Source organism: Coffea eugenioides, chromosome 3 (assembly GCF_003713205.1).
Source record: "Coffea eugenioides isolate CCC68of chromosome 3, Ceug_1.0, whole genome shotgun sequence".
NCBI classification, from domain to species: domain Eukaryota; kingdom Viridiplantae; phylum Streptophyta; class Magnoliopsida; order Gentianales; family Rubiaceae; genus Coffea; species Coffea eugenioides.
Window position 1 is genome coordinate 12931919 of NC_040037.1, and position 72089 is coordinate 13004007.

A 72089-nucleotide genomic window follows, 5' to 3' on the forward strand; every position below is an offset into this window, starting at 1 on the left:
TAAAAACCTCATTTAACCACTTAAAAGCATTTTTCACCAATTATAGCCAAAATGATTCATATTCTTCCAATAATATAACCAAAGTGACTAAAAATAATATAAAATGTCATACAATTATTACGTAAATTAGTCACTTATCAGTTTCCAATTTTTTCATCCAAAATTTGAAATTCAAATGTGAATCTAGGATGAAGCATAGGTAAAGGTTGGGATGATATTAATTTTGATTTTGATAAGATGACAAACATTTGGAGACATCAAATATTTTAAATTGAACATAACTAATGGTTTAAATGTACAACTGAAATTAGTACTTCATTCGTCCAATTTAAAGTGTCATATTTTATATTTTGAAATGTCCCCAAACATTTGTAGTTTGCAGTTTAAATGCTTTTAAAAAAATACTTTACAATTTAAATATAGGAAAAATCGCCAATTTAGTCCTCAAACTATTTCACTAAAGCCGATTTGGTCCCTTAACGTTTTATCACATGAATTAAGTCCTTTAACTAAAATTTTTATACCAATTGAGGACCTATATGGTGTCGCCACCCAAAACATATATATTTTTTCAGCTAATAATATACTAAAAGTCTTATTTTTCTTCCAGATTCATTGCTATATTTTCTCAAATTCAATGGTGAAACAATAAGTATATAAGTGCAATTAGAAGATCCGGAATGATAACTACAAGAACTAGAACCATATCTAGAAAAGAATCGAAACTAAAATTGAACCAAAACTAGAGGTTCCAAAGCAGTAATCATAACTATCCTTATGAGGCGAGGTTGAGATTCCACTTTTAGTGTGTTTATATTATCCTTCATTTATTTGGAGGCAGAATTTTACTAATGTTGTGTCTCCTTATTTGGAAAACATAGGCATAAATATATATATACGTTCATAAAACTACTTCTGCTCTTCTTCAAAAGATTCTTCTTCGCAAATCGGCTTTAGATGTATGCATACAAGTAACTTTCGTTTATGCTTCAAATTCAGTCAATAGAATTAGATTTAAGGGCATAACAAGACCCTATCTTATATTTACAACTTATAGGTTTTTAACATACATAATAAAAGATATTATTGTGTCTTCTGATGTAAATAAAAAGTTACATAATTCTAATCATGCTTCTCTTGGAACTATTGCAAATTTGACGTGTTCTTCCTTGTTTCTTTTCTTCTTTTAAAATAATTGATACGTCAATCAAATTGGAAAGCATATTGTTGGGCTCTGAGAGAGCCAAACTCGGGGAGAATTTAACCATGAGTTAGAATGAGAACTACAACCATGGGTTTGACACCACATCCAACCCAAAACCTTAAGGTATTGGGTCTATGGATCATTCCCACTTATATGTTCCTCATTCTACTCATCTCTTTCCAATGTGGGATATTGATTCACACTTGATATCCCAACACATATAATCCATCGAAGTCGGTGCAGAGTCCAAATTATATTAATGCTGGGACATAGTGTTGAATATGGGAGACATGAACCTTATCTTCTCCATGGTGCTCGAAGTCTATATGCCTTAAAGACCTTTGTAGAAATTAGAACAAATGCTTCTCCGTACATCTTTCTATTTGTTTACGCTTATATAGACTTTCGACCTAGCACGACAACCGCCTCTTCAACACCTAATACATTGGTGGGCCGACTCCGGGACCCTTTCGATGGGAACGTGGCATAGGTTTTCCTATAAATAGAGATCAATCTGCACCAGCTTCCTCATCCTTCTCAAAATCTGTCTTCGATACATAAATTTTCCTTTGAGCAAAAATGGGTTCCAAGACACTTCTTTTCTTTTTCATTTCCATGGCTGTAGTTCTAATGATTACATCAGAGGTGGCTGCCAAGTCAGTTGACAATTGTAAGACATTTATTCTTCAATTCACATTTCATCATTTTTTCTCTTTCTAATTTATATGCGCCATATAGATTTTTGTTGTCCTTCAAAAAAAAAAATTTTGATTTTTGTTGTACATGTGAAGTGTCGGAGTACTAAGAAACATGGCTGAATTGTGGTTAAAAAGATTGAATACACCTCTACTTTCAGTAAATACGGATTCTAAGTGTCAAGCCTTTCCTGTACTTTTCCTGGTACGTGTCGGTGCATAAAATACGGATTTAAGATTCTCATTTTGAACATACTGTTAACAAATCTTTATATTTATTAACTTTCAGAAACTATGATAAAATAGCTATTAATTGGTAGTAATTAGCCATTTTAAAGATATCTGTAAAATAATAATTTGACACATACGTTAAAAGGCAAATTTTCAAAAGGATTACGATGTGTTTTGCTAAAATACTCGGTAACCTAAAAGCATGTACACAACTTGGTCCAAACTTTACATTTTCAAAATTGCGATTACAGTAACTAACGCCCATACCCTATTTATCTTTATTGCAGCCAAGACAGTTGAGACAAATGAGGAAGGAGAAGCCAAGTACCACGGAGGAGGCTACGGAGGAGGCCACGGAGGAGGCTACGGAGGAGGTCATGGAGGAGGTTACGGAGGACACCATGGAGGTGGCTACGGAGGAGGACATGGAGGGTACGGTGGCGGCCATGGTGGTTATGGACATGGAGGGCATCATGGCGGTGGCGGCCATGGTGGACATCCTGGTGAGGCTGCAGATGCTGAGCCTCAGAACTAATAAAGCCAGCTTCTAGCTAGGTCATGATTAATCATGAACGCTTAAACAGGCTTACTATAATATTATGTACTTTGTAATGTGAAATTCAAATAAGTGCTGGATCAATGATCCTGTAATATGTACTCCATGTAATATGAGTTTGTGATTTTGTGTGTCTTTTTTGAGCACTTTTGAGGTGATGGCAAAATCTTTTCATGCAATACGGAGTCAATTTTGCAAGTTTCCACCAAAAAATGAGTAATTTTAGTATTTCAAATTCACAACAAAGCCAACACTAGTTTTTGGTTGGTTTTATCTGTCAATCAATAAACCATTATCAAATTGCTCCTTTTTTTCTTTTCTTTTTTTTCCTTTTGGGTATACTTAAATTAACCAATGCATATATTTTCAAAAAACCCTCACTTAGGTATGTATCCGTCTAATATTTAGTCTAGCCATACATAAAGTGATGTCAAAAGCATACAGAAGATCATAGCACAAATGCCAGAAGTCTAACTGACTAGTTGATAATGAGTGTGACAGATTGAGCATATTCTCAAGTATAAAAGAAAGGTAGATTACAATGAATTTCAGCCTCGGATTAACACTTGTCCATGACGATTTTAGAGGGCAAAATAATGGTTCGGGTAAATGACTCCAATAGTCCGTCAACTTTAATCAGTGATCCTATTTTGATCCAATAAAACATTAATCCAATAAAACTAAGGAGATTTTAAGAAAAGTGAGTTCTTTTCCTTTTATCAGTTTAATCCAATTCCTGTATTTTTTACCTAAAAAAAAGCAAACAAAGAAATAAAAGTAAAAAATGTAAGGTTAAACTTGTATTTCAATTTTTTGGCATCCTTTTAATGTAAAAATTTGTCGTCTTCTCCATAGTATATAGACTACCCAAAAATATTGTCTTATTTTCCCTAAAATCTTTTATTATTCATTTTTTTTAACCAAAAAGCTTGGATTTTATTGCTTCGGAACAGTTCTTGAGAGGGACAAAAGCCCTGACCTCAACGATACAAGACAGCTACAAGACACCTACTTACTTAACTCAACGTCGCCGAATAGACGGGTAGGATAGTTTATTCAACCGATATTCACCCCTAACTACACCTGGTAAGTCCCTGAAATGTTCATAAATACATACCGACTCAACCAAGGCACACCCCACATTGGCTAGAACATCCGCAACCTTATTGGCCTCACGATAGCAATGCTTGAACTGTACAACCCCCTGAGAGAACTCGCAACACTGCTCGATCTCATAACTAATCGTCCACAGGCATTGATAATCGTTCCTCAAAATCTTTATTAGCACTAGCGAATCCGACTCAACCACCAACTGCTGTAAAAAATTCCTCTAGGCACATAGACTCAGCCCAAGCACTAACGCTTTGGCCTCGGCCTGCAAGCTAGTAGCAACATCAAAGCAACCAGCGAAAGCGAAGATGAACTTCCCTAGCCATCCTTAAGAATCCCCCTACCACCACTCAACCCCGGGTTTCATTTGGAGCGCCTATCTATGTTAGAACCTGCCAATGAACCAGATGAAACTTAACCACATCAGGGCGCTGCTCCACCAATCCCAAGAATTGGGGCCAAGATGCGACCTGTTGTAATTCCCCAAATTTCATCCAGTATGCGTCTTTCAAGTTTTAAAAAATAGCGCGACAAACAGATCGGACATCCTTAATAACCCCTTCAAATACTGCTGAATTCCTCGTCTTCCATAAATTCAAACACACAAAGTTAATCTTTGTCTTCAAATTCCTCGTCTTCAAATACTGCTTAATCTCTGTCTTCGTATATATCACTTTCAGTCATGACTTCAGGCTGAATAATAATGATAACAATCTATTAAAGTTAGCAAAATTCTATAAGGCAATATTAGGTTTGTTATATTTTCTTAAAGTGAAAATTTTCATTTCTTTTAGTTTGCATAATTTATTGGAAGGATAATACTGTTGTTTTTGGTTAGTCGACTCAGTCAATCATTAAATACTTAATCATTAGAATGTTTGTGCTAAGGAGGACACTCTGTGGGCAAGACGAGTGCACAGTGCTTTCATTGTCCTCAAACTAATTCATTTTAAAAAATAATAATTCTAACCAATTTAATCCTCAAATTAATTTTTCACTTTCAATCATAGGTAAGAACTCCACATCCCTTGGAAATATGATATTTTTATAAATTTAGTCCTGTATGAAAATTATGCTCAACCTCATGAAATGTGTAAAATGTAGTGTAATATTTCCCCCAATAAATAATTCCTTGAACTTGATCAATTATCCAAGTGTCCTTGGAATTCAGCCATTGAATTGATTGTAGGACACTGACACTTGCCCAAGTTTAGTATTCCGACTAAAAAACGCACAACAAGTTTTACACGTTATAGAAAACAGAAGAGAAGGTCCCCGTCAAAATGTGAAAAAAAAAAAATTAAACTTTGAAACTTTATTCTAATGGCTACCATTGTTTCTTGTTTAGACTTAAAACTGAAACTTTTCATGTTTTTAGGTTATTGAACGTTTGATTTTCAAATCCTTCTTTGATATTTCTTATGTTCACAAGTAGCCCTTAATAAGAAACTTCAACATATTTCGTTAATGATTTTCTAAGAAATGAAAATAAAAGGAAAAAAGATAGAGAGAGAGCTAAACAAAAGACAAACAAAAAAAAGAAAATGGTATAGAGAGCAATTAAGTTGGGTCCTAGGATTCCCGATCAATACCCAGCCATTCTCATATTTAACTGGGCATCATTGATCTTAAATCCCATAATTTTTAAATCCATTCCGATCCTCCCAAATTTCCTTTGGCTTTGGGCATAGATATCCTATTGAGACTTGGAATTATTTTCCACGGGTAATTTGATTGGAAAAGAGTAAAAATAGCAGTATTCGACAAATACGGATTAAGCTCTCAATGCACTAAAGTCACTATGCCGTTGAGAGGTCATTTTCTGCAATTTATGAGAATGGTTTGACACCCAAAACTTTGACTTGCAGCTAGGCTCGAAACCGCAAACTCATTCCTAACGATACTGACAGCTTTGACCACTGATTTGCATAGTTTATGCCGACGCGAGGCACGGAGACAAAGTAAGTAGTTCCGAGTAGGCCAAGCAGGTCTATCATTAAGTTCTGATGGCATGCTAGCTGTGTGGGTAAAATGACTCAATCGTGGCCTGAGGTATTGTATGGCGGAAAGCCCATCTTAGCGTTATGGCAGTGCATCAAAGAGCGAGTAGTACATGCTTCAAAAGATGCTCATTTTCTGGAAAACGTCTCTTTAACGAAAACATAGTTCACTCATTGTTGTTGAGCCAAGTGACAATGAACTCGACACCTATTAAGGTCTTGCTTTTTCGATTGCTTTAGATTTTATAAAATTTGATTATAGAAATTGATTACAAGAAATAATTAGTATCAGTAAAAACTACTATTTGGGTATTATAGATTTTAGCTACCAAATCTATAATCAGGATATAAAAGTAATAAAAAAACGTCACAAAAACTAGTTTTTCAACATCATAGTCTATAATCGATTGCCATAATGAATCAAGAACAACCCCAACACTTTTATGAATGGAGAAAATAACGTTAGAAGAATCACTTTCAAAAGGGATCCGACTATTTGACTTTAGATTAGTTAGGATCCGACGCGATTATCAGATTATTGGGGTATTACTCACAAAAAAAAAGGCATAATGGATTGAGAATATGGTAAATCATTACAAATTGATACTCATTCTTTTTTTTTTTAAACTAGAGGTGTGAAATTTAAGAAACAAAAAGAAAAAATGGTAAATTTTCTATACACTGATATTATATATACAATCACTGTTAAATTTATGATACATGTGCAAAAATTAGATTTTAAAGATAAATTTTGCATAGTTATCAGTCATCCAAAACTGATAATATGTACATTATTAGTGTACAAAAATTCATCCAAAGAAAAAATTTAGGATATCTAGTTCTTGAATTCGCAATCTTAGTTAATGGATCATGACCCTCTCGACAAATGAATGTTTGTTAGAGCATTCATCACGGTGAAGTCTTCGTGAATGCATTAATGAATGATAGCTAATAAGACAAGCAGCGGTTTAAGCAGTGAAGCAGCAAGTTTTGACTTCTTGCAATGCCAAGATAGGACAGCAATATAAATGAAATTAGAAGGTCGCAATCGCATTTGAGACAACAAAAGGCTTCATATGCTGTTTGTCAAGAAAATTGGCTTAGGATGTTCACATTGTAAGTTTTCAATTTATATTTCTTTTTATTCTATTTTATAAAAAAAAAAAAATCAATGAAGTAGAACGTACATATGTTTCCCGGCAAAAGCTCTGTCAAATTCGACATTTACCAAAAGAACTTGAGGAGTACTTTTATTAAGTGTGTGTTTCTGATGCGCACTGGTTATGTGGCACTGTATATAACTAGTTTATCCCAAATGCCAAATTTGATAATTCTTGACACCAAATAATGACTTGAGTTCCTACACCTTCTTCCTGAAAAATATTGCTTCATTTTACTCCATACTTGAGTACACCGTATTTGACGGTTACGTATGACCAGTTTGCCTTGCAATTGAACCATATATGTTGAACTAGGAAAAAGTGTTAAAGCGATAAGGGAAGGAACCATTGTTTCGAAAATCGGACCGGATTGGCTAGTTCGACCGATTGGCCGTGAACTGGTCATAGTTTCTGTCCGGTTCATACCTTGGGTTAATTGAAGTTAAAAACTGGTAAGAACCGTTTGAATTGAATTGAACCGTTGAACCGGTGGTTTTTTGTTTTTGTCTATTAAATTGAAATATATATATATATATCTATAAGAATAGGTTTTCCTTAACCCTAAAGACTAATTATTAAATGGCACATCCACTCGCTTTCTTCTCATTTTTTTGCCTTTTATCAAGTTTGCATCTCTGTCACTACAACAAAAATGACCTTTAACGGCATTTAAAAGTGTCAGTAAAGATAATTTAAACTGACACTTTACTTTTCCTCACACCTCGGACAAGTGTTGTCCCTTCCAATGTGGGGATAGGTTCGTACTATTCAAGGTGTTAGGAAAACTATGCTATTATAGCATCTCATCTGTCAACAAAAATCCATTTTCTTAACAATGGAAAGTATCGGAATATTGTCGAAGTTGTTGAGCTATGCTGACACTTATAATTGCCCGGAGTTTTTTTTTTTTTAAATAAAGAAGCAACCTGATTGTGCTTCCTGCTATACATTCCGTCAATCAGATACCCAAAGGACTTGTAAAATTATCCCAAAGAATAGAATATTGTCGTAATTTAAAAGCAAAAGCAAAACCTAATGCTCAAATATCATTTATTGAACTAAAAGTCAGTAACAAGTACTAACATAGCTAATCGAAACTGGGTTACAGAGATTGGCACATAACTGGGTTACAGAGATTGGCACATAACAAGTACTATTATAGCACCCATAAACTGGGTTACAAAGATTGGCACATAACAAGTACTATTATAGCATCCATAAACTGGGTCACAGAGATTGGCACATAACTCTGAGGAATGACATGACCAGCTGCTGCAATTGGTGAACAATCACGTATTGCATTGCCTTGTGGCATGAGCCTAAAGACGAGAGATGTCCTGCAGGGCAAAGTGTACTGATCAGTTGAGAAATTTCTTCAACCTATGACATTCTTAGGCAACTATCAAATTACACTTAAGCACCAATATCTACCTTCCGCCACTAGAACGATGTGAAACCGCAGGCCTCAGACCAGCTGTAGCATGGAAGAGAGCCTTGCCTGTGAGAAATAAAAAAGCCACTATCAGCCAGGTACCAGCGGCCATTGGGGTCACAAACCTGGAAATAATAGGAAAGAACTGGTGGATAATTAATCAAGAAAAACAAAGTGTTGAAGCATTACAATTCCAAAAATGATCTAGTTGAAATGTAAAAAAAATGTATAAGCAGTTAAAAAGGAATCCAGGAAATTGGTATATATTGTTGCAACCTACCTACTGATCATTAAAAAAAAAAGTCCAAATATAGGTTACAACACTTGAAGTCCAGGAGCATCTGAGGAAATTAGCGTCAACAGCCCCTTCTCTATTTCACCATTTCGACTCAGCTTTCCACCTCCTGTAGATCCTTTTCCATTTAGTGAGTGTGTACTGGAAAAGGTTGCAACAAGCACTGATGAAGAAGCCTGTTAGCAGGCAATGGGCTATCGTCAAGCAAGTGGTTGAAAACACTGCTGATACATTCTAAATACAGATAAGAAAACACTAAAGTAGACCACTAAAAGCAAGCATATATACTCCAAAAAACATGACTTCTATTTTAAGTTCAAAATAGAAGTCATCTCTAAGAAATCCCCACAAGCATCTTGATATGATAAAAGGGAATCAATCCAAGAAAACGATCAAGAAATGTAGGCCACTAACTCTCACTCCTCCTCGGCTATTTGCCCCTTCTCACTGACATAGATACCATCAAGGAACTTCCGGATATCTTTGTTCTTCACATGGCATTTCTGTCCACAATAAGAAAAGGTTGTATATTAGCTATTCAGCCAGATGAACTACATTTTAAAGACAAGTGACAAGGAACAAAACTTGCAGATTCAAATATCATAAATATGGCACAGAGTGTCTCTTACTTGGTTTATCAGGGCAGCAGATCCGGAAACAAGCTCAATGTCATTGCCATCCAACACCAATTCGTCCTTAACCTTCTCAGACCAGATAACAGTGACTTCTTCAAGCATATCCACCTTCCTCACCTGATGCAGAAAACATCACACATTACAAAATGTTTCCCTATCAGAAAACATCACATATTTTTTTGGTTCTGATCTAACATTTAAGGGACTGACTGCAAGTAATTAATTATAATTCATGACTAACATATGAAAACAAATAGAGTATATCGCTCAAATATTGCAATTTGACTTCGAAATCAATTCTCATGCTTTCTTAACAAATCCAACACGGTTAGTTTATCTTCCATTTTAGAGATAATTTCAGAAATCTCTCTTTAAGGTTTCTAACAACTCCTTCATCTTTAGGTTTGATCATCCTTTAGGTATTATTAAACTTACATTATACGCAAGAAAGATATATGCATATGTATAATCCTCTCTCTCTCTCTGTATCTGTCTCCGTCTGCTGCGATTTCAGCAGCGGACTTTTGTGCATACCAAACACATAACTAAACTTACAACCAATTTATTAGCCAACTCCTGACTTTGGCTGGCTAATAAATTAAATTAAAGAGTTCCAATGGTAGCAGCAATCAGTTGAATTGAAGCTGTCACAAAATGATCGAAGCAGGTTTTGATAACTACCCCTTCCATAACTAAAGGAAAAATATCCAAGAGCCTACCAATACCAATTGTACAAATAGCCACTTAACAAGACTACAAAAGAGTCCTTGCCTTGATAACAGAGGCCTATCTCTTTCTTTATTTTAATGCCTTCTCTCTGTCAAACATTGTCTCAATTGCAACATTCTTTCCCTACATTTCTTATCCACTTCGATTTGATAACAAATTTAATTCGTGATCATGTCATTGTCATGCATCATCATTGTAGGAAGACCTTTCATATATTGGCTTTAATTCTTCTTTTAAGCCTATAGATTATCGCTGACACGAATAGAAAAATACCTTGTCCGCTGCTAGATGTTAGGAGTACATAATATAGATGCAGACTTCCCAATGGCTTCTCGTCACTCATCAGGATAACATTAACAAACTACCACTAAGGACCGACGTTGTCTTAGTCATGTGCACTTTGGAATCTTTTACAGCATCAATACTACCTTCTACTTTGGAATCTTTTTTCAGATGCCAACACCACCGGCATCCACTCCTCAACCACCGGAACTTCTGCAGCAACCACCACCATCATCCTCTCCTCCTATGCCAACAACCACAGCTTCCACCGTCTCATCGTCCACCGCTCTTCCACCACCCATCACCGCCACCACCTCCACCTCTTCACTCCCTTCCACAACCACATCACCTCCTCTACCTTCTTTACCTTCTCCTTCCCAAAACCCTCAACCCCCAACATCCACCCTCAACCCCCAAATCACCAACTGACACAAAATAATTACCCCAAAAGAACTCAAAATCAGACAAAAGTAAACAAAATGAAATTTTCAAAAAATTAGAGAAAAATTAGCGGATGGTTTACCAAGGCGAAAGTGCTAGTGCCGAAGTAGAGTCCAGGAGGAGGCGACATTTGCCTCTGATCGCTGAAATCCAAGAAAGAATAAGTGCAGATGCTGCGAATTCCGCCCTAAATCTAAGGTCTCTCTCAGACTCAAAGCCCTAATTTTCGTCGGACACCAGTTTGGATATTAGAAATGTTGGGGAGATCGGCCAGGGCTTCCCCTAGCTTCTGCATTATTCAGTAAGGCAGAGGACGGGAGAGTGGCCGAGAGAGGCGGAGGGCATAAATTGGTAAGAAAATTTTGCGGGGAAAGCAAAATTTTGGCCAAGAGTTTTGAGAGAGAGTTTGCCGAGAGAGAGAGAGAGAGAGAGTTTGTGAGAGAGATAAGAAGAAGAAAAATTTCACGAGGAGGCAAAATGAAGTTTTGAGATTTCACTTAAGTGTTTTGGCAAAGAATCTTCCGCCAAAATTAAACCACGTCGTTTGTGTTTTAATTTTTCTTGATGTATCTCACATTTTCACAAGTGTTATGATAGAGAGCCTAAAGATACATTATTATTTTTATATCAGATAAAATAAAAAAAATTAGAGCATATATTATTAAGTTGATAATAAGTGTCATAATAGAAATGCTATAATGACATAAACCAGTAAGTGTCCTTATAGACATGTCAAAAAAGGCCATTTTTGTTGTAGTGTGTTTTCTATTTTCCTGACTTTCTTCAAATTCCAAACTTCTTTTTTTTTTTAAGTTATAATCTCTAAATCCCAAAAACGTAAATTAAAAATTTAAGCTCATAATGTCTAATTCCAATGGACGTGAATTTTGTATAATTTTAGAATATTGTGGTATTTTTGGGTTGGATTTAAGATTAGTTTTTGGTAGATACAATTGAAATTGAGATGAAATTCATTTGTTGCAACTTATAATTTAACATTTTTATTTCTGAAAATCCAAATTCTTTGAAAACATTAAAATTTTCATCATATAAAATCTTAAATTAGTCCATTGTATGTCTTATTTTGTACATATATATTCATATAAATTATTTTTTTAAAAATTCATTGAACCAAGATTGAATCGGTCTAACCGGTTGAACCTCTATCCGAAAACCTCATCGGTTCAATTAAGGTTCCAAGTTTTAAAACATTGGAAAGAGCTTAGACTACAAATGATGCAATAGAACCAAACTTGGAACTCATATTTAGGGAAAATTCTATGATTCCTTTAGGGAATTATTCCTTCAATTTGAATATCTCAAGAATGAAAATTAGCTATATTTTGAATTATTTAAATTGTTGCAATCTAAATGTCAAAATTACTTATTTCATTATCCAATGATATATTTAACTTGGGGTCAGTATGAAATCTAAATGGAATGCTAAAATCTCCCCTATTTAGAAGTATTTAATGTATGGGCAAAACTTAAAGAATAAAAAGAATACACAATTAGTTTTTTTTTTAAACAAAAGATTATCTTATTAATCAGAAAAAGCCAAAGTTACAAGCGTCCATGCTTAAAAACTAGCCCTCCCTCACAACAACCTGGCGGAGGGATGGCACTCCTAGCCTATCTAGAAATAAAGCTCCTCGCGCTAAACGGGGCAAATCCGAAGCTGCCAAATATGTATCGTCACGGGCCTGCTGACAACCAGAATTTGTCAATATATCCGCGACCTAGTTCGCCTGACGGTAACAGTGAAGAATCCGAGGAAAATGATGCGCCACCCCCATCAATTGCTGCACCTCCGTGTGAATGCCCCATGGGCAATGTACTAAGTGATTCAAGATACGAACTAAAACCAACGAGTCCAGTTCAACGTCCAAGGTATCGATGCCCCTCTGGAGACACAACTTGACCCCAAACAACAGGGTGCGAGCCTCAGCCTGCATGCTCGAAGCCAAACCGAAACTACAGGAAAATGCCAACACCATCCTCCCCCCCCCAATCACGCAGCACCCGCCCTTCTCCACTCAAGCCAGGGTTACCCTTCGAACAACCGTCCGTGTTAAGCTTTAGACTTCCATGGAAAGGTCGCACCAATTTCACCAACCTATGTGAAACCGCCGGTTTCCATGTTGATATGGCCAAATGGAACTGGATCCACGACCACGACGGAACCCGGCAGTCCGGAAACTGGATCCTAAACAACTGTAGCATCTCTGAGAAGATCAGTTGACATACCTGTGCCCTTACAATTCTCTTGCCCTCATACTTCATACCATTGCGAGCCTTCCAGAGATGCCAGCAGATCATCAAAGGGACAACCTGATGGACAAACCTCAAAAGTTTATTCCGTTGCTGTCCCTCTCACCAGGCTGCCATACATACGCGAAACGAAGACCCTGACCAACCTACTCCAACCGGAGCCCCAAAGAACCTCCACACATACTGTGCCAATACCCCATCACCAAACAAATGCTCTGTCGTCTCAATCTCAGGAGATGGGCAGCACGAACATCACGAAGGTCCCTGAATCCCCAACTTCCATACGGAACAATCCAAGGGGAGGCGATCCCGCAGCAGGCGCAAGAGGAAAAATGAAACCCTCAGCGGCACCACTGGATGCCAAATGCGATTGAATAGCGGCGAAGGCGTAGAATGATACTGGACCAAGGAGAAAGCCGTCTTGAGCGTAAAATGACCCGATGACTCCGGTCGCCAAACCATTAGATCAGGAAGCAACCCAACAGGTGGGTGCATTCGGCCAATCTCCACAACTATATCCAGAGGTACCCATTGTGAAATCCTGCGGACGTCCCAAGAACCGCCTTGCACAAATTCTGCCACCTTGTGGTCCGACACGCTATCCAACCGATCCGCCAGTCTCCCAGTACCTAGCCAATTGTCAAACCAAAAATTAGAGCTCCCGGACCGGATGATCCATCTAATGTGCCTCTCCGCCAAGGCTCGGACTTTCACCATCCTTCTCCACCCCTCTGAGCCCTTCTCAGAAAATACCAGGTTGGGGTGCGCCACCCGGCAAAACTTTGCATGCATAAATGAGGCCCACAAGGACGACTTGGAATGAAAATTCCACCATAATTTGATGGAGGAGGCCCTGTGAATATCCTCTAGTAGACGGAAGCCAACCCCCCCTTCTTCGCGCGAAACACACAAATCTTTTCACCGAATCCAATGGTGTTTGGAACCTTCATCAGTCGACCCCCACAGGAAATTAGAAAAAATACCTTCCAGCTGCTTGAAAATAGCTTTGGGGGGCGAAGCCGCCATCAAGAGGTACGTCGGCATAGCAGAAAGGACATGTTTCAACAACATAATCCTCCCACCCTGCGACAACAACCTATTCTGCCAGGACAACACCCGTAGAATGATGGCATGACACAACTCCCCAAAAAAATCCTTCTTTCGCCGCCCACAATAAAGAGGAAAATCGAGGTACTTAATCGGGAACGGCTTATACGAGAACCCCGTTACCCTCTGAATTCCCAGTCTCTTGGACAGAGAAACCGTCGGGTGCATAAAGAAACAGCTCTTTCTCGCATTGATCCTTTGCCGGAAACCGCCTCATAATCAGTTAGTACCTGCTTCACTAGCTTCAAGGATTTCATCGAGGCACTGGAGAAGATCAACACATTATCGGCATACCCCAAGTGAGACACTTGAGGACATCCCTTGGGGACACGAAACCCCTGAAACCCCCGATGACTTTGCAAATTATTTAGCGACCTCAATAACACCTCAGCCCCAATGATAAATAGCACAGGAGAAAGAGGGTCCTCTTGACGAAACCCCCGGGTTGATTTAAAAAAACCATACGACGACCCATTTACCACCACTGAAAACCAGACATTTGATATTAACCTCCAAACCATATCTATCCACCGCTCTCCGAATCCAAATGTTCTGAGCACATTGATCAAAAAAGGCCACACAACCCGATCATAAGTTTTCATCATATCTAGCTTCAAAGCAACATTACCTCTCCTTGCAGCCCGGCCAATCGAAGAGACCAAATCCTGAGCTAACAAGTAATTGTCAGATATCAACCGTCCCCGGACGAATCCATTTTGGTTCTCCGAAATTATATTGGGGAGAACAGAAGCAAGACGATTGGCCAGAAGCTTAGAGATATTCTTGTTGACAAAATTACACAAGCTGATCGGACGGAACTCAGAAAAATCCTTAGGACGTGCAACCTTGGCCAGCAAAACTAGAGAAGTAGCAGTCACTCGCCTGGGCAATTCCTCCCCACAGAAAAAACTTTGTACAGCGCGATATACATCCTCCCCAATTATGTCCCAAGAGGAGGTGAAAAATTTTCCAGTAAAACCATCAGGCCCAGCAGCACTATCCCTGTCCATCTTAAAAATCACCTGCCGAACTTCTTCTATAGATGGAACTTCTTGTAAGACCACATTGTCTGCCTCCAAGAGTAAGCGTGGGATGACCCCAAGAGTCGCAGATAAGAAGGAATCCTCCTCCTTCGAGAAGAGTACGGAGAAATACCTAACTGCTTCCGCTTCTACAAGCTCATCCTCAGTCACCCACTCCTGATTACAGTCATGTATCCTATGAATTACTGCCTGCATACGGCGTTGTTTCACCACCGAGTGGAAAAACTTTGTGTTCCTGTCACTTAATTGCAACCATTTGACCCTAGACCGCTGCTTTCACAAGGATTCCTCCATACTTAGAGCTCGACTAAGATGAGCCTGGGCCTGTTGTAGACACACCTGAGCTTCATCCGTGCCCCCGTCCTCCATAGCTTGCTCCAGTCGTGCCACCTCTGCCCCAGCCTCCCGAATATTGGCAGTGAAATTACCTACTCTTACCCTATTCCAGGGTTGAATACACTTCCTTAACCGTTGTAGCTTCGAGCATAGGACGTGCAATGGCGGTCTCATGCACTCTTGCTCCTAGGATTTCCTCACCATCCCCAAGAATTCCTCATGTTCAGCCCAAGCATTTATGAATCGGAAGGGCCGGGGTTTACCACAAAACATGTTTTTGTAATGCAAAACGTAACATAATTAAATAGCCTTCCAATCATACCTCTCTTGGAACTATTGCAAAGTTTGGCATGTTCTTCCTTGTTTCTTTTCTTCTTCTTCCAAAAAAAAAAGAGTTTGACAATTTAATCAATTTGGAATAATCATAATCGATCGAAGTAATCAGCAGAGTCCAAATTGTCAACAATACTTGGACATATTGTTGAATATTGGACATGATCATTATCCTCTCCATAGTTCTCGAAGTCTATGTGTCTTTAAAACATGTAGAAATTGGAATAAACGCTTTTAGGTACATCTTTCTATTTCATAACTTTCACTAAAGGGACTGTAATTTATGATAATATGGACTTTCTACCAAGTGCAAACAATCATCTCTTCATCGTCCAACTACCTGGTGGGCCGACTCCCCGACCCTTTTGACAGAAATGTGGCAAAGATTTTCCTATAAATAGAGACCACTCTATACCAGCTTTCTCATCCTTCCAAAAACCAGTTTTTCAATACATAAGTTTTCCCTGAGCAAAAAATGGGTTCAAAGACACTTCTTTTCCTTTTCATTTCCTTAGCTATAGCTTTAATGATTACCTCAGAGGTTGCTGCTAGAGAATTGGCTGAGACTTCCACTTCTGTTGACAATTGTAAGAATTTATTCTCTAGTTCAAATTTTATCATTTTTTCTCTTTCCAAATTTATATGGATCTTAAAATTTTGGACTACACAGTTTAACATTTCAGATAGATTTTGGTCGTGCATGTGAAGCGTCGGAGTAGAAAAGCTACATAGCTAAGGTGTACATACACCTTAGCATGGTGTACATGCAATTGTTTTGCCTTTCCCAACGTGGGGCTTGGAGTATAGTGCAACTGGATCATTTTCCTGTACTTGTTGTGTCAAAATAAATTTTACACTATTACTTCTCTATGCATAAAACATACTTTTTATTGAAATTTTGAAACTGTGATTCACTATGGTAAAACTAGCCATTAGTTAGTAGTAATAATTCATTTTAAGGATATCTGTACGATACTAACTTGACACAGATAAATGTTCAAATGATTACGATGTTTCTTGATATGCTGCCTAAAAAAGTGTGGACAATTCGGTCCAAACCTTACATTTCAGAATTGCGATTACGGTAACTAACGCCTACGCCGTATTTTTCTTCTTTGCAGCTAATGCAGTTGAGACTGATGGCTACGGAGGGTACCGTGGAGGAGGATATGGAGGGTACCGCGGTGGTGGATATGGGGGCTATCCAGGAGGAGGTCATGGAGGATATCATGGGGGCGGATATGGAGGGTACCCGGGTGGTGGCTATGGCGGACGTGGCGGTGGCGGCCGTGGTGGTTATGGAGGATATCACGGGGGTGGATATGGAGGGTATCCTGGTGGTGGCTATGGAGGACGTGGTGGTGGTGGCTATGGAGGACGCGGTGGCGGCTATGGAGGACGTGGTGGTGGCGGCCATGGTGGACATCCTGATGAAGCTGTTGATGCAGAGACTGCGAACTAATAAAGCTAGGTCGTGATTACCCATCAATGCTTAAACAGCCTCAGTAGTTTGTAGTGTGAAATAGAAATAACAGCTTGATGAGTGATCATGTAATATGCACCTATGTAATTGTGTCTCTTGCATGAGCACTTCTGATGTGATGGCAAAATATTCTCATGCATTATGAAGCAGGTTTACTTATTTTTCACTAAAAAGTTGAGTAATGTTAACATTGAGATTATTTTGAAAACCTTTTTAGAATGATACTATACCAGGTTTTGTAATGTAATTTACATTGAATAAGCTGATAACAAATCACTAGAAATGTAAATAATTGAAAACATGTTCATGAAGCGATAAAGAAAAGAAAATTTTTTTTTTCCAAAAAAAGGCTATCCAAATTAGCAAGTATTTCAAACTAACAACGAAATCATGGATACTTTTTGTTGGATTATTTGTACATCAATTAAACACTAGATTGCTGCTTTTTTGGGGTTATACTTGATTAACCAATATAATACAAAAAATTTTCAATAACGCATATGACGAATTCAATCTTCTATCCAAACCAAATATTTGATCGGATCTAACTATACAGAAAATGATGTGAATAGTATGCAGCGGATTTTGTTTACTTAATTAGTTTCACGACCAGGGTCATCTCTAATCCAAAGATTTTTTGGCTAATTGATGTGGGATTTTTTTTGCACAATTGTATGACCAAAAATTTGAGAAAATCTTCGTACTATGGTCTTGGAAGTGATGTTTTTAAATAGACATTCAATCGTAAAAAATTGCATCTCAAAAATTCGGTCAAATCCTATCAAAATCAGATTTGAGCGGAAACAGGTGAAAATGGACAAAACCTGATTTTTTCCATTCTCATATTGTGATGACTTTTTTACCCCTTATCTTCCTTTGATATTTGGCTAGCAGCAAAGAACTAATCTAAAATCAAATTATAAACCAAATTGCAAGAAAAATTCCATTATCTAAATTCTTTAAACCCATTTCTCATGCAACTAATTTGTTGAACATTTGCAATCAAATAAGAGAAAGAAGGGGGAAAATAAAAGAAAAGAGCAAAAAAGGGAAGAGAAAAGAGAGTTTTCATGTGTGTTTATTGTGTGATAAAAGAAAAGAAAGAGCTATGGTGTAATCTAGAGAAAGAAGAAGAAAAAAGACAAAAAAGAAAAAAAAGCAAAGCAAGTGATGGCCTCTTTCTTCAGCAACTTCTTTTTCCCCTTCTCCACCATTCTTCACAGCAGTATCTGGACCACACTCCTCCTTATTTCCCGGCTGATTCTCGTCGTGGTTTCTTTCTCAAAAGCCATGAATCAAAATTACTAATAAAAACCAAAAGGCTTTGGTCAGAGAACAAGAAATTGACGTATAGATTATACTATAGTAAATGACGGCCGCAACAAAGAAAACAGCAAGGAGTTAGGTTTGAAATTCATTTGCTTTGGATACCCTAAAACTTTTTTATAGTTGTGTTTTGACCCTTGTAGTTTTAGCAACGTGTAAAACTAACCCCTCACATTTTCTAAATTACATTTCTACTTATAGCTTTTAAAATTATTTAACAAGAAATTGACGTATAGATTATACTATAGTAAATGACGGCCGCAACACAGAAAACAGCAAGGAGTTAGTTTGAAATTCATTTGCTTTGGATACCCTAAAACTTTTTTATAGTTGTGTTTTGACCCTTGTAGTTTTAGCAAAGTGTAAAACTAACCCCTCACATTTTCTAAATTACATTTCTACTTATAGCTTTTAAAATTATTTAACTAGAGTCCCTTTGGACTAAATCTAAACTCATCAAATAACTCTGTAAAGTTGTAAACCACTAAGTTAAAGGGAACTTTTATATATTATTTTCATTATATATCATTAATATATATTTATGACGTATTTATGATATCATCCGATTTGACTCTTGAGTTAACTGATCGAACTTATTGACTCCTAATCTCCGATTTCAATCGAGTCGCTTCTTGGTTTGAGTTTCAAAACATAGAATGGAAGTTTTAGCCAAAACCTAGAATGATCCTAATCTTATCCTTTCGAAGTGATTTTTTATGTGTTACTCCATCCATTGCACAGCGGTCACTATCACTAAAAATTGTAGATGCCGAGTCCACTTGAGTATAAAGTTTTCAAGGAAATCAAAGTAATAGTGGATGGTATCCAGGAGATAATATACTTCAAATCTGGAATAAGAATCGACTGTACTAGTCTTAGGTTCCGTTTGATAATTCTGAAGTCTGAATTCTGAAGTCTGAATTCTGAATTCTGAAATCTGAATACCGAAACAATTAATTCGCTGAATTTTAAGCACTGAAAAGAAATATATGAATGTTTGAATTTTAATGTTAAACTTATTTATGCTGTTTGATAAATATTTATAACTGAATGCTTAATAAGTTTAATTTGACAATTTTGCCCTTATATCTTTTCATTCAAAAAATAGAACCTACAATTTAATTAGCTTAAAATTGTTAGGTATGAAAATGATAATATTTATTTTTAAATCAAATTAATATAAAAGATGAAATATATTATATAAGGAGTATGGAGAAAAAATGAAAGTCATTAAAAAGGGAGAAAAGAGAAACAGAAAACCGTTAGATAGAAAATATCATGTTGTTTAATTAGATAAGAATTTTGAATATAATTAACAAACAATGATAGATTTGGTAGATAAGATAAGATAGTTGAAATAATTCTATTGATTCTTATCAGAATTAAGCATTTAGTTAGAATTCTTGTGCTGAAAAAAATACACACAAGTTCAGCACTGCTTAACAAATTCAGCAGATGGATTTTCATTTATCAAACACTCAAAACATCTGAATGTCTGAAAAGGTTCAGTTTCAGCACTATTTTATGTTATCAAACAGACCCTTAGACAAACAAAACAGTGTAAACTTGACTTAACTGACCAAAAGTTCAATACTCGATAGTATACTTGGCAATTGATCGGGTTGGAAGGGTTGATATTAGGTTTTCACTTAAATGGGATTTATCCAACCCGCTTCACTTTAGATTGGATTGATTTTGGGTTGGATCATATTGGGTCATTTCAAACCCATGACCCAAATATGACTCAATATATTAATTAATAAATTGTGATATATAAATTCTCTCTTATACATTTACACATACAAAAAGATTTTTTTTACATACATAAATACATTTTCAAATGCATAAATATATTTTCGCACACTAACACACTTTCACACACACAAACCCACACTCACTTCTAAAACTCCTTGAAAATACATCATAAATACAATAATATTTTATGTTGTTTGTATTGCGAATTTTAGATAATAAATTGTACATTTAAATAGATTAGCTAAAAAAATTTGTTTGCTTTATACTTTTTAACACCATTAATTGATTGAAACTTATTTTTGTCACAACTTATTTAACACTTTTACTATTTGTATTTGCTCTATTGTAAGTTGTAATATTCTGTATATTTAAATTATTGAATGCTAGATTATATTATGCTAAAAAATGTAATTAAGAGACATATAATTTGTTGTATTATAATATTGGTGAGGAATTAAGAAATGTAAAAGAATGCAATTAGAACAAATTTAAAATTCTATTCTGGGTACACGAACTATTAACAAATAGAAATAAGTAGCAATCAGAGAACAACAATAAAAAAAAGGGAGGAAAGCAACATACTTTTAAAAGACATAATAAATTATTATAGATGTTGAGCAAGTTTAAGTATTGTTATAAAAGTAAAATAAGCATGAGTTTTTATTTCAATTTTTTTTCTTTTAAATAAAAATTTTAAAAATTGATTGAAAACATATATATGAGAATTTTAAATACAAATTGGTCAATGAATTATTAACACATATCTAAATACAGGTGATTAGACAGATGCGTATTGAATTATTTTTAAACAAGTTGAATATTAGGTATCCAAATAAAAAAAATAACCTGTCCAATAAATAAATTGAGTTGTACTTACCCAACCCAACAAAACCCATAATCCAACTGATCCAATCCATCCTTTCAAATTAATGAACGGATTGGACGGGTTGTTGAATTTTGAGGTTTCCTGCCCGTTCTACTCGATGGCAACCATTGTAGTCCAAGGCGATATCCCAAAATTGGGACACGTTACGGGTTGTTGTAAGAATGCTTCTACTAAACCTTGCAATCAGATTTTACGTGTAGGTTGGTACTTGGGCTTAATACCTGGACCTTCCTTCCTCACAACAGGACTTGCCAAGCCTATGTCTCTTGGTTTTCTCAAAAATTTGAAATCATTTAGAAAATGTTTCTTTTTCCTATTGTTTTTCCAATTAAAATATTATTTTGCAAATTTTTTTGGGTAACTTGATGAATCATATAATACAATACCGGGTGGCAATTTATAACTTTTACTAAACACTCTTTCTTCTAGCCTATTTTTTGTCTTTCCAAATCGTTGCATTTTTAGAACCCATAGTTGGCCTTTTGTTTTTCAAACCATAAACCATTTCCAAAGCCATTCTTTTATTTTTTTTTTCCAGAAACGATACTTTTTTTTTTTTTTCCATCAGAAAAGGGGCACAACAGTGCGCTTTGAGACTATCTTGGTACCAAAGAGAGTTTTGCTAATTAAGTACATACTTGCATAGAAGCCTAAGCTGAATTGACACAATTTATTTGGTTCTTATTCTGCCCTGATTTAGAGTTTTAGCTTAATTGGGCATTTCTATATTCAGAAACAGTATAAAATGAAGTAAATTATATTATATAAGAGACATGAACAATTCACGTTCTTTTACTGTGAAACTAAAATAGGTACTATGGAAGTATCAAATGCCGGGGAAAAATTGACAGAATGCAAAAGTAACAAGATTAAAAATGAGCGTACGCGATTCGATTGACACGAATTCAACTCTAAATGGACTTAGTCTGTATTGTTGAAAGTCATTCTCTGGGGCTGGGTATGGAGGTTACCCTAGTGGTGGTTATGGAGAACATGGCTGTGGCAGCCGTTGTGATTATGGTGGATATATATTGTTTCTATCGTAACGGTGATATTTTTATAATTTAATTTATTATATTATTCAAGGATATTACCGCTTTGGTTGTTGTGTGGCCGCAGTTATTACGGTAGAGGTTGCAGGTGCTGCTCAACATTGACTGCCAATCCTAGACACCTTCCTTTCTTTTCCGAAGTATAAAGGCCAAAGAGGATACAAAATAAGAAACATGAAAAGGATAGAATAACACTTGGCATTAGAAAGTCATTTCATGTTAGTCCAGTCGAAACTTACTCTCTTTAGCCTTGACTAGTAGAATTATAGGAAATCACGAGTGCTTAAATTGATGTTTACAATTGAAACTCCTATATATAAAATTCGCCAAAAATTGACAGGTGCCGAACCTGTGCAATAATAATAAATAAAACCTAACTACCACCTGAAACAGTCAGTAATCAATTCGAGTACTGGAGCAGGGACTCTAGATGTGCAATGGGTTACTTGATTCACCCTGTTCCCGAAGAGTTTGCTTAATCCGATATACCTGAATTAATTCTTTAACTGAATTTCCTAACTAGTAGACAGTGGTAAGCAGGGTCGTCTCCTCAGGGACTGGAGAGATATTTGTTTCTTTTCAAATCAAGATTAATGGGGGGGGTTTTGGTATCAAATGCCAACTGAACAAATTAAATGCAGAAAATAATTTATTAAAAGAAATAACTAAGAGAAACTCTAGCCAAGGGTGCACTTCAGAAATGGTTCATGCAACTGATCATTGATTCAAATATAATTCCAACATTTACTAATAGATTGGTTATAGTTGTCTCGCACGCGCTAAACAACCAACCCTTCCGTAATTTATCGATAGCTAAGGTACGACCGTTAGCTATTTCTCTAACCCAAAAACAACCCTAGGTACGACCGTAGGATTTAATTTCCAGATTGCATTAATAATTAGAAAGGCCCAATCCTAACCAATAAACACGCTACGAGGGTTTATTTAAGTTAGATCATATATTCCCCTGACATAAACCCAATTATACCAGTTGCTACTGGGATAGAGGTAACGAACAATTACGGATTCAATTACCCCTATTTAGCAAAATAGTCTCTATGAATAATTAATTATTGCGCACTAATCAATCATACATAAGAACTATAACAATTAAGAGCAGGGAGTATATAAATACCAATAAACGGAGAAAATAATTAACAACGGCTTAGATCTCACAGTAATCGGTGAACCAATTCGTCAGTTGCCCCCTTGACTAGAATTAGGGGTTTAGTTCCCCATTAGTGAACAGGCCGTGCGTACAAGGTAGGGAAAGGCCATCGATGCTTTGGTCTCGATTCTCGTCCAATTCAGCAGAACCCACGACGGGAAAGGGACCAATTGATTATAATTGCTCTCGATTGCCTTTCGCGGCTAAACGTACGATGCGTAGGCACTATCTATACTTCGGTCAAAGCCAAATTGACAAACAGTTGGTAGGTCCACAATTGCGGCTAGCCTTTAAGCCTTCTTTCTTTTCCCACACAAGAATCATACGAGAGATTGGAAGATTGTTTGATTTCTCAATTTGGTCAAAACAAATGAAAAGCTCACAGGCATCCCCAAAGTCAACAAAAGTGGCTATTGTCTGCTGCCTTTCTTTCTACAAAGCTGCGGCTCTCTAGTCTCATTCCAGAGCCAAGAAAAAACTCTAAAGCAAAACGTAAGAAGGGAATTATTCACCTAAGCCTCCCTACGGAAGTCTAAATACTTCCCTCCGTTTGTGTCCGACATTTTCGGGAAGGGATTTTTCCCCAATTAAAACAAGACTTCCTCCAATAAAAATAAAATTAAAATAAAACCTATTACAATTAGATTTCTTCATCTCTCAAGCGGGCCCCACGTGCGATGAATCTTCTAAAAGTTGAATTTAAGCACTTTTCAGCATCCCTTCCTGCAATTAGCGCCCAAAACAAAATATCAGTAGAATCCACCCAATTAAGGAGAATATTTAGTCAATTAATTGTGCAATAATGCCCAAAATACCCACTAAAATGCATCCTATCAATATAAAATGAAAAATTATGGGAATTTGAGAGAAGACTATCTTAAATTTAAAAACATTCAAGAATTGGCCTGCATTAGTTGTTTTTTTTTTTTGTGTCCATATTTTGGGACATATTTCATACTTTAGAAACTAAAGTATCTCATTGCGAAGTTCAGGGATCAAAATAAAATTATAAGTATGGTTGAAGGGTAAAAAGTAGAATTAATCTTTTTATTTGGTTCTGAATTCTGCCCTGGTTCAAACTTTAAACTGAATGGCTCTACGAATATGAAGAAACAATACAGATTAAAGTAAAATTTTGGTTACACACACGTAAGCTTATTCCATTGTTTCTAACATTTTCATCCGTTGCACGATGAAAAACAAAAACAAGTTCCAGAAGCATGGGCAAAATGGATGGACTGAACTTTGCAAGCAGTACACTCTTTGGCCATTGACAATTAAGGCTTGAAATTTTTTGAGACCATTAGTCCAAAATCTGTGATGGGGTTCTTTTTTTTTTTTTTTTCAGTTAGTGGTAGTAAGTGCAATTGTCTGATACCACTTGTTAGAATTCAAGCGCGGAACAAACAAGTATTGAAATATCAAGTATATAATAATTTAATGATAAACAAGTTACAAGTATGAAAGATAAATGACACATAATATTTAACGTGGTTCTGCTCCACTATTGAGTCTATATCCACAAAGAAAAATTTGTTCATTATTATGAGAGGAAAATTCTATACAAGAATACAACTTGAATCAAATCCCAACCCTTGTATACCATCTCTCACCCCATGTATAAGATTATATAACGCCTCTTGTGTGTCCTTGTGTGTCCCCTTGTGTAGTATGTCAATTTACCTATTTATAGGGAACATTATTTCGTCAAAAACTCAAATAACAATATGAAACCAATTCTAATTCCTAAACTTATACAAAATAGGAAATAACTTCTAATTCTAAATAAAATATGAAATTTCGTGACAACTACTTCAACTAACTAAAATCAATTAAAAAACTAATAACTTTTACATAAAATAAGAAATCTATCTAAAAGAAATTAAATCAATTTCCTAATATTGTTCATTACACGCGCCACACAAATCAAAGAACATCAACTGTCATTTTAAAAGGAAAGAAAACATTTGCTGTAAAGCTACAATAGATGCTCTGGATATATCATTTGCGAGGAAAAGATTGATTAGACACTGTAAAAGTAAAAATAAGCATTATTGGACACATGCTAATTAAACCCTTAGTGGACTAGGTCACTATATATGCTGTTGAAGGTCATTTTCTACAATTAATATTGTCGACCATTGACCTGCAATGTGGGTCGAAACCTCCAGCGTTTCTTCCTAGTCGATATATCCCACGAGGCTGGCGGACAATGTATAATCGAAGTAGATAACTCGTTGAATTTTCCACGCATGCATGCAGAATTTAATGATTTATCCACTTGGCTGCTGGGCATAATTAACGTGTCCGGAGGCATTAAATGGAAGAAAAATAATATTATCACAATATCACATTATGGAAGCGCAACAAAAGGTGCAGATACATACATTTAAAGGTGCATAGGTCCTGGTAAATGTTTCTATTTTGAAAAAACCATAATACATTCGTAATTTCTCTTACATCTACCTTGTATATAAAAAGAAGGAGAAATTACTGTAACAACTTCTTTTTTTATCAAGTGTAGAGTCTCTTATTTTAACGAGTGTCAGTTTCTATTTGTAATTGAATTTTTGCTCCACAATTTTTTTTGGTTAGTCAAAAGTCATAAATATCTCTCCTCCTAATTCTTCTTTTCCTGGCTAGTCAAAAGTCATAAATATCTCTCCTCCTAATTCTTCTTTTCTTTCTCTTTCTGCCTCTACTTTTAACCTTCATCTCCCTCTTTTTTTCTTCATTTTTCTTTTTTCCTTCAAATTTTTTCTTTATAATTAATAATAAAAAAAAGAGAGGTTACTGTAGCAACTTTTTTTTTCCAAGTGTATAGTTTCTTATTTTGTATAGCTGAATTATTTTTTTGCCAAGGTTACTATATAGTTTTTATTTGTAATTAAATTTTTGCTCCATAATTTTTTTTGGTTAGTCAAAAGTCATAAATATCACTCCTCCTAGGGGTGTGCATCGAATTCGAATTCGATAATTCGGAAGTTTGAATTCGGAATTTTTCGAAATTTTGGTACCTGATAATTCGACCGAATTCGATTTCGAATTCACCACTTCCGAATTCGAATTCGTACCGAATTCAATTCGGAATTCGGTAAATTCCGATTTCACCGATTTCACCGAATTCGGAAAAATTTATATATTATTATATAATATAAAATTTATAATATTATATAATATTATATAAATTTTATAAATTTTATATTATATTATATTATATTATATAAATTTTATATAATATTATATAGTATAAATTTTATATTACATGTATAAAAAATATATTTATATATTAAAAACGAATTTGAAATCGAAATCGGAATTCGAATTCCGATTTCGAATTGTGAATTCGAAATCGGAAATTCCGATTTGAAAAACTCCATTACCGAATTCGAACCAAATTCGAAATATATGAATTCGGAAAATCCGAATTCGATTCCGATTTCCGATTTACCGATTTCGAAAATTCCGAATTCAATTCGAATTCGGTCGGTAAATCGGAATTTTTCGATTTTGCACACCCCTAACTCCTCCCAATTTTTCTTTTCTTCCTCTTTCTGCCTCTACTTTTAATGTTCATCTCCCTTTTTTTCTTTATTTTTCTATTTTCCCTTCAAATTTTTTCTTTATAATTAATTATAAAAAGAAAGAGAGGTTATTGTAGCAACTTCTTTTTTTGCCAAGTGTATAGTATCTTATTTTGACAAGTGTAAGTTTCTATTTGTAGTTGAAGTTTTGCTCCACAATTTTTTTTGGTTAGTCAAAAGTCATAAATATCTCTCCTCCCAATTCTTCTTTTTTTACTCTTTCTGCCTCTACTTTTATCCTTCATCTCCCTTTTTTTTCCTCATCTTTCTTTTTTTCCCTTCAAATTTTTTCTTTATAATTAATTATACTAAAATTATTTTCTTACTATTGTTTTAGATGATTATTGTTGACCATGGAGAGGTGTCATAAAATCAACTAATTTATTCTGTCACTTTCTATTCCATCAATTTTAACTCTTTAATCTAGTATTTTGTTTTTTCTTTTCTTTTTTTCCTTCATCCTAATTTTTCTCTACCTTTCTCGTTCCGCTCAATTAATGTATTTTTTCCTTTTCCCTCTATAATTAATTGAATGTATGTTTTTCTTGCACAGGAATGGATATTTCTTTTATTCCATTGTTCAAAAATCATGATTATGTTTCATTATCATGATCATCTTTTTTTTAGCAGAAACATAGATAATAAACCTTTTAACTCCACTGCTCCAACTGTTTGGTATATTCCATTTTCCTTTTATTTCTATTCTTCCCTTGTTTCAAGCTGCCGAATTTGGATTTAACTTTTTTTATTAACTGTATTTTATTTAGCCTTTATCATTTTTCTTTTTTTACCTCTTTATTCTGTTACCTTGGTGTATTTATTTATTTTGTCTTGATCTCCTTGATATTCATTAAGCCTTCTATTATTTTGTTTTTGCAAATCAATTTTCCTTTTGTGCGGTTTGTCTTAAATCTAAATGCAAAATTTATTTTTTGCAACTCTGATGTTTTAGTTCCTTTTTAATGCATAATTGAATCTTGCACTTCCTTTACTAATTCTTTGGTACTGAATTTTTGTACCCTTTTTATGAATTAAAAAGCCTTCCATTCAACTTTCTTGCAAGTTCTATTGTGAATTTGTAGGATAGAAGTTTTTACATGATGATATCTTGTTTGAAAAAGAAATAGTGGTGAAATTTTATGCATTTGTAATTATAATAGCATGATACTTGAGTTTTATGAAGCATATATCATTTATGTTAATATTGAATCGATTTTGCATTTCTCATGTGATTGGTTTTTGAATTCTTTGCTGTTGTTTGTCCATATAATATAGTAAATATCTCATTGCATCACAATAAGTAAGTTGGAGCAAACTTTTGAAACATTCTACTAAAGATAAATTTTTTTAGGCTCATTTTTTTGACAATTATAATTTCTTTTTATTTGAAAGCAAATTATGGTGTAATGAATTTAAGCCATAATTTTATAGATGGGTCTAGACTGTGCTTGCACATTCTGGTTTCTTCTAGTTTCTTGAATAAAATGTTTGTTTCCTGCAACATTCAACCCCGTGAAGTCTCTGTCAACGCTATAATAAATATGATGGGAGCAAGACATGCAGCGTCTTACGTGCTGTAGCAGGAAGTTTGACATCTAGCAGAATTGCAACTTGGAACTATTAATGGAATTTGTTTGTCCGAACCGCATTGGACGCGTCAAACTAAATTGCAACTTGGCTTACAAATTGCACATTGTAGGACATTAATTTCTTTTTCTTTTTTCGTTATCAAAGAACAAATATACATACGTTTTCGACCAAAATGTTAAGTGCCAAAATAGACAAATTTGGCATTGATTGAAAAGTCGAGGAGAACTCGTGAAGGATTTATATTAAGTGCTGAATTGGATAAACTTGTCTTATATTTCTAAGGTCCACTGCTTACGTGACACTCAGAAACTATCTTCTTTTTTTTTTTTTTTTTTTTTCGAAACGCTAGTACTCTTGCATTGATCAATAAAAATGTTTACACATCGAGCAAAGGCCCAAAAAGCTATACACAACGTGTTCAAGAACACGGTCGAACAAGGAATTCCTCATCCAACAAAATGCCTTGGGCATAAGAACTAACACTGTTACAATCTATGTTATCATCATCATTGTCTAAACAAAATGAGCACATTCGAAACAGTGATTTTAAGCTAAGGATATCCTCAATCAGTGTTGTCATTCTGCAGTCCGAAGCTTTACCAAGCTTGAGTAGCTTCAGCAGTCCTTTGTTACGAATATGTACTGAGATGGTACTCCATTGTCTGTCCAAAGCTTTGCATAAAGTTAGCTTGATTGCTGTAGCTTGATTGCAAAATGCCAAATTTGACCATTTCAATAGCACATAAGGGTTCATGTATTCCTACATCCTCTCCCTAAAAAAAATTGCTTTGAATTTTCCTGTATTTGAGGACACTGTCACTTATTTGTCCGGTTGGATATGATGAGTGTGCCTTGGAATTGAACCATGTAGGTTGAGCAAGGAAAAAAAATGCTATGAGGCACTGTATAAGGGGTAGACCTCAATTGCAAATGACACAATAGTACCTAAGTCTGACAGCCATTTTAGTTTTCTTTTTGGGGTAAAATAAAGATGAATAAAAGTAAATAATATCCCTACAAAGTAATTAGTTTAGTACAGTCATCCCAAGGAGGGTGACTCCGCTCAAGTCATTTAGTAGTTACCCAATAAGCAAGCTTAAAGAGCATTGACAATTAGTTATATATTCCTAGACAATTCTTACTTTTTTTTTAACTCTGTTTGCGAATTTTATAAGTTCCTATTGTTTAACAGAACCAAATCCTATTGGTAGAGCTGGATAGATATGGGTTCATTCTCCTTTTGGTGGAAGAAAACTTCCATAGATTCACTGCACGACGTCATATTCCTAATTTTTGTAAATTGACGGAGTACAAACAAAGTTCTAACAAGGCTTTCTTTCGTTTTATCTTTTGCTTCTTTGATGATAAATCATTATAATATCATTAGTTATTATCGTTGCATTGTAATTAAATAAAAACTTTAAAAAACTTATATGCAAAGTGCTCTTTAGGATTTGGATGGAATCCAAAAAACCCTCTAATTCCGTCCTTGGTCAAGACCCTGTCGCGGACAAGCTTAAATTTTTCAGAGTTATTTGCAAACTCGTAACCATGAGGCATGATCAATCCTTGATTTCTTTCCATGGATGGATCCTTTCACTTAAAAGAAGTAGGGTACATTGCCTGTATCTTTCCTTTGGGTAGGCAACTTCTAGTATGCCTCTCTTGGTTGCTATGTACAATGAGTTTTAGCTCAAAATTATCCATCACTAGAGAAAGTCAACTCTCGAACTTACTACGGATAAGACATGTAAACGGTGGGGTTTCATGCATACGCAACTTGGGTCAATGCTGTCGACATTTTAACATCTCTACCGACGGCTGTTGGAGGCAATTTACGAGCTAAACCATGAGCGTTAGAAGTCTGGAAGATTTTACTTCTGCCAGCTACACATGTACCTTGCCTAATTTAGTGTTCTAATGTACTTGTTTGATTGTTTCCTAGCAGAATTATATAAATTTGTGTCTACTTATATTGAGATCATGGGTTGTGTATTGATAGGTTTTACTCTCTTTTAAGAGATTCTTCTCTCCGTTTTGGCAATTGGAATATGCATAGAACTGCTATTGTGGCTTGTAATTCAAATTCAAGGGACGAATTAAATTAACCATCTATTGGTTAAAAAAGACAAGACATAAATGCGATACTAATTTATGCCACAAGAAATTTAAAGTACATGGTTTGCAATACTACATGGTACTTGTCCATTGTAAAAGCTAGAGGTTTTCAACATATTTTAGGACTTATTGTTTCTTTTTTTTTAATAAGCTGAAGATTTTGAATTTAATATCTTCTACTTACAATTCCTAACGCTTTGCCACCTAACCTAATTTTCCCTCTACTTATTGCTTTTGTGATGCAAATGCCACTTTTCTTGGATCCATTCATGAATCACCAAATTTGACCTTTTCTTCTATTTGAATTTTTTCTTAATAATATGTTTGACATTCTAGTTGCAATAAACGTAATCAATGTCACTTCAAAGTCTAAATTGATTGACAAGAATATCTCAACATATTCTTGAATATAGGACGTCAACGTTATCCCCTCCCTAATGGTCAATTTGTATCTCTTAAGACATAGAAGAGAATAGAGTAAATGCTCTTGGCATATGTGTCAATTTCTTTAGTTGCCTTAAAAGGGTTTGCAATTTATGATATTATGGAGTTTGTACTAATCATGGTAATATTCTCTTTAACGCCCAACCACATCCTGGGCCGATGCCATGACCCATTTGACGGCAAATGGCAAACAATTTCTTATAAATAGAGGTCTATCTACACAAGCTTTCTCATCCTCCTAAAATAAATTTTGATTACATAAAATACTTTGAGCAAAAATGAGTTCCATGAAATTCTTTTCTTTTGCATTTCCTTGGCTTTAGTTCTAATGATTACCTCGAAGGTGGCTGCTAGGGAATTGGTCGAGACTTCCAATTCAGTTGACAATTGTAAGAATTTATTCTCCAATTCAAATTCCAACTTGTCTTACCTGTCTAGGTTTTTGTGTAGCATATGTTAATTTACATCTTTGGACCACAGAATTGAACATTTCAATTTATGTATATAATTTCGGTTGTATATGTGACGGGTCGGAGTACTAAGAAACATAACTGACCTTTAGATACACGTTCGATAAGCTGCACATTTAAGTGTCAAGCCTTTCCTGAAGCAAGACTTGGGGTGTAATACTGGTTAATACATGTTTTCTCTTATTCTCAATTCGATTAATTTTCCTTCTAGTTACGCCGGTTGCGTAATTCTTATTTTTGCATAAGTATGGATATACAACACGTAACTTTTAGCCAAGTTTAAAACTTTAATTTTATATGTATGACCTACATCCAAGCGTACTATTACGAAAATTCTTAATATTGATAGTGTATAAGAAACATAGCTGACCTTTAGATACACCCTCTATAAGCCCTTCCTGAAGCGGACTTGGGGTGTAATACTGGTTAATATATGTGTTCTTGATAGGGTATTAATTGTTAGTAATTTTATTGTTAATTTTCCCCTTTGTCCTTGCCAAATATTGTTTTAATTAGTAATATTTACTTATATTTGGTACTTGGACTTAATTTCAGGGATTGGAGCAAGAAACTACAAAAAAGGAGGGACTTGCTCCATAAGTGGGAGACTTCAAGAAGGCTCCATCGACCTGGCCCACAAGGAGAGGAAGAGACGGACTGCATTTGCTTGCTGATTAGGAGATTAGAGCTCTACTGGTAATAGGAAACAAGAAGCAATTCGGCAGGACCCCACCTTGTGCACTTGGTTTCTCTCAATTCGGCAGAGTTTCCTTCTTGGACTTTGACTCTTAATTCGGCGGGATCCACGCACTAGGAGAGGCATTAGTCCTCTTTGGCTTTAAAAAGAAGCAGACGTATAGAGATCTGTGAATCAATAGTTTTAGATAGTTTTTTTTTGCATAGTTTAGTTTTATTCTTTCTTGGTTCCTTTGATGGCCTGGATCTCAATTAAATTACGTGACAATTTTCTCATGAGGCGGAACTAAGCCTCTCATCTAGTCGAAGGTCAATTTGAGGACTCGGTTCCGAACACCTGTCAGATCTAATTATTTTACTTATTTCTTTTATTTATTGGTATTTGTGCGTTTCCTGATTTAATTGCTTATGCTTGTTATGTTATTTGAATGTCAAGGGCCCGATATTCGAATTAACTTAATGATCTAATGCCAAATTAATTAATTGAATCCGTAATTGTTTAATTGATTAATACCAGTGGCGACTAGCGTGATTGGTTTCATGTTAGGGAAACGTATGATCTAATTTAAACAAACCCTCGTAGCGTGTTTGTTGGTTAGGGTTGGATTTTTCTAATTATTAATGCAATCGAGTAATTAAATCCTATGGTCGTACCTAGGGTTATTTCTTGGTTAGAGAAATAGTTAACGGTCGTACCTTAACTATCAAGAAATTAAGGAAAGGCTGGTTTGTTCATCGCGTGTATGGCAACTATAACCAATCTATTAATGAGTAATTGAATTATCTTTGCATTGATGATCAGTTGAATGGACCGTGTCTGAAAAGTTTGCACCTTTGGCTAGAGTCGTATTGGTTATTGATTTTTTTTCCTATTTATTTCTTTTAGTTGTTTCATTAGTTAGTTAATTAGTAATTTTATATTTTCCAAAAATCCCCCATGCACTGAACTTTAGAAGAAACGAATTATCCCCAATCTCTGTGAATTTGACCCTACTCACCGCTATATACAAAATCTATATTTTTCTTGAGTAAGTAATTATTATTGCACAGGCTCGACACCCTGACAATTTTTGGCGCCGTTGCCGGGACTGGTGCCAGATTAATTTGTTTCTTTTTGAGTTCATCTTGTTTTTATTTATTTTTTTATTTTCCTCTTATTTTTGTATATAGTTGATAGCTGCTAACATTTCATATTTTGATGATAGACTGGAATTTATTCCTGAATGGGATTATGAGACTCATGTTTTTTCTAAAGATCAATTGGCTGTTGCAAATTGTGGAAGTTATTTTTTCTCAGGTTATTCAACCGACATATGCCCCGCATTTCAAGATAACCTAAGTGCTCCAATTGATAATTTTGGAAATTTTTCACCTCAGTATCAAACGTGGTATGACCCTTATTCAAACGGGTATGATCAAGGATGGTGGGATGATTCCAATTTCAATTATACGACTGGGCCGATGGATTTTCAACAGCAAGAGTCTCAACAACCATCATCCATGTCAGATCCGTCTCTAGAAGAGATGATGAAGCAATTACTTGCGAATCAACAGAAGACCGATTCAGACATGAGGAATCAATGGGGACAAGTGCAATCATTGCAAACTCAGGTCAATCAATTGATGATAGCAATTAACCTCCTAGAATCCCAAGTCCAAGAAAGACTCTCAAATTATGAAGAATTGCCCTCACAAACCATCGTCGACCTTGAAGAAGATGAGAGTGCAATTATTCTGACAAGTGACATGGAGCTACAAGAGTCTCAAGAAAATGGATGTAAAAATGCAATTGAAAAAGAAGTTGAAGTGCAAGAAATAAGACCCCAACATCAACTCGTTCAAGTGAATGAATCCAGTGAACAATTCCCAAATGCGGTGATATCTCCTCCATTCCTTAATCAATATTCTCCTGACTCTTATTCTTCAACTCTTGTTACTGAGATTGATTTTATTATACCAGAAAATCTTAAATTTCATGACAGGAATAAGTTAAGAGTGACAATGGCAAAATATGTTGAACCAATAAATGCGCGTGATGGAGGAGTGAGTGAAGAATCCAGATTATTGTTGACCGGTTTGGCGCCATCTACTAGTTCACGGAAAATCGTAGCTCGTGTGCTGAAGGATTACTCTATTTACGAGGGCTATCAGGACTATATAGAGGATGAAGCACTAAAACGAGCCACAAGATTTTATCCTCCTTGAGCAAACATGACAATGTCTAGCCAAAGACGTTAAAGAAAGGCGCTTTTTGGGAAGCAACCCAAATATTGATTTTATTGTTTTTCGTTGTTAAATTCTTCTTTCATTAAGTCGTTTCTTATTTAGGTTATGGTCGGTCTTAATGTTTTCCTCCACTGTGGTCAGGACAGCAATCTTGGCGTGCCCACGCGGTGTTTGTGACTCCTGAGGTCAGTGGACGTTTGCCAATCTTGGCGTGCCCACGCGGTGTTGGTCAAATCTCAACATCTCGTGACATTGGCAGGAAATGCAATCTTGGCGTGCCTACGCCATGTTAGTGACTCCTGAAGTCAATGGACGTTTTATAATCTTGGCGTGCCCACGTTGTGTTTGACGACCAAAAATCCAAAAAAAAAAATTAAAAATTAAAATTTTCACATTGAGAAAATTCAAAAATTCAAAAAAAAAACATTTTTTTTTCTTTTTCTTCAAAAAATCAAATTTTGAAAATTTAAATCCGAAAAAAATTGGAAAAAAAACATTGAAAAAAAACCCCCAAAACCATTTTATTTTATTCTTTTTCTTTTTCTTTTTTCTTTTTTCTTTCTTTCTCTTTTCTTCCTCTTCTTCCCCGCTTCCTTCTTCTTCTTTTCTTTTTCTCTTTGGCCGAAATCCTTCGCCGCCGCCTATCGCCTGGAGCCTATGGACCTCCACCTCCAACAGCCGAGCGCCGCAGCTCCGCCATTGCCGCACGCCCAGCTCCACCGTTGCCTCCAGCTCGCTCCTCTCTCACTTTCGCTCACCTCGCGCTCACCACTAGCTCCACCGCTAGCCCTCTTGCCGCTCGTCCGCCTCACTACTGCGCGCCTCCACCTCTACTCGTCCGTCACCAGATCGTGCGACCTCCACCAGCTCTCCCTTTCTCCGCTGTCTTGCGCGCACCACCAGGCAAGACAGCCGTGGGCCGCGCCTTTCTCCCTACTGCTCTCCATCCAGCAGCTGCCACCAGCTTCGCGTCGCTCGACGCCGCTCGCTGTGGTCTCCTTCACTCCACCCTCGGTCTCGTGCCTCCCCACCTGTCACGCCACCCAAAGCCACGCTCTCACCACCTGTCAAAACTTGACAGGTGTAGGTATTGAAATTTCTACCTTGATTAGTATTTTTTGGGTCCTTAAATTGCTGGAATTTGAGCTTTTGTGTTTGGGTTTCTTGATGGATAAAAGAAGGTGTTGATTTGGGCATTTTCTAGGGTAAATTTTGGACAGATTTGGGTTAATTGCTGCCATATGTTGGGATATTTTTAGATATTTATTGAATTGTTGGCCGTTTGATTTAATTCCTCCTTGTGTATACATCAGTGGTACTGGTTGCGGTGTTGCTTACAATTCTTAAATTTTCTCGAATTCTAATCGGTAGTTGCTGGAATTGCTTGTTTGTTGGGATTCTTAAAATTCTTAAGGTTTGGTATCTTGAAGTGGGTAATTGAATGTCCAATTGGTGACATTTGTTGAGTTTCACTTGCTCCAATTGGTTGAATTCATTGCTCTGTTGGGGTCCCTGTTGGTATCACTTGAGTTCTTCTTTGTTAGTTTATGTATCGTGCCCCTTGATCTTATTTTGACTGAATTGGAGACCCAGTGCATATTCATTCAATTTACTGTGTTGTTAGGGTACTTTTCTAGCCTTTGGGGTGTCTCAGTTGTGCATTTTATTAATTGGGTTGGCCATGTGGTTCACTTCTTTCCTGTGCATGCACCAATGGTACTGGTTGTGCTAATTTGCTTACAATTTCTTATTTCGATATGATTGAGCATCTGTGACTGAGTATCCTTCGATCTTGCTGCTTTGTTGGGATCATTTTTGGTGTCAATTGAGTATCATTTGGTACTTTCTGCCTGGAGTCTATTGAGCTGCCTTTGGTTGGGGTTTATTGCATTTAATTGGTGCATTGGACGGCTCATGTGCCATTTCCGTTGCTTATTGAAGTAGGTTGCCTCTATTTGCCTTGTGTGGGAGTATTTTGTCCTTTTCATTTCAATTGCTAAATTCATTGGAGCACTTGTTACGATTTTGGGATGCATTGTTATTGCATTTGGCTAAGCAGGGGACCACCCAGGGGCTAACGACTGGGTCCAACTCCGAATGCAAGTTGAGAGACTGGAGACTCGAGTGACCCACATTGACGTTGACTTGCATAACATGGCGCAGAATTTGGCAGCACTCCGCCCGACCCACTCCTATTTTGACAACTTCAAGGAAGTACCGTTGCCCTTCTCCTTCCTTTTGCTATTAGTTTATCACATTGAGGGCAATGTGTGAATTAGGTGTGGGGGGGATCAGTTTGGGTGCTAGTATTTCCAGTTTTCAGTTTTTAGGTGTTTTTCCTTTATTTTTTGTTTGATATTTATCTCCTTTTCGTTCATTTCTTTATTCGTGATCAGGTCTTATTTGAATACCAAGTTTAATGTTGGATTGTTGTCTCTAATTCTGATATTGCCAAGTTTTAGTAATGAAAAGGTATCAAGTTGATGTGGTTGAGTTCAAGAACATCACTCTGGTGAATATCAGTAATTGCTTGACTTTTCTAATTTTTTGTTAACTTTTCTAGGCATAGAGAATGATTGTTGGCATTTTTCATGTGAATTGGTCCAGTTATTGATTTTAGTTCTCCATATTTGGAAATTTGAGGCTGGCTGCTGTTATTTTGTGTCATTTTTAGTTATTGTGCTATATTGTGCTATATGGTTGTAAATAAGAGTTTACTATACTCCGCTAGTGGTTACTACTGAGTAACCGGGGATCTTCACCTAAAGTGTCGATTTTCGCGTCAAAAGGTAGTAGTTGCTATGAGTGCGTGGTCCTGTAGCGATTGGAGCTGAGTAACCGGGCTCCTCCATCTGTCAAATGTTGGAGTTCGCGTCAAAAGGCTCTAAGGGCTATAGACTAAATCTTTTGTTACTCAAAAAAAAAAAAAAGAAACAAAAAGAAAACAAAAAGAAAAAAAATAAAATAAAGATTGTGTTAGTATGTGAATAAGTCAGCTTGCCGGTTTGTGATCTTAATGGCGAGATTTTGGTTAATAGTTGGACCATTTGCTGATAAATGTGAGCAACCATTCCTTTTTCTTAGATTAGTTTGCTTTAAATTGGAGGAGTTAGTGGTTGGGAAGCTAATCAGGGTGATTTTTCTTGGATTTTAACCTGTGATGCTTGATATATGTTTTTCTTGGTATCTTGGCAATACGGTAGTTGGAGCAATAGCCATTGTCAAATTTTGGTATTCAATTGCTGTTCTCATACTTGAGGGCAAGCATGATTTAGGTGTGGGGGGAATTGATAGGGTGTCAATTGTTAGTAATTTTATTGTTAATTTTCCCCTTTGTCCTTGTCAAATATTATTTTAATTAGTAATATTTACTTATATTTGGTATTTGGACTTAATTTCAGGAATTGGAGCAAGAAACTACAAAAAAGGAGGGACTTGCTCCATAAGTGGGAGACTTCAAGAAGGCTCCATCGACCTGGCCCACAAGGAGAGGAAGAGACGGACTGCATTTGCTTGCTGATTAGGAGATTAGAGCTCTACTGGTAATAGGAAACAAGAAGCAATTCGGCAAGACCCCACATTGTGCACTTGGTTTCTCTCAATTCGGCAGAGTTTCCTTCTTGGACTTTGACTCTTAATTCGGCGGGATCCACGCACTATGAGAGGCATTAGTCCTCTTTGGCTTTAAAAAGAAGCAGACGTATAGAGATCTGCGAATCAATAGTTTTAGATAGTTTTTTAGCATAGTTTAGTTTTATTCTTTCTTGGTTCCTTTGATGGCCTGGATCTCAATTAAATTACGTGACAATTTTCTCATGAGGCGGAACTAAGCCTCTCATCTAGTCGAAGGTCAATTTGAGGACTCGGTTCCGAACACCTGTCAGATCTAATTATTTTACTTATTTCTTTTATTTATTGGTATTTGTGCGTTTCCTGATTTAATTGCTTATGCTTGTTATGTTATTTGAATGTCAAGGGCCCGATATTCGAATTAACTTAATGATCTAATGCCAAATTAATTAATTGAATCCGTAATTGTTTAATTGATTAATACCAGTGGCGACTAGCGTGATTGGTTTCATGTTAGGGAAACGTATGATCTAATTTAAACAAACCCTCGTAGCGTGTTTGTTGGTTAGGGTTGGATTTTTCTAATTATTAATGCAATCGAGTAATTAAATCCTATGGTCGTACCTAGGGTTATTTCTTGGTTAGAAAAATAGTTAACGGTCGTACCTTAACTATCAAGAAATTAAGGAAAGGCTGGTTGTTCATCGCGTGTATGGCAACTATAACCAATCTATTAATGAGTAATTGAATTATCTTTGCATCGATGATCAGTTGAATGGACGGTGTCTGAAAATTTGCACCTTTGGCTAGAGTCGTATTGGTTATTGATTTTTTTCCTATTTATTTCTTTTAATTGTTTCATTAGTTAGTTAATTAGTAATTTTATATTTTCCAAAAATCCCCCATGCACTGAACTTTAGAAGAAATGAATTATCCCCAATCCCTGTGGATTCAATCCTACTCACCGCTATATACAAAATCTGTATTTTTCTTGAGTAGGTAATTATTATTGCACAGGCTCGATACCCTGACAGTTCTTTATTTCTCAACTCATTTAATTTTCCTTCTGGTTACACTGGTTGTGTAATTCTTATTTTAGATAGGTATGGATATACAACACGTAAATTTTAGCCAAGTTTAAAACTTTAATCCAAGCGTATGAAAATTTTTAATAATGATAGTGTATAAAAAATTACTTACAAGAACTATGTTCATTATGATAAAATTCTCTATCAGTTTGTAGTGATTAACCATGTTAAGGGAATTTGTGAAAAAAAAGACACTAATTTTGACTGTACATCGGAAGACAGAATTTCAAATGATAATGATACTTAATTGATATGGTATGCGTTAACCAAAAGCTTGCACACAAATCTGTCGAAAATTTACTATTCGAAAATTTACTATTAATTAACGCGCATGCCCTATTTACGCTTATTGCAGCCAGGACAGATGAAGCAAATGGCCTAAAAGAAGCCAAGTACCCAGGTGGTTATGGTGGGTACCCCGGAGGAGGATATGGTGGTTATCCCGGAGGGGGGTATGGAGGGTATCCTGGAGGAGGTTATGGGGGATACCCAGGTGGTGGATATGGGGGCTATCCAGGAGGAAGGTATGGTGGATATCCTGGGGGTAGATATGCAGGGTATCCTGGGGGTGGCCGTGGTGGTTATGGTGGAAATTGCCGCTTTGGTTGTTGCGGCCGAAACTATTATGGTGGGGGTTGCAGGTGCTGCTACTATCCTGGTCAGGCTGTGGATGCTGAGCCTCAGAACTAATAAAGCCAGCTTCTAGCAAACTCATGAATGCTTAAGCAAGCTCATTGGTGATATATAGCAGTACTTAATAGTGTGAAGTGTAGATAAGAGCTTGACGAGTGATGTAATATGTGTGCAATATATTTGCTTTGCTAGTTCATTATAGCAAATTATATGGATGTGTAATCATGTGTGACCTCTGTGAGCACTTTTTATGTAATGACAATACATTCTCATGCAATTTGAAGTTGGTTCTGTAATTTTCGACTGTAGAAGACTGAGTAATATTAGTATTCCATTTGAAGTTGGTTTATCTAAATGAGTTACCTATTATCAAATTGCTCTTTATTGCTGTTTTGGGTATGCTGAATCTATCAATCTAATACAAGTATTTGCGATAAAGGATTTGACGAACTGAATCTTCTTAATTTCCTGTTCGGTTATATGTTTGCCTTACTCATGCACCTGTCTGTCAGATATAGTTTATAAGCTGAAAGAAATGATAAAACCAAATATTTAATCTAGCCATGGAAGAAAGATGTGAAAGTTAATGATGGAACAGAATTTGTTTACTTAGTTTCAAGATCTAACTCTCTCAAATATGTCGACCATCTAATTGACTAGTTGACTATGAGAGATTGCAAATTGAGCTATTGTGGAATGGGAATATCTGTTATGAACTTGGTGCATAAGTGCCCCCAAAACACAAACATGGGGGCATCACTTGTGGGAAACCATCCTAATCACCATTCTACAGGGCTCCAATTTGTATAAATCAATAAAACTTAAAGTTCAAGAGCTCAAAACAGTTAAGAGATACTTTCCACTCCACTACAAGATCTGAAGTAAATTTTGTTAGAGGATTATCCTGCAAGAAGCCAAAACTTGGCGCATAGTTTCACTATCCCAAAAGAAAATTGAAAGTCCACATTGTCCGCATGGAATACAAGTGGTATCTCTGCATTCTATGAAGTATTGATCTCTAATATACTCTATATAAGAATTTTTTCTTGGGAAGTATTCGTGCATTGCAAAGTTTGACATGTTCTTCATTTGTTATATACTATCTTTAGTGTAAAGATGTTTGATTTGTTATGCAACTTGGAATGAACATAATCAAGTCACTCCAAAGTCCAAGTTGATCGACAATAATGCTTGAAATATTCATGATTGTGGGACATGAATTATTCTCTCCATAATGCTCAAATTGTTTCTCTAAAGAGATACAAGACAGACCAGATTAAGTGCTTTTGGTATATCTCTATTCCTTTAATTTTTACAAAGGGACTGCAATTTATGATAGTAAGGCCTTTGTATTAATTACAGCAATCATCTTTTCAACAGCCAACTATATCGTGGGCCAATGGCAAGACTAGGGCTGTAAACGAGTCTTATCGAGTCGAGTTTTGGTCTAATCAAATCGAGTCTTGACTTAGTTTTATCAAGCTCGAAATCGAACTTAAACTTGACGAGCTGCCAATTTAAAATTCGAGTTCGAGCTCGAGTTCGAAAAAATAATAATTATTTTGTTTTTTTAAAAATAAATAAAATAATAATTTTTTAATAAATAATAAAATATTACAGCTCTGTATATGTTATTTTACTATTAAAATAATTATATATATATATATGTATTCGAGCTCGCAAGTCGGCTTGCGAGTTAACAAGTTTAATATTTTTTAATTCGAGTTCAAACTCGAGTTTGACTCGAGCTCAATATTGATCGTGCTCGACTCGAGTTTTGATTCGACCCGCTCGTGAGCGGTTCAATTCGTTTACAGTTCTAGCCAGGAGGCTCTGTAAAATAGAGATCAATCTACTGCAGCTTTTTCATCATTCACAAAATCAGTTAAAATACTTAAAATACCTCGAGCAAAAATCGGTTCCAAGACACTTCTTTTCTTTTGCATTTCCTTGGCTACAGTTCCAAGACACTTCTTTTCTTTTGCATTTCCTTGGCTACAGTTCTAATGATTAACTCAGAGGTGGCAGCTAGGGAATTGGCCAAGACTTCCACGTCTGTTGACAATTGCAAGACATTTATCCTCTACTAATTTCTGCTTTTCTTACAGGACCACAAATTATATCATATTTCAAATTATGTACTTATTTCAGTTATAGATGTAAAGCATTGGACTATTACGACACAAATCTGACGTCTTTAAACTATAATAGACGTCAACTAAGGTGTACAAGAAAGCGTTCAAGGCTTCCCTGACGTGGGACTCGGGGCATAGTGGCTGGTCATCTATGGTTGGCAACGATAAGCCTACCTGCTAGTTGGTTGTATTTAACCATTTTAAAGACAACATTAGATTTTCTTGGCACGTAGTTTAGAAGGAAAAAAAACTTCCAATTGAGTATAAAATTATTGTTTTGGTATTCGTTAAACTAAAAACATGTATAAAAATTAGTCCAAATATGAAATTTTCAAATGTATGACTCCAAATGAATTTATGTGAAAACGTCATTCCTAGATTACACTAATAAACGTATTTATTATCCTCAATGCAGCAATGACAGTTGAGACGGATGGCTAAAAGAAGCAAAGTACCCTGGAGGTGGCTACAGAGGGTACCCCAGAGGAGGCTACGGAGGTGGTATCCTGGAGGAGGTTATGGAGGTTACCCTGGTGGTGGATATGGGGTCTACCGAGGAGGAGGTTTTGGGGGATATCCTGGGGCTGGATTTCGTTGTTGCGGCCCAAGCTATTATGGTAGGGGTTGTAGGTGCTGTTCTTATCCAGGTCAGGCTGGTTGCTGAGCCTGAGAACTAACAGAGGCAAGGGATGTAATATGGACTGTAAGTATTCGGTAGTTCGAGATTACTTTTATGTGTCTTTTATGAGCACTTTTGGTGTAATGGCAAATAATCTCATGCCATATGAAGTCATTTTAGTGGCTTTGCAATAAAAATGTGTAATTTTTGTAGTCCAAAATACAACAAAATTCAAGACTAATTTTGGTTGGTTCATCTGTAAATTAGTTAATTAACCATTATCAAAGTGTTTTTATTAAATCTTTCTATTTTGGGTATACACAATTAACTAATCTAATCCAGATATTCGTGGCAATAACCCTCTCTCTATCCAATTCTGTTACATGTTTGACTAAAAATAGATTAAAAAAAGCCCTTTACCCTACCTCCGCCTTCTCAGTCAATTTTAATATACGAGCGGAAAAGAAATGATAGAACGAAATATTGAAGGGTTAATTACATAAAACCCCCTTGTGGATTCACCGATTGCTGCATGATTTTTGACATTTCCAAAAATATGCATATTTCTCTTTTGTGATTTCATGAAAAGTAAAAACTAAAGGAAAAGCAGTCTCCGCAACATCATCAGTTGAAATACTGCTTTTACTTAACCACTAAACCGAACAATGGCTTGATCAAAGAGAAATTATATGGATAAAGACAAAAATCACATGAGAGATAATGTAGATATTTATGGAAATTATGGGAGACCAAGTGAAACTATAATTTTATTACATGCATTTTTGGAGTATGTCTGATTGAATTGACACAATCATTTGTTCTTTCTGTTTATTTTTAACTTTACATAAAAATATAAAGAAGTTATGTGAATATATTGAAGCCCTAAAAGAGTCGTGGTAATATGAAAACCCAGGTGGAGTCATGTGCAATTTACCCCATACCAAAAATTCATGCTAAAAGCTCAAGTAGACGTTGTTTTGTTTACCTAGTTTCACGAAAACGTCAAAAATCTGTTTGACTAGCAGACTACGAGATTGAATATTCATGTCAACTATACAAAAAAGTCGCAGAGTACACAGAATTTGAGGCACACGGACATGTAACACTTGTGCAAAATAGGGGCAAAATAGGTTTCCAAGAACCATATTTTGGATCAGCATATATGAAGGGATCCTTTAATTGATTGTAGTTTGTCGTTTTCCAATATCAGTCACATGACTATCTGATTTCATAAACTTTAATAACACAATATACTAAATAAATTCAGAGGACATAACTTTGTTCATTGCCTGAAGTTTGTTGCACACAACAGTTTCTAGATGTACTCGTAAATGATCATAAACCGACCTTTGCCTCTTTTGTCGTTTCTTTTTCCTGTCTGAAAGGAGTCAAGACTTAATGTAGGTTTTTGGAATCTCTAGTTGAAACCTCAAAGTGTTAAAGAATTTCTAAGCAAAAATATACTTGAACAATTTTGGGTATACTTTAGACAATGCAGCATATAAGTGAATCCAAGCAGAAGTGCTAGCTGTTCAAAATTGAAACACACATAAGATTTCACTTTCATGCTATTGAAGTAGAAAAAAGTACATCATTATATTCAGTAATTCATCTAATGGTGAATGGATACCACTGATTAAGCTCTTATTTTTATAGCACAGTACATAGTTTTAGTACTTATAGCCTCTTAATTTGCTCCAAAGGCATTGAGGCATCATGATGCATAAGGCCTGGCTATTAGTTTTGCGGTTCAGTTTCTGGCTCAGCATCCACAGCCTCACCAGCATATGTGCAGCACCTGCAGCCATAATAACCTTGGCCACAGCAACCATAGCGGCATCTGCCACCACCATAGCCACCACGGCCGCCGCCACCATAACCACCACGGCCGCCACCATAACCACCACCTGGGTAACCCCCATATCCACCTCCAGGGTAACCCCCATATCCGCCTCCAGGGTACCCTCCATATCCACCACCAGGGTATTTGGATTCTTCCAGGCCATTAGTACTCTTCTCTGCAGCATTGGCTGCAAATGGTCACAGGATCGTATGCAGAATTATTAGTTAGTGCATGCATTTTAGCAGGAAAAAAATATCGTCTTAGAGTAAATTATGTTATGCAAAAACGTCTATATTTTGTAGGTACAAAATTGTTGAAAAAGGAAAGAATAAGTTCTTGAGTGGATAGCTTACTATTTTCGGCCAAATCCCTGGCTGTCACCTCTGAAGCAATCATCAGAACTACTGCCAAAAGGCATAGGAAGAGAATTGCCTTGGAACCCATTTTTGTTTTCCTCACACAACTTGGTTTATGAACTCAAGATTTGGTATTGAGAGCAATGAGAAGGATGAGGAAGCTGGAGCAATCTCTACTCTATTTATAGGGAGATCTACGTGACATGGTTCTCGAAGAGGGAGAGATAAAAATATGCATGGAAATGTGTCGACCCCATGATTTAGTTGGCTGTTGAAGATAATTATGACTGCAATATCTGATGGAATATCCAACTTATCACAGCTTGGATTCCCTGTTTGGATTTTATATTCTAGTGGCATTATTCAAATCCATGGAGGGTAGATAGTCAACCGTGTGATAAGATATGGCCCATGTATAATGGCATGATTCATGAATGGACGTATATTACTAGTACTACTTGCCTTGATGTGGGATGGGATTGATTAGGGAAGAGTAGGAAAGTTAAAGTATCGAATTAATTGCCTGTGATTTTTATTACCTACACCAGAAACATGTATACAGATGTCAAAAATATTTGTGCACTTGTTACATATAAATCTTCAACACAAATCGTGACGCTACTCAATATAATCAAGAATATGTTTGTCAAGCTACTCATATTCCGCAAAAAAGGTGGCAAATTCATACTTTTTCTTTCTTAACTTTAGTAGGCACATTCTGTATTTGTGTAAAAGAAGCCATTGAAGAATTTAAAATTTTCAACTTGCTCAGTCTCGAAGCTGTGACTTTTTATTACTAGTTTTAATAAGGATTAATAATATTTTGCTCCCTTAGAGTAGAGTTTGTGATCGTACTTTTCCCTCTAGAATGAAAAAATTATGCAATCTTGTCCTCCTTAACACTAGATATTAACTAATTTATCAACTCCAATAAAAAAAAAGTGATTTAATGACTAAACTGCCAATGTTACTGTGATGCATGGCCAGAAACACTCAGGTGCTACAATGTGCAAAGAAATAACAACAGAAAAAAGAAATAGGATCGAATAAGGAGAGGCATCTATAAAAATTAGTATAAAACCTATTTAACACTCTATTACTCAATATTAGGCCATGTTCTTAGGGTATCATCAGTGAATCAATGAAAGAAGTAAGGGCTGCTGATTATTATTGGAATTCTCTCAAGAGTTTTAGTTGTGAGGTTGCAGTTTATGTTATACTTGTTTCTTTTCCCCCTTATGTTATACTTGTTGGTTTTAAAGAATGTTGAGCTTATTGCTAAAATCCTGGATTTTTGCTACTTTGACCATTTATTGGTTTTGCCAAAGAATTCAGAAGTAGGCGTTCATCATAATAACTTTGAGGGAAATTGGAAGAAAAAAATTTTACATTCTTTGAGAGTGTTAAAAAATACAACATCCATTATATTGGGAAGTAAAATGAGTGACAAGAGTATATTTTACGTATTTTTTAGTATGTTTTATTAATTAGTTTTGGTGTGTTTTATTTACTTTTTTAGCTAATTAACTAAGTTTCTAGTGAAAATATGCATTTTATGGTTTAAGTGGTAAAAATTGCATTTCTATGGATTTTTATAGTGAAAACTTCATGTTTTTGTAGGTTTAATGATTCAATCATTAAATGGTATGAATTGAGAAGATAATTGGATGATTATGGATGATTTGAAGTGGTTTAAAGAAGATGTGAAGTACAAGAGAGGAAATGCAATCAAGAATAAAAGGAAGCTTCACAGCTTTGATACCTTGTGGTATTTTGACAATATCTTGAGCTACAAGCATTGGATTGAGGTGATTCTTATACCATTTTGAAGCTAAGAGATGAATCTACATTTGGTATGAGGACATCGAAGTTCAGTTCAGTCGTTTTCATTGTCAAAAAGTCGAAATACAAAAGTGCAACTCTGTTGTCGAAAACTGAAACAGAGCTCTGACCAGTTGATAGTATTTTAGTCATATCTTAGTCTACAGAGCTTCAAATTGGATGACTCTTAAGGCATTGGAAAGCTAACTCAAAGGCTACAATTTTCATGGTTTACACAAGAGCTAGTTCGGCGTCCATCATTGCGAACATAGCAGTTGAAGTGGTACTGAAATGAAAATGCGACTATCAATACGCGAGTTGAAGTCGCGTATTCCTGTAGCCGCGTATTCTCTTCTGTTTTTTGCAATTTGCACATCAACTTGCTCTGCTTTCACACAACTTTTCCAACTCAATTCTAGCTATCAATTTCTATTGTATCTGATCAAGAAAAGGTTGGAAAGTTGGAGAGACAACTCATAGGAGTTCATGAGTCAAAAAATGACAAATTTAACAACTCTTCTTGACCTTGAATTCGTCTATAAATAGAAGCCTTTGGAGACCATTTTCACAACTTTGGAAGGCTAGAGAAACTCCACCAAAAATGTAGTCATCACTAGTTTTTCTTAGTTCAATTAGTTTAGTAGTTTAGTATAGAGTAGTATAGTTTTTATCCACTCTTGTATATTGGCTAGACTAGGATGAAGATGGAGATGAAGAAAGAGGGGTTGAAACTCATGTGACAAGGGTTATCTCTTCTCCAACTTTTTATCTTTCGTATTGAATTCTTAAGTATGGTTAATATGCAAGTTTTGGCTTTGTGTTTCAATATGTGTTTCTAAAGTTTATGCCTAGAGTTATGGATGAACTTTTTATATGTTGTTAATGATATTTACTTGGTTATTTGATAATATTATTTTGAGTAAGTTATTTAACACTTTTGCTTTTCTAATCATGATTAACCGGCCACTAGTTGTGATTATCTAAAGGTGTTAAGTTTGCAATGAGAATTAAAATTTAACACTAGTTCAAAGAAATGATAAACCTAGGGAGTTCACTCACAAGATTAGAGGTGCACTTTGTGGCTTTAGTGACTTGTTTCATGTAATTTCATAGAAGAAATGAACTTGTAGTTAATTCATAACCACGAGAGTAGGTATGGTTTAGTTATAAGTAAGTTGATTTACTATGAGAGTAGGTTTCACGTACATGAGGAAATTACGCCATAACTAGCCAAGATAATAGCATTCACTTAACCGGTAACTTCATTTGTAAGAATAGTAAGGAATTCCATACGTCTAGGAGCTTTGTAGTGTTATTTTCATTACTTTTATATTTATGGTAGTCTAGATAATAAAGGAGTTTGAAAAACACCGGTAATTGAAATCTTCCATATGGGATCGACACTTAATACCCTATACTCGCTCATGATTCGTATACTTGCGATAAATCGCCTGTGGGGCATTCAGGAGTTAATAAATGTAAAATTTGATTGTGGATGAACTTAATTGTATATGTATACCCGTGCACATCAATGAGAATACCCCTAGTTCGAGGGGGTAAACTTTGACTGACCATTTAAAATTACAAATATGTAGTAGTACATTCTTTTCTCAGACTAGCCACCTTGCATTCAATTTTTCCCTTACACTTACAATTTAGTACTGTAACATAAAGCTAAAAAATATTCACCACCACTAAAGCTATACTGAAAGAAAAATGGGATATCCTTAAGCAATCAAAGATACTAATGTACTTTGGTTAAAAAAAAAATTCCCCTAAAAAATTTTCTCTCTCAATTATCCAGTCAAATCAACTCTACTGATCACATTTTCTCTCTTCAAATGAAATGTACTGAATATACTCCTAAGTGCGGTGCATGGATTAAAATTTAGTAGTTTCTGGGAGAAACTTTTAAATCTTGAATTTTACAAACCAAATGTTAGGTATTTTTATGGTTTGTCATCATTATCTCCAATTATGACAGGGATGCAAAACTCTACACATGTTTCATTTCTTTGGATAATAAAGTATGGAAACTCAGAATTATTGAGTAGAGGTGGCAATATGGATAAATGGTTCATAATTGGTTTTGACTTAATGGATGATGGATGAAATTTATCCAATCCATTTAGATCCAATTATTGGATCTAAATGGATTAAATAAAAACCAATTATTCATTTATAATCCATTTAAATATTTTGGTTACTTTTTTTTGTTTTACCATTTCTTGTAATATGAAGATACTTTTTTATGTACTTGTAAATTTTAGGTGTATTTAATTTGGATGAGAAAGAGGACAAATACTTAGATTTTTATATTTAAAAAAACCCCAAACTCGTAATGGTAGTTTTCTATACCAATCAAATATATGTGCATACTTATATATGTACAAAAGAGAGCTAGGTTTCAATTTTTAAAAAAAAAGGAAGGTAAAATTGACTGGAAAATGGAAATGCGGCCTCAGGAGAGTGTGACTGTGCGGGCTTGATAGCAGAACCACCGGGGAGTGAAGAGGCAAAGGAATCAGTCTAAAGTCCACTTTTAATTATTTCTTTTTCATTTCTTTTGTTTGGTTTTAAGTAAATGGATATATATGATTTATGTGGATAATCCATATAAATTCATTTAATTTAATGATTTTACTTCGGTCAACCATTTAAAACCAATACTATAAATGGATAATCCAAATCCATTTAATTATGGATAAATGGATCTCAATCCAAATTGCCACCTCTATTATTGAGCTTTGTTTAATATGCCAATAAGGCAACTACTATGTGTATGCCAAACAGAAATTTCAAGAAATCAACGAAACATGTAGCAAATCAATTTGCCTGGTGATTTTATGCTACCAAATATTGTGATTATGCTTCATTTGAGACCTTGAAGACGAAACCAAGGTCGTAACAAAATCGGTCGGTCTGAACATTTAATGAGCATATAGTACGTCATCTATATAATAGATCAAATTATGGCAGATGAGAACTGAGAATAATGCAAGTTTGAAATGGAAGGCAAGGACCAGTGAGTATTTGGCTACAAGGAGAATATGTGGTCCAATATGGATCAGCTGTCTGTCCGTATAGTCTCATAACTTCATCTGTATGCCCGCTTGATGTATTAATTTGTCTTCCTTTGGGGCTCAACTCTTGTACGGAACCATGAAACGATCAAATGGTCCCCAAAATCAACCTCAGCCAAAGCTGGAAGCCTTAGAAAAACAAGGTACTCAAGTCACATTTGTATATATCTTGAAACTTGCTATAATTAGCAGGTTTTGGTTCAATAAATTCTTGAACACGCCTTGATAATACAAATAATAGAGCCATTTAACACAAAAAAAAAAAGATTAATGGAGCAACAATGATTATGTGACTAAAGTATATACAGATGAGACAAATATATCCAATTCTATCATCCCATTGGGGAAGGGTTGGGTTAGATAATAAAAGGGAGGGAATTGCAAGTAGGAGATTTTTGGTTAAAACCCTCTCACTTACCAAAAAAATAGATTAAAAAAATTCTATTAGCCCATAAAATCACAAAAAGAAAAGAAGAAAAACAAAAATAAAAAACCAAATTGCCCAAGTATATTAATGAAGATGGAGGGAAGGGATGAAGGTGGAGGGCCATATAAAGAGAGGGGATGGAAGGAGGAACGGTAGTAAACACTGACCGCTCTAAGGTGCGGTGGTAAGCGAACACTATGACTTCGAGGAGGGTGTCAGGTAAAGCATGGGGAAGAGAAAAGGGAAGAAAGAAATTGGGAGAATTTTTGACAATGTGGTCTTGAGGATAAAGGAAAGAGGGACGTAAGGGTCATGATTTTCATTTTTATTTTTTATATCCTTTTGTAAATAAAATGGGGTGGGGGTATAAGAGTACTTTTGCATGCTGAAGGGAGGTATGTATAATATTAAAAATTAGAAGGGAGTTTTTTGAAATTGTTAAAACACTTTAAAGAGGTTTCTGAAATTATTCCTCAATTTAATCTCTTGCAAGTTGAAGAAGACGTCCTTGAAAATTTTATTTTTCTAAAAATTTTTGATGCATTATATCAGTTGAAGAACAAGTCAATGGAATCAGTAAACAGTTTTTGTTGGTGGGGCAACTTTATATTCACTACCGAGATTGTTTATATTAAACATTCTGGCAACTAGCATCATCATTGTTAGATATACAAATTTTAGCTACATAAATATACAGAGCATTACAGAGTAAACAAAAATTTTTCCTTTTTTTTTGTGTGAAAGGTTTTGAATCTAGTACCTTATATATAAAATCCCTCCCATCTTACCACTCATCACAACTCTCCTCCAAACTCTTTTCCTTTTCTTTTCTTTTTGGTAAGTGTATAAAGAAATTCTTACTCCTTCGTTTGTTTTCCGAAGTAATAAAAACAACAGGAAAAAAAATGAAAAGGGTAGACAAAGATTAGGCATTCGAAAGTAATTTCAAATTAGTCCTATTGAGTGTTGATACTTATCCTAAGTTTTAACTTGTAGAAAAATCGGATTTTCGAACTACTTAAAGACTGCGTTAGGATTGAAGGTTTTGATAAAAGATTTGAAATTCTATCAAATCTCTCACAATGTTTTTATTATTTTGGAGATATTCGAATTTGTAAATTACTAATTATTTTAGTATTTAAAATATATTTTAATAGTTGGTGTATTATAAATCTAAATTTCTGTTAAGTAATCTAAACAATTAAATCGCTTTAGATGGATTTTATATCTTTCATCAAATTTCTCAATCCAAATGAAGCAAAAAATTGATTTTCACAATCACAACTAGAAAGTATTAAAAATAAATAGAAGGAATATGAGAAAATGCTGTATTGAGTTCAAACCCAATCAAGAATAGCTCAGTATTAGATTTGGAAACGCCATTGATGATACGTTTGATTTCCTGACAATATTAACCCAAAAACCTGTGATGGCTTTTTTTTTTTTTTTTAATTAGTGGTTGCGAGCGTAATTATTCTTTGATGAATAGAGTCTGGTGCCAAACATGCATGGTTTCGTAGCAAAAGAAGCATAAAGCAACAAAAAAGATATAAATTTCTTGTGTCAAATTGTAAATGCGTATTAATATTAATATTTAAAAATATGGTATTAGGGAAAACAGCCAGTAATAATGCCATATCACTCTTTCTACCCTTTTTAAAATGAATCCTCCCTTTGACTAATAAAAGACATAATTACCATCATGTGGAAAGAAATATACTGCAAAAATTGGAGTTGTAGAAATATCATTTGTCAGGAAAATTGTATGGATACTTTAAAGAGTAAAAATAAGTATCAGCCGGCAAATACGAATTTAACCCTCAATGGACCATCTGATTCGCTACAATAAATATCGACTGACCAACTGATTCGCTTCTTTGCACGACAATGAAAACTTTGACCAGCAATGGCGGTTGAAACCACCAATTCCTCCTTCATCATTGCTACATGACACGAGACATATACATTGGTAAGAAGAAAGTTTAAATAAATTCGATTAGATCACCGCCACGAGTCCAGGCATGTCTTTAGAATTAGGAGTCATTTATAAAAATTCTTACAAATTACCCATCAATATAATTCGCATATCGACAATAGAATTCAAATATATAATCTTTTGTAAAGAAATTATCCATTTTTACCAATTGAGTCAACTTATGTTGGCAAACAATATATATTATTTACAACTATCATCCAAGCTCTAAATTTGCACAAGAGTTAAACTTAGTTTTCATAAATATTGGAGATTAAAAAAGAGGGTTTTTTTATTAGTTTGCTAATCGACGAATTCCTGCAAGTGTACAGGATTGATCGTAGTAATAATTACCTGGAGTATTCCAAGGTTGAAACCATAGGGACGAATTAATTTTCAACTTCTATTATTCTAACAAAATAAAAAAAATTTAAATTCAAGGAGTTGTATTTTCTAACTAAACAATAAATTAATAATCAATTTAAATAAAGTAGTGATGAGAAAACAATAGACACGAACTTAGGATTTCAAGTTTTAATTCAAATTTTGAATCAATTATCTAGTTGATTTTTTAACAAACCATGAATGTATCACACAATTGTATTTTAAATTATCTCTCGATGCATCTAAAGTGTGGCTAATTAAATCCTATGCCTCTCTAGAGATCGCAAGCATTCAATTAAACCCTTTAAAAACTTTGGTGATATAAGTGCATCATAAAAATCCTAAACTACTCTTGTGATTAGACTAAACATCTTGCCTCTTAGTTTGACACAAATCCAAAAATCATGTCTATGGTGATCAGGCATAAACACGTAATTAAAATCAAGATAAGATAATGACAAGTGTCGAGTTTGTGCAATAATAAATACCTGCTCAAATAAAGTATAAATTTTGTATATAGTGGTAAGTAGGGTCGAATTCACAGGGACTGGGAAAATTTGTTTCTCCTTGAATTCAAAGTACGGGGGATTTTATAAAAATATAAAAATAAATAATTAACTAAATCAGAGCAACGCACGAAAATAAATATGAATGAATCAACAATAGATACGACTCTAGCCAAAGGCGAAACTTTCAGACATGGTCCATTCAACTAATCATCGATGCAAAGATAATTCAATTACTTATTAATAGATTGGTTATAGTTGCCATACACGCGATAAGCAACCAACCTTTCCTTACTTTTTCGATAGCCAAGGTACAACCGTTAACTATTTTTCTAACCAAGTAATAATCATAGGTACGATCGTAGGATTTCAGTCTTCGATTACATTAAGAATTAGAAAATCCTAACCCTAACCAACAAACACGCTATGAAGGTTTGTTTAAATTAGATCATACGTTTCCCAAACATGGGACCAATCACACTAGTCACCACTGGTATTAACCAATCAAACAATTACATATTTAACCGGTTAATTTGGCAGTAGATTATTAGGTTAATTCGAATATTGGACGCTTAATATTCAAATAACAAAACAATCATAAGAAGTTAAATCAAAAAATGTTCAAATACCAATGAATAAAAAAATAAATAAAATTAGTTCGATCTCACTGATGTTTGGAACCGCGCCTTCAAGTTAACCTTCGACTAGAAAAGGCAATTCAGTTCTTCATTGTTGAGAAAATTCCCAGTGCCATAGCTTTTACAATTTCTCAAAACATTCGGCCACGACAAAAGCAAAAGAACAAGAAGGTCGTTGTCTCCTTCAAGGAGAAAAGACCACCCTACTTTTGTTTCTTGCCTCAAATATATAAAGTCACGATGCTATTGTGTTGCCTTTTCGGAAGTACTAATCACTCGAGAAACTAGCCCATCACTCCTATTTTGTAGATTCCTAAATAAAATAAACTTCCTACTAGATAAAAAAGATTATTTCAAAAAGTCAAGATAGCTAACTATACTAGTGTCCTAATAGGAATAGGAGACTAATCTTGCGGTGTAGAGCCTGACTTCCATGACTTCAAACCAACTCCAATTCAAGATTGAAAATCACGTGTCAAATCCCGAGTTCCCGGACATGCAAAATGGACCTTGACGCACCCTCGCCGAATTGCATAAAAGTCTGGTTAAAACCACGTTCTTAACCCCTTTTCGCTCCGAATCCCTACAACCAATGATAATTACCAAAAATAAGTAGAATCTACCAATTAACGCAATATTTAGTAAAATAAAATAGGGGAATAATCATAAAATTAATTACAAAATTGCAACCTATTAGATAAATCATAGCAAAAGGCAAGAAATTACACTAGAAAAATTAATTAAATTCCTTCATAAAAACCCTAACCTTATAAACAATATAGTTCAACATAATTAGGAAATTAAAACCATGAATTCAAAGAATTACTACAAAGATAAGTTGTAGTTCTTTGAATTATCTTTCCAATGCCACAAGAATCATGTCATTTAGAGATCTGGATGCTGAAATATGCTCAAAATACTGAGAACTGATTAGAAGAGTTTTGCCAAGAAACTATACTTCAGTAATTTGAACTTTTGGCTATGAAAATGTGAGAACTAGACTTTAATATCTCATAAGAATTGTTGAGCATTCTCTTAGTTTAAAAATGAATAATAATGATTTCATTCCAATTTTGGTAGATCAAGTTATTGCCAAAATACTGAAATTTTCAATCCTACCAAACCCCTTACTTGTTCAAATTTTCTTCTTCCATTATTTCTTTGCACTACGTTTTGGTCCGTTTTCTCTCCAATTGATCTCTTGATCTATTAGAACAATATAAAAGAAAAATTAATCAATTTGCATGGGACATGGTCGCGGATGACGTGTTTACAGCTGTGTTAAGCTTCTTTAGTGGAGCGGAGCTACCGCGGAGCATTACCGCTACTACCATTGTCTTGATTCCTAAGGTTCAATGCCCCCGGGACTTCACTCAATACCGTCCAATAAGCCTCTGTAATTTTATCAATAAAGTCATTGCTCGAATTCTATCGGATCGGCTGTCTCAGATTCTACCCAGGCTCATCTCCCCCCAACAGAGTGGCTTTGTCAAAGGACGACAAATCGCTGATAACTTTTTGCTGGCGCAGGAACTAGTGGCGGATATTGGGAATTCGCCCCTTGGAGGGAATGTGGTGATTAAGCTGGATATGATGAAAGCCTACGACAGGATATCTTGTTGCTTTCTTTTGCAGGTGTTGCGAAGGTTCGGGTTTTCTGAGACATGGATTGATGCCGTCTGGCGGCTAGTTTCCAACGTCTGGTTTTCTGTACTGATTAATGGGAGCCCCCAGGGGTTCTTCCGTTCCACGCGTGGGTTGAGACAGGGCGACCCATTATCTCCAGCCCTATTTGTCATTGGTGTGGAGGCCCTCTCTAAGGCCTTAAATGCTATGGTAGAGCGACGCCAATTTCATCCATATAAGGTACCCATTGGGTGTCCGGTGGTCAAGCATTTAGCTTTTTTGCTGACGACGTAGTCATCTTCACCAGCGGGCTGAAGTCCTCTCTGCAGCTCTTAATGAGGGTTCTGGAAGATTATTGTGCAGTTGTGGGTCAGGAGATTAACAAGCAAAAAAGCTGCTTTCTAGTGCACCCTCGGCTCTTCCCGCACTGCTGCAGAATTGTAAGTCAGGTAACGGGCTTCCAGAGGAGAGAGTTTCCAATCAGATACCTAGGATGCCCGTTGTTCACTGGTCAACAAAGGAAGGAGTACTTTGGGGAGATTTGTAGGGCGGTTGCCAACCGAATCTTATCTTGGAAGCAGCGAATCCTATCGCCAGGAGGACGAGTGGTGCTTCTCAAGCACGTCCTATCCTCTCTACCGATTCACTTACTGGCGGCAGCGTCGCCACCTGCGGGGGTCTTAAGGGAGCTGGAGAGAGTTATGGCGGCATTCCTGTGGGGTACGTCAGAGTTTGGCCTGAGGTTTCACTGGATGAAATGGGCGGACCTGTGTAGGCCATATAGCGAGGGAGGGTTGGGACTTCGGCGGCTAACGGAGATTTATCAGGCATTCTCCATGAAGCTGTGGTGGAACTTTAGACAGGAGCGCTCTCTGTGAGCCTCCTTCCTGGTGGCCAAATATTGTAGAGGTCGACACCCTTGCCTGGCGGAGAAGAGGGCAGGGAGTTCATACACTTGGAGGCGGATGCGTATGGTCTAGGGCTTAGTGGAGGACAATATTGGCTGGATTGTTCGGTCAGGAAGAATGGATTTTTGGCATGATAACTGGGTAGGATCCGGCCCTCTGTGTCACCGAGTGGAGGTCTTCCAGAACCAGCAAGTGGTGGATTTTGTTAGTGGAGGGGAATGGAATGCTCGGTTGCTTGCACAAGTGCTACAACCGGAGTTGGTCTGGCTGGTGATGGCGATCCCTCCCCCATCACTTCATGGAGAGGATAGAATGGTGTGGATGTTGACCCCTTCTGGGAAGTTCACAGTCGCCTCAGCTCTGTTTCTCGTGCGGCCCCATTTTAATGGGTCCTTTGTTGCCGCTTGCATTTGGCACAGATTCCTGCCAATAACGGTCTCCTTTTTTATGTTGCGCTTACTCTCAGATAGACTACCCCTTCTTGAGCAGTTACGCCGCTTTGGAGTCCAGGGTCCTTCCCGATGCTGCTGTTGTATCAACCCCGAGGAGGAACTTTTGAATCATGTGTTTTGCACAGGGAAAGTTGCCCATCAAGTATGGAAGGCGTTTGAGGTTCATGATGGGATGTCATCTCGTATCAGCACGGTTCGACATATGGTAATCGCGTGGTGGATACGCCCTGCTCAAAATCAGTATTTGGCATTTGTCTACCGCCTCCTGCCTTCTCTTATTTGCTGGGAACTGTGGAGGGCAAGGACTCAGGCGTTAATGCACGGCGGGAGGTCAGAAGGGGGAGAGGTAGTGGCCAGGACCTTGTCTAGGGTCAGGGATCTGCTACACTTACAATTTCCTCCACTAACATGGGCCTATGGCACATGGGGGAGTTTGCATGCGGACTTGGAAGTGAGGCCTAAGCGGGTGCTCATTCGGCCTATAAAGTGGCTGGCTCCGCCGATAGGTTACAAACTCAACACCGATAGGTGTTCGCTTGGCAACTCAGGGATGAGTGGTGGGGGAAGGTTGTTGCGTGACTGCCAGGGGGGATTTCTCTTTGGGTTCTCTTGCTTCTTTGGTGTCACCACTAGTCTGCAGGCTAAGCTTCGATCCTTGCTTTATGGGGTAAAACAGTGTGTAGCGCGGGGCTATAAGGAGTTGCATTTAGAGGTGGATTCTCAGGTTCTGGTTCGGATTCTGTCAGGGGACCTCGCTTGCCCTAGGCGTTTGCAGGTGGAGTTGGATGATCTGTTGCGGTTTCAGGGAATGTTTCGGTCCATAACGCACTGCTTTCGCGAGGCAAATAATCCTTCGGATCGGCTAGCCAAGATGGGGGCGACCTAGGGTCGGGACGTCTTGTTTGAGTCCTTTGCAAACCTCCCGCCTCTGGCGCGGGGAGACATTCGCATGGATAGGTTTGGCTTTCCAAGTTTTCGGAGACAGATCTTTTAGTTCATTCTTTCTGATGTAATCGCTTCGGGAATGATTCAATAAAAAGAAAGTAATTAAATTTAAAAAAAAAATCAATTTTCATTCAAAATAAAGCTCAAATAATACAATTAACTAGTGACTTATACATCAAAATGTACTACAAATTACACCTTATCATTTGCCACATTGCTAAAGTCACTTGCATCTTTCTATATTTTTGGATTCCCCTATGACTCCAATCCGGCTCTAACTCGTATTCCTTTGTATAATCAAGAAAAATCAGAAAAGATAACACAATTAAAGGATTCTAAAATTGACTCTCATCATCGTCTTCTTCGATGTTTTGGTTCCTTGATTTCATGTTGTTCATTTCTCTCTACCTAATGGGTAAATTTCGTATATTTTTCGTTGTAGGTTCTTTTGATGTAACTAATTATTAGAAATATCTAAATAACATAATTTGTCTTTTCCAATTCCATAAACTAGTAGAAGGAGAAAAACCTCTATTTCTGATCTCCAATATTATGAAAACTAGGTTTAAAACTTGTGCAAATTTAGGGCTTCGATGACTGTTGTAATTGTGTCCAAGCTTTGCAGGGAAGATGGATTTTGTATTGAATCACAATTGCAATTCATGATTTAAAACACTGACCAAACTAATTATTTTTAATTGGAGTTCGAAGAATTGTTAGTTTTATTTTGAGCATGGACTACAGCTTCCTTTTGTTGGAATTTTGGAGTCTTTTTACAGAGAACAATTTGAGCTGAATTTCAGTAAATCTGTAACTTTTATGGCAGTGTAACTTTTTAGTATGACTTTTTTTCAGTAGTTCATGGATGAATATATTTGATTTGAGGATATTTTGTAATACCGCAACTACAGTGTGAATTGCAGCTCTGTTGCAATGTACCTAATGGTTGCAACCTGCTTATATTACCTATGTATATTCATGAAATTTGCTATAATCAGGTAGGTTTTGGTCCACTAGACTTTTCAACACAACTTCGCAATATAAATGTACTGGGGAGAAAAATCCAATAGCACTCACGACTTAATATATAAGTTAGGAATCCAATTTTAGTTTTTTTTTCCTGCAACGATAGATTTTTGTATTGATTGGCAAAAAAACTAATATGAGCAAAGGCTCAAGGAATTCTATACAAGAGTGTTAGACACACTGAGGATTAATCCATTCCTCATCTTGAAATATGCCTAAAGCATAATCACTAATCACTTCACATCTAGAGTCTAAGCTCCTATCTAAGCAAAAGGAGCATTTCTGAAATAAGGACCTGAGGTCATTAATATCGTCTATCAAAGTAGCCATTTTGATGTCCTTTGCCATCATTTCCTTTATCATCTTCAGTAGCTGGGGGCTGGGGATGTGGACAACAATTTCCTTCCATTGCTGGTGTCTAGCCTTTATGATGGCCATTTTCACAGCTTCTGCAGTAGACTGCATCTGATTCACTATTTTTCTGTCAATAAGTGCCCAGGCAGCCACCCACTGATTGTTGAAAGTAGATGCAAAAATCCCCATGCCAACTCTGTTGGTTTGGTCTTGCACCTTAGTTGATATTCTGATCTGAATTTCATTCCTTCTTGCCTCCTCCGGATCAACTTCCTCATCTGCTCTTACCGCATCTTCAGTGAATATTTTCTGCTTGCTCTGGACAGCTTTTTGTTCTTGCCATTCTTGTTGAGCCTTTTGGATTGTTTTCCAAGGGTGCCTGTGTTTGGCATTGAACTGCCATTCATTTCTCCTTTTCCAGAGTTGCCAGAGGATGTTCACAGTGAGCTCTATATGCTCCTTTCCTTCTGTCCTGCATGTAGCTTCCAGAAGAGCAGTCCACCAAACTTCAAAATTCCCTGTCTGTTCCCTTAACCCATCCCATTGTAATGGAGTCATTTTTCACACCTCTTGTGCTTTGCTGCATTGGAAAAACATGTGTTCAATTGACTCTTCTTGTTCACCACAGCCACCACAGATTGGATCACCTTTGTGTGTTCTTTTAAAAACCAGGCTGTTGACTGGTAATAAACCATGTAGGCACTGCCAAAGGAAATGTTTGATCTTGCTCTTAACGTTCAGCCTCCACATCCACTTCCATTGCTTTTAATAGGAACTTGCTATACTAGTTTCCGCCTCATTCTCTCTTCTTCCTTTGTATTGAACAGTTCCTCTACACAATGCCTTGTAACCTGAGTTGACAGTATAGATGTCATTGCCGCTATGTATCCAGTAATTGCTATCATCCTTTCCTGATATACTAATAGGAATCTCCAGAATTTCCTCTGCCTCCTTCCGGTTAAAGGTCCTAAATACAAGTGGTATCCTCCATCGAAAGCCACAGATCAACTCCTCTACTCTTGTGATGTTGCAACTCAGAGGCATCACAGAGGTGACTTTGCCATCCTTATTTCCCGGAATCCAGTTGTCCCTCCAAATGTTGGTTGCCTTGCCATTGCCTATCTTTTTCCTAGTTCCATTTTGCACAAAATCTCTAACATTCATCAGGCTTTGCCAAATCCACGATGCACACTTAGGAACTTTGCACCTAAAGATTGAGTCCTTATGGCAGTACTTTGCTCTCAAGACCTTACTAACCAATAGGTTTGGTTTGGAAATCAGTCTCCATACCTGTTTAGCTAGCAACGCTTTGTTAAAGTTCTGCAGGTCCTTGAATCCCAATCCTCCCACTTTTTTCTCCTTAGTCAATCTCCCCCATGCGCATCAATGCATCTTATTTTTCCCTTCAGCTTCACCCCACCAGTAGTTAGCAAACATGGAAGACACATCTTTGCAAAATTTGTTTGGCAGCTTAAAGCAGGATATTGTATAGACTGGCATTGCCATAGACACCGCCTTCAGTAATACCTCCTTCCCACCTTGGCTGAGCAGCTTGTTCTTCCAGCTTGCCATTCTCTTGCTAATACTGTCCTTAATGTAGCCAAAAACTTGCTGTTTAGATCTTGTTATCACCATAGGTAGTCCCAGATATCTCCCTTGTGTAGCAACTTGAATTGAGCCTAGACTTTGCCTCACTTCCCTTCTCCTCTGATAATCCACATTACTACTGAAGAACACGGAGGATTTTTCCAGATTGATAGATTGACCAGACCCCTTCTCATACCTCCTTAGGATTTGAATAAGTTCACTGGCTTCCTCTCTTTCAGCGTTACAGAATATTAAAGAATCATCTACAAAGAATAAATGAGTTATGCTTGGGCCATTCCTGCTTATCTTCATCCCAGAAATCCTTTTGTTTCCTTCAGTCTGCTTCAATAAATTGGAAAAGCCTTCTGAACATAAAAGGAAAAGATAAGGTGATAGTGGATCACCTTGTCTAATTCCTCTTTCTGGAATTACAAACTCTTTTGGCTCTCCATTAATATTAAAGGAGTATGTGACTAAGGTAAGGCAGCTCCAAATCCATTGCCTCCAAACCGTACCGAAGCCCATCTTAGCCATCATGGAATCAAGGAATTTCCACTCCACTCTGTCGTAGGCCTTGGACATGTCAAGTTTCACAGCCATAAAACCATTCTGACCTTGTTTTTTATTTTTCATGTAATGCAAATATTCATGAGACAAAATGACATTGTCAAGGATTTGCCTACCTGGGATAAAAGCTGCTTGATTTTTGCTAATGCAATAGCTTAACACTTCCTTGAGTCTATTGGCCAATATTTTTGAAATCACTTTATAAACTACATTACAGAGGCTAATTGGCCTATAACTCTTCAGATTAGTAGGATTTTGTGTTTTGGGAATGAGAGAAATAACAGTATGATTCCAAGATTTAGGCATATGGCTTGAATGGAAAAAAAGCCTAATGGCAGCAATTAAATCTGATTTAACTACATGCCAAAATTTTTGAAAGAACAAAGGAGTCATACCATCTTGACCTGGAGCCTTATTTGGGTTCATAGAGAAAAGAGCTGTTTTGATTTCCAGTTCATCAACCTCTTTAGTTAGCTTATCATTCATCTCAGTAGTAATAGTAGAAGGTAGACCACTTAGAATCTCATCTAGACCCTCACTGCCAGAACTAGTGAACAGAACTCTATAGTAATTTGCTACTTCCTTCCCCAGCTCCTCCTCACTATTGGTCCACGTTCCATTTTCTCTTTGAATGTTAAGCATTCTGTTTTTCCTTCTTCTTCCCTTCACGCAGGCATGGAAGAATTTTGTGTTCTTATCCCCTTCTCTCAACCAATCAATCCTTGCTTTCTGGGCCCAATACTGCTCTTCTTCAGAGTAAGCCTCTTTCAACTGACGTTTTAGCTCAGCCATCTTATCCTTGTATCCTGAATCCCTAGAATCTTTGATTTCCTTGATCTGTTGCTTCACTTGGTTGATTCTTAGCTAAGTGTTTCCTGTGAAGCTGTTTTTCCATTTGAGTAAAGCCACTCTGCAATTAGCAATCTGTCTAGTAATCCTATACATCCCATTACCTTCAACTGTTTGTTTCCAAGCTTGCACCACCACTTGATTTATATCTTCCCTTTTAAGCCATCGCTTATCAAAGAAGAATCTGGACCTTCTTTTCACCATTCTAGGCCAATTACCTATAAGCAACATGCTATGATCTGATTCGAGAGTCTCCACATGTTCACATTTAGCCTTGTCGAAATTTTGCCACCAATTTATGGTGCTCAATCCTCTGTCCAGCCTTTGCCTTATCTCCCCCTCATCATCCCAGTTGTTGCTCCAAGTCCAGGGGTTACCATTGAATCCTAGATCTACCAGACTGTTATTCTCAATAAAACTGTTAAAGTCCTTGAAACTCCTATCTTCTCTTGCTCGTCCACCCCATTTCTCTTCATTAGAGAGTATGTCATTGAAGTCTCCTGCTAACAGCCATTTATCACCCCACAACTGCTTTCTCCTGGTTAGCACATTCCACTGTTGTCTCCTAATATTAGGATCACAGCTCATGTAAACTCCAATGAACCACCATTCAATCTGCTTGTCAGGGTCAAGCACCAGAGCCTCTATAGTGAGGGCTGTTGTAACAACTTGCTTAACCTCTACATCCTTATTCCAAAACAAGGTCATGCCTTCTTTCCTGTCCATAGCTTCCACAATCACACTTTCCTCAAACCTCAAAATTTTTTGGACCTTTTTCATGTAATGGAACCTGTTTTTGGTTTCACTTAGGAATATCATATTTGGGGAGAGGAGGTTATTAGCCTCCCTCAACTGGGGAACTGTCAAGGGGCTCCCTGCTCCTTGACAGTTCCACACCAAAACCTTCATTGTAACTTGAGGGGCCAGTTAAGGTTGGCCCCTTCCCCCTCTAGTTCCTCGCTCAGCTGCCCTCCCCCATCTGCCATTTTGTTTCTCTTGGGGACCAACTCATTTACATGTACTTCCACCATATCCTCATCCACCAGGTTAATTTTTCTTTTCCCTTGCTGACGAGTCCACATCTTGTTCCCACTAAGTTCTCTCAAAGGCTGCCTAGAAATTTTGGGAAATCTCAGCTATTTCTTCATTTTGCTGTTGTATTTCTGAACAGCCTTTGTACCCAAATCAGAGCTACTTGGATCAATTTGCATTACAGCTATTTCAGGGCTACCAGAGCCTTCCTCCACCACTGTTACTTGCATCAGCTCACTAGCTATTTGCTCAAGTCCTTTACTGTCCAGATCACCTTTAAGTTTCCAGTTTATTTCTTGCTCCTCTGAGATACTCATCCTTCCTCCTTGTAACTCGCAGTTGTCCTTCCCCCCATTGGGAGTCCCAGAAGCTTCTGTGGTGTTTTTTTCCTTCTGACTTTTACTGCAAGCTGGAGTTGATCTTTGCATGTTCAATTCATTGCTACTCACCTCACAACTTCGTTTCTGAGCCTCATGACCTCCTCTCTCTCTAGACCCCCCCTTTGCTGTCTGACTTTCTGCATTAACCTGTCTAAGAGTTTCCTGTCTCCCAGTCATCGAGTCCTTATGTCTGTGTTCCATGTTCTCCTTAGCCTTTAGGTTTAACAGAACCATATCCCCATCTTTAAAGCCCCAATAGTTCTTCTCAGAATTGTACTTGTTCTAATGTTCCTTTGGCGGAGAGACTCTCCCTATATTGGCTCTCATCCAGGGTCCATACTGATGTTCCTGCTTTCCTCTGCTTATCTGTATTATTGCCTTGCAGGACTTCTCTCCATGGCCAACCATTCCACACTTGTAACAGAAGTCTGGACACCTTTCGTATCTGAAATTCAACCATTTCAAGGCTCCATTGACTTTCACTGTCGTTCTCCTGAGCAGAGGTAGAGAGGTATCCAGTACCACTAGAAGCTTTAAATGTCTTCCTTCTTTTCCTCCTACTTGAGGCACCAGTACGTCCTTTACCTCCTGAAAAATTGCACCTATTTTCCTCCCCACTTCTTTAGTTATCCAGTGCACAGGTAAATTCCAGACTTGAACCCAGAAAGGTGCCAGGTCAAAAGCAGAAATATCATCTTCTATTCCTTCAACCCAATGTTTCATCACCAAATTTTGGTTGTCCATGACCCAGGGTCCTCCTCCTACTATTCTATCTCTGTCCTCCCTGTTAGGAACATAGAACTGAAACATATTTGGCCCCAATTCTAAGATCCTTAGATTCCTCGGATAGCCCCAAGCTGTGGTCACAAAATTCTTGACCCCAACAAAGTTGGCCACTTTCTCACCCTTGATTCTCCCCACTAAACTCAACTGACATTCTTGAATACCTATATCTATCTCAACATCACCCAGGTCAGTTCCTTCAAGTTCTTTATCTGAAAGATCGAACTTTCTTATCGCATCCGCTAGTTCCTCCGCCATGGGGTCTATATAAAAACTAACACTATCTCCTACTCTCACTACTGAGACCAAGATAAGCAGAAAAAGAACCGAAAAAACAGAGGAGAGAGCTGCCCAGGCAGACTAGTTTGAACAAAGATCAGAAAACAACCCTACCCCTGACGTCAAGACTTGGTCTCTAACCCCCTTTTTTTTTTTAAATAAACACTTAAGATTTTGTTTCTACTAATGAAAAGAAAATAAAAACTGAAAAGACAAGCCCCAAGCCTTATAGCAGAAATGAAAAACACAAGTTAGGACAGAGGGTTTAATGGCTATGAAGGTACTTGCCAACGCACTTACTTCTACTATGAAGTCTGTTTCCTTAGTCCAGATGAGCCAAGATCACTTCTGCATGCAGTCAAATTCCGACAATGTTGCTAAAGTATAGACGTGAGTTATCCCCACTGACTGAAGAAGCTCGGTTCTCTCAAAGTTCTCATCTTTTGATTGATTCACTCATCCCAGTACGATTTTCTGTAATACTAACAAGCATTAAGGATTCAGGGTGGCATCTAAATCTTGGGCATGTGTGTGAGATTTTGCGGAAACTTTGAAAAAGTTTGAAACTCTCAAGGTTGAGAGACTAGCGCTCTTATCAAGAGAGAGAAACTCTCACTTTGGAGGGAAAACTCTTCTATTCGAACACAATTTCCAATTTTAGTTCAATATATTAAATTATTAGGTCTCAAATCCTTACCTATATATCATATACTCCTTTTTTCTCTCTCGAATTAACTATAATATGTGACACAATTCGTACCCATGAACCTAAAAATTTCTCCTTTTAGGAGTAGTCGCTCACAATGAATCATAGTTGGTAATCTCCTCCCCAAACCCACTTTACTACCTCAAAGTCATCTCTCTTCACTAACTCATCAACCTATTATTCTTGAACACTCTTACCAAGATTTTGGACCATGCCAATGTTGGTTCCTTAGTCTGACACTAATTAGACGCCTATTAAACCCTGGGCACCTTGGTTTAACACAAACCAAACTATTTGACACTTTGGTCCATAGTTTACTGGTCAAACTTCGAGAAGAAATCAGTTGTTAGTGAGAAGCCAATGGTTATAACTAGAAACTCTCATATCACTTATTAGGGAGAAAAATTCAAAAGAAAAAAAACCCATTAAATAAACCCAATATATAAATTAGTAACCTAACTTTGACCCAAAAATTTAAAGTAATAGGTCCCCTTACCTATATATTAAGTCTGTTTTTTTCGGTCCCATCCAATGTGAGATACAATTCCTATTATGAACCTAACAATGATATAACCAATTTCATACGAAGAGTGATTAACAGAGCAACAATCATTATGTGACTGAAGTATGCATTTATAAGACATGAAAGTGGTTTAATTCCTTATCTTCTTACATTTTCTACACTTCTTATATCTAATTAAACCAACAAACGTTAACATTTTTATAGATATTAACACTTGATAATACAAGAGCTAATTACCCAAAAGACATTTTCTACACTTCTTATATCTAATTAAACACATTGATAAAACCTGTGCCCCTAGCTTGTCGGGAAAAATTTTTGGTAAATTGAGCTACAAGTCATTAAACAATAAGCAATGAAAATTCAATTTCCTTCTCTGTTTTTCTTTTGGGTATTCATAAAAAAAAAAAAAACTTAATATGCATTGAAAAACTAAATATTATAGCTTGGTTTCGTTCAATATAAATTCCACCAGAAGCAGTTATTCTATGGATTCCGGTTCGATTCATGTTTAAAACAAAGGTTCGATTTCTACATGGTCGAAAAACGTCAAACAGAACAATATGCACATATACATAATCACCTAGGGAAGACGATGGTTAGTGTTTAGCAACATTCATATCTGGATTCGCAACAAGCCAACTTCGACCGGGTCTAATCAGAAAATTTTCCTAACTTCTCAGAGCAGGATACTGTCCGATATCCAGCTTGAGACAAACCAAAACCAGCGTGGATCTAGTCCTTGTATTTTTAAAAATTTCCAAAAAATGTTTCAACTAAAACGCATGAATCTCATACTTTTTTATTTTAGGTAAATTAGGATAGCCACAATAGCTGGCATAAATATTATATTTACATTAGTTAAAAGTTTCGGCTTTGTAGTTTTACTTCCTAATGTTTAGAATTTTGTTGAATATGGTCCTTTAGATTTTAAATAGTTAAATTTAGGGTTTAAAATTAAACAAAATGTGAAATAAAGTTAAATATGTATGATGTGTTTCAAATGCCTATAAACATTGCTACAAGCACCTCATATTTGCACAGCATCAAGTTTAGAGAGCGCATGGTTTTTAAATTAGCTACAATTCAATAATGATACACATATAATATACCAAAACATTAGTAGTAGGAGGGGATGGATGGGTTGAATGGTATGGGAAAAATTAGTAGTAGAAGAAGAAAATCCTAATATGTATATATGTTTTTTCCACATACATTGTAGAAATTGTTGCATGATTTCTAGATATAGGTCTCAAATAGTTATAATTAGGGATTGCAATAACAAGTGAGATTCAGTGCCAATATGAATTGCGTTTAGTAATTTTAAGAAAACTTACTATTTTTCCATGTTATTCCTTCCTATTAAAGTCTAACATTTTAATAATGAAGGTTTATGTATTTGTTCTAATGTCCATGCATTGATAATTTTAAATAATTCTAAATAATTATATAAAACATTAATTGATAAGCTACTGACTGCCAAAAAAAATAAAAAATAAATAGATGATCACTGAAATTCACATGTAATATATATTACTTATAAATTAAAGTTGTTCTTATTTAAGTATTTAATTAACAATATATGTGGAAAAAATGACAGCAATTATTTTGATTAGTTATTTATAGTGCAAAACATTAAAAGCATATTTTATGCTAAATTTGAGAGAGTAAGAATAAGCATATAAATGCATTGATTCTCATTGTGCACAAGAGAAGAAACATAGGAGAAATTAGTGGCATAAATAAGTGAAATGAAAAAAGAAAAAAGAAAAGAAGTTTAATAAGAAATGTAGGAGAAATTAGTGGCATGAATAAGTGAAATGAAAAAAGAAAAAAAAAGAATAATTAGTTTTTTCACATTTTTATTAATTATAATTTCTTGTACACCTCTAATGTAATTTTGGTCTAACTCACATCCTATTTCATTTAAAACCCTTACTATCTCTATTTAAACTTATAATAATTCAAATTCCAAAGTCGGACAGCCAAAAATGCAAAGTTAAAGTTATTAACAATCAGTAATTTGATTTATTCATTACATTTATTTGAGTTAAAATATTAGGGACCGGCCAATTTGGTACATAAGCTGAATTTTTGGAACCAAAAGTATATTTCTATTGCAGAGGTCCTTAAATCGATAGTATAATATTCTTTTCCAGTAACATCTACATAGCTATCTAGTTTCATAAATTTTAATAACATAGCACACTAAATAAGAACACGAACAAAGCCAGTGTACTTCAAGAAACCATCCTAGCACTATGCAAGACAACTCAATTACATACAAGATCAAGAGTCCAAAATCTGAAAGCACTTATGATATACTCCCCACTCAATTACAAGATCTTTAGTCGATTTCTTTAAAGGGAAGCATCCTCCAAGAAGCTAGCAGTTAGTTTCATTATTCCAACAGTTGTTGGAGCTGTTGGCCAGGGACTTCTTGTCCTGCCTGGCAGATCTGGTTCGAACCTAGCTGCCAGGTTTGGGGGGAAGGGAGGGATCAGGGGATAAGGGAAGGGTAAAAAATATATATATAAAAAAAAAAGTTTCATTTTTCCAATGAGATTTAATGTCCACATGATCCAATACGTCTGGGATACAAATGGTGTCTCTCCATTATATTAACTACGGATCTTTAACATATATTACGAAAGATATCATTGTTTTTCTAATGCAAATGCTTCAGAACTAAACCGCCTAGCAAGAGTTTTCTGGCACCTATTCGTGCATTGCAAAGTTTGACACGTTCTTCGTTTAGGACTTGTCTTTATAGCAGAGATGTTTGACTTGTTAATCAAACTTGGAATGAATGCAATCAATGTCCCTCTAAAGTCCAGATTAATTGACAGCTATACTTGGGACATATTCATGAATATAGAACATGAACCTTATCCTCTTCATATAAGCCCAAAGTGTATTCCCTAGAAGTGACCAGATTAAGTTCTTTTGGTATGTCTCTGTTCTTTACATTCCCTAAAGGGACTGCAATTTGTGATAAGACGGAATTCGTACCAATTTCAGCAAACATCTTCTAATGCCCAACTACATAGTTGGCTGACGCGACGACCCTTTTGACGGCAATTCTGCAGAGATTTAGCTATAAACCGCGATCAATGTACGCCAGCTTTCTTGCCAATCCAAAAATCAGATTTCAATACTTGAAATGCCTTGAGCATATTAAAATGGGCTCCAATAAACTGATTTTCTTTTGTATTTCCTTGGCTATAGTCTGATGGTTACCTCAGAAACGGCTGCAATAGGGAATTGGTTAAGACTTTCACTCAGTTGACAATTGTAAGAAAATTTGTTCTCTAATCTAATTTCGTCCTTTTCTTTTAGGACCACTAAATTTCACATTGCAGATTATATATAACATAGTAATTTTAGCTGTACATGTAAAGCGATTGTGTAGCTCCATGGTCCAATTGGACCCTCCCCAGTATATAAGTCACAGAAGGTGCCTGGGTAGATGTTGCTGATTGACAGAAAAAAAAATTTGTTTTACATGTAAAGATTAATTTGATGTATTTTGAAGCATAGCTGAGGCTCGGTTTAAAGTTTAAATACACCTTAATTAATTTGTAAGCATAGCCTTTCTCAAATGGGACTTGGGGGATACTGGTTAGTTTTTAGTCATGGTTGGCTATGATGAAGCTACCGATTAGTTGGTAGTGTTGAACCATTTTAATGGTAATTGTAAAGTTACTAAATTTGCATGGTACATAGTTTAGTATTCATTAAACTTAAAGCATGTACACAAATTAGACCAAAATTCTTAAAATTATCAATCATTCCAAGATTACACTAGTAATAAAGATGCACCCTTTATTATCCTCAATGCAGCCAAGACAGTTGAGACAAATGGCGTAGAAGAAGCCAAGTACCAGCTATGGAGGGTACCCTGGTGGTGGATACGGGTGCTATCTAGGAGGAGGTTATGGGGGATATTCTTGGAGTAATTATGCAGGGTACCTTGGTCGTGGCCGTGGTGGTTATGGTGGATATTGTCGCTTTAAGTGCAGCTTTACAACTAATGAAGCCAGTTTCGAGCACTGTAACGAATGCTTAAACAGGCTCAGCGTGATGAAATACAAAGAAGAGCTTGAGAAGTGATGTAATATGCACTGTATGTATTTGCTAGTTCAATATTTCTTCTATGTGACCTTTGATTTAATGGCAAAATTAATCTCATGCTATATGAAGTCATTTTAGTGGCTTTGCACTAAAAATGCGTAAACTCAGTAGTTCAAAAAATACAACAAATTCAAGGCTAATTTTGGTTGGTTCCATCTGTAGATCAGTTAACCATCATCAAAGTGGGGTTTTTTTGTTAAAAAAAAAAATTACAATTTTGGGTATCTAATCCAGATTTTGGGGGGGGGGGGGGGGTAAGTGTCTAATCCAGATTTTTGTTTATAATAGATTTTACAAACTCACTCTCTATCCATTAATGTTGCATATTTGACTAAAACTAGAAAAAGAGCCCTTACGATCACCTGTCTATCAAATATGGTATACCACCTAAAAAGAAATGATAAAACCAAAAACTGTTTAATCTAACCATTCAAAAATCATGTCAAAAGCTCAATCTGAATTTGTCTATTTAACTAGTTTCACGAGAAGGTCAGAAATCTAGTTGACTAATTGACTACGAGAGATTCAACATTGCGCTATTGTCTACTATACAGAAAAATTAAGACACACTGAATTTGAGACTCGAGGACGTGTAAAACTTGTGCATGAGGAGGTCTTCACTTATCATGTTTTGGATCAGTACACAGAATTGATTGGATCAGTACAATTAAAACTTGTTCTGTAATTGATTGTAAGATGTCGTTTTCCAACATCATTAACATGGCTATCTAATTTCATAAACTTTAATACCACAATATAGTATATAAATTCAAAGGACATAACTTTGTTCTTTGCTTGAACTTTGTTGCACAAAACTGTTTCCAGATCTACTCGTAAATGATCATAAACCGAGCTTTTCCTATTTTGCCATTTCTTTTTCCTGTCTGAAAGGAGTCAAGACTCAAGACAATTTAGCTTTTGGGAATCTCTTGTTGAAACCTCAATGTGTTAAAATTTTTTTCAGCAAATACGCTTGAACAATTTGGGTATACCATACACAATGAAGCCAGTATAATCAAGCAGAAGTGCTGGCTGTTGAAACTTGAAAGACACATAAGATTTCATTTTCACATCTTGGAAGTAGAAAAATGTACATCATAATCTGCAGTAATTCACCTGATGGTCAAAAGAATACCACTGATTAAGCTCTTATTTTTATCACATAATACATAATTTTAGTACTTTTAGCCTCTTAATTTGCACCAGCGGCATTTAAGCATCATGATCCATAAGGCCTGGCTATTAGTTTTGTGGTTCGGTTTCAGGCTCAGCATCCACAGACTCACCAGCATAATAACCTCGGCCACAGCAACTATAGCGGCAGTATCCACCACCACCATAACCACCGCAGCCACCACCATAACCACCACGACCGCCACCAGAACCACCACCGGGGTAACCCCTATATCCACCACCAGGGTACCCTCCATATCCACCACCAGGATACTTGGATTCTTCCAGACCATTAATACGCTTCTCTGCAGCATTGGCTGCAAATGGTCACGGGATCGGGCAGAATTATTAGTTAGTGCTTGCATTCTAGCAGGAAAAAAAAAATCATCTAGAGTAAATTATGTTATGCAAAAACTTCTATATTGTATGTTATGCATCTCCCTGGCTGTGACCTCTGAAGCAATCACCAGAACTACAGGCAGAAGGCATAGGAAGAGAATTGCCTTGGAATCCATTTTTGTTTTCCTCACACAACTTGGTTTATGAACTCAAGATTTGGTTTGAAAACAATGAGAAGGGTGAGGAAGCTGGAGCATCCTCTTCTCCATTTATATGGAAATTTACGTGACATGGTTCTCGAAGAGGGAGAGATAAAGTATGCATGGAAATTTGTCGACCCCATGATTGAGTTGGCGGTTGAAGATAATTATGATTGCAATATCAAACTTATCTCTTTTTTTTCGAAACGACAAGTGATTTTATAGATTATCAAAACTTTACATTTGCGAACAAACGCTCGATTGATCTATACAAGCAGTGTTATTTGACAATGAGGAATCTGAACATCCTCATTTTCGATTATGCTTATGGCATATGAGCTAATTCTAACACTAATATGATTATATTCCTTTCTTACTAAACAAAAGGAGCACATTTAAAACAACAAACTTAATTGATAAATGTCCTCCACCAAGGTTGCCAATCTCACATCATGAGCTTTCCTAGACAAAATGCAGCTGAGAACTTGCTTGT

The 72089-nt window shown here is 36.3% G+C and overlaps 5 protein-coding genes, 1 long non-coding RNA gene and 1 pseudogene across 6 annotated transcripts; 3 read left to right on the top strand and 4 right to left on the bottom strand.

Annotated features, from left to right (window-relative positions):
* The first annotated feature begins 1726 nt into the window (after positions 1 to 1726).
* Positions 1727 to 2832, top strand: LOC113765038 (glycine-rich RNA-binding protein 10-like). Its single transcript, XM_027309089.1, has 2 exons — positions 1727 to 1874; positions 2418 to 2832. The coding sequence occupies exons 1-2, from the start codon at positions 1784 to 1786 to the stop codon at positions 2663 to 2665; spliced, it is 339 nt and encodes a 112-aa protein (XP_027164890.1). The 5' UTR covers positions 1727 to 1783; the 3' UTR covers positions 2666 to 2832.
* Positions 2833 to 8957: 6125 nt separating this feature from the next.
* On the bottom strand, positions 8958 to 10406 carry LOC113764617. Its single transcript, XR_003467649.1, has 3 exons — positions 10321 to 10406; positions 9313 to 9435; positions 8958 to 9186 (listed from the first exon to the last, which is right to left on the bottom strand). It is a non-coding gene; the product is annotated as an uncharacterized LOC113764617 (long non-coding RNA).
* Positions 10407 to 16298: 5892 nt separating this feature from the next.
* LOC113765410 (glycine-rich RNA-binding protein 2-like) lies at positions 16299 to 17529 on the top strand. The gene is made up of 2 exons (XM_027309577.1): positions 16299 to 16447; positions 16982 to 17529. The coding sequence occupies exons 1-2, from the start codon at positions 16336 to 16338 to the stop codon at positions 17320 to 17322; spliced, it is 453 nt and encodes a 150-aa protein (XP_027165378.1). The 5' UTR covers positions 16299 to 16335; the 3' UTR covers positions 17323 to 17529.
* A 26743-nt stretch (positions 17530 to 44272) lies between these two features.
* Positions 44273 to 45038, bottom strand: LOC113765642 (glycine-rich protein 3 short isoform-like). The gene is made up of 2 exons (XM_027309874.1): positions 44900 to 45038; positions 44273 to 44733 (listed from the first exon to the last, which is right to left on the bottom strand). The coding sequence occupies exons 1-2, from the start codon at positions 44988 to 44990 to the stop codon at positions 44441 to 44443; spliced, it is 384 nt and encodes a 127-aa protein (XP_027165675.1). The 5' UTR covers positions 44991 to 45038; the 3' UTR covers positions 44273 to 44440.
* Positions 45039 to 63741: 18703 nt separating this feature from the next.
* On the bottom strand, positions 63742 to 64500 carry LOC113766068. Its single transcript, XM_027310296.1, has one exon. It carries the CDS (start codon positions 64498 to 64500, stop codon positions 63742 to 63744), a length of 759 nt encoding a protein of 252 aa, XP_027166097.1.
* Positions 64501 to 71126: 6626 nt separating this feature from the next.
* LOC113766069 (glycine-rich protein 3 short isoform-like) lies at positions 71127 to 71572 on the bottom strand. Its single transcript, XM_027310297.1, has 2 exons — positions 71473 to 71572; positions 71127 to 71374 (listed from the first exon to the last, which is right to left on the bottom strand). Exons 1-2 carry the CDS (start codon positions 71570 to 71572, stop codon positions 71127 to 71129), a joined length of 348 nt encoding a protein of 115 aa, XP_027166098.1.
* A 54-nt stretch (positions 71573 to 71626) lies between these two features.
* Positions 71627 to 72089, top strand: part of LOC113766070 — a 9537-nt pseudogene continuing 9074 nt past the window's right edge.

Bases quoted from the DNA above. Each gene is read 5' to 3' on its own strand.
- LOC113766068 (XM_027310296.1), bottom strand. From the start codon at position 64,500: ATGGCGGAGGAACTAGCGGATGCGATAAGAAAGTTCGATCTTTCAGAT.
- LOC113765410 (XM_027309577.1), top strand. From the start codon at position 16,336: ATGGGTTCAAAGACACTTCTTTTCCTTTTCATTTCCTTAGCTATAGCT. The intron at 16,448-16,981 runs GTAAGAATTTAT...TCTTCTTTGCAG, and splicing joins TTCCACTTCTGTTGACAATT to CTAATGCAGTTGAGACTGAT.
- LOC113765642 (XM_027309874.1), bottom strand. From the start codon at position 44,990: ATGGGTTCCAAGGCAATTCTCTTCCTATGCCTTTTGGCAGTAGTTCTG. The intron at 44,734-44,899 runs GTAAGCTATCCA...GACCATTTGCAG, and splicing joins CAGGGATTTGGCCGAAAATA to CCAATGCTGCAGAGAAGAGT.
- LOC113765038 (XM_027309089.1), top strand. From the start codon at position 1,784: ATGGGTTCCAAGACACTTCTTTTCTTTTTCATTTCCATGGCTGTAGTT. The intron at 1,875-2,417 runs GTAAGACATTTA...TCTTTATTGCAG, and splicing joins TGCCAAGTCAGTTGACAATT to CCAAGACAGTTGAGACAAAT.
- LOC113766069 (XM_027310297.1), bottom strand. From the start codon at position 71,572: ATGGATTCCAAGGCAATTCTCTTCCTATGCCTTCTGCCTGTAGTTCTG. The intron at 71,375-71,472 runs GTTTTTGCATAA...GACCATTTGCAG, and splicing joins GCATAACATACAATATAGAA to CCAATGCTGCAGAGAAGCGT.